The following is a 72,089-nucleotide window of genomic DNA, read 5'->3' on the forward strand; positions in this document are numbered from 1 at the left end:
TATTAACACCGGGGTCCGTCAAGGGGATGGTTTATCACCGTTACTGTTAAACTTGGTACTTGAGAAAATAATCAGGACCTGGGAAAAGGAAACTAAAGGAATAACCCTTGGAAGACTACGTAAAGACAGAATTCACATGCAATCTCTGGCCTTTGCTGATGACATAGCAAACCTTTTCAATAATAAGCATGAAGCAATTCATTCCATTGAAAAGTTACATGAAATTGCTATCAAAGCGGGACTTCAAATTTCGTATGAGAAAACTCAGTTCATGGATACTTAGATGGACAACCTATGATAACTAAATTCGGCAAAATTGTTCAAGTGAACCAATTTAAATATTTGGGAGAAATTATTCAGCCCTCTGGTTTAAACCGCGAAGCAAATAAAGAAAGAATTTTCAAATTACAGAAAGCATACAAGATCACTTGGAACAGGTATAATAAAAAAATCAATATCTCGGAATGCAAAACTTAGACACTATAATACAGTAATTAAACCAGAAGCGTTGTATGCCTCAGAAACCTTAATCATTGGCGGCGGATCTTTAACCAAAGACATTGAGAAACAAGAAAGGAAAATTTTACGAAAAATGTTTGGACCAGTTTGTATGGATGGAATATGGAGGAAAAATCATCCCAGGAGATATATTGTCATTCTGAAAAAATTCTCACACTTGTCGGAAAAAGCGATTGAAATTTTATGGACACATTATCAGAATGAACACTAACAGGCTAACTAAAAGAATTCTCAACCTGGCCCTTTCATTAAAAACCAAGAACAGCTGGCTTCGTGAAATTGAAACAGATCTCCAGGAAATCAACATCTCAGAAGACATTGTATAGGGCAGATGTAAATTCAGAACCAAAATCGACAATCACCACTTTGAAGATAAACCCAACACCAGAGCTACTATAACTTGGACAGAAGAACGAAGGAAGAAGCTCAGCGAGAGGATGAAGAGACTTTGGGAAGAAAAGAAAGCCAACACATCAGCTAAGCAAGTTCAAAAGTGCTACTGAGTAGGGCATAACGATGTATAATAATAATAATAATAATAATAATAATAATAATAATAATAATAACAATAATAATAATAATAATAATAATAATAATAATTCAACATTCAGTTGCTACAGATGTTAAAAGAAGCCGGGCTGGCAGGATTTTATCTCACAGTTCATTAACGGGCAGAATGTCTAGACGGGGAGCTGTAGAATTTAAACACCCTTATATGCCATCGATCATAATCGGACTCGAAGTCACAGTATTGGGAAAAGGACAACTGTCACACTGCAACCCTGAGGTCGTCTTTACGAGCGTCTTCGGTTTGGTGATTCTACTAGTGTATTAACTGATGCTAGAATAGAGAAGGAAGCGGTCGTAGTCTACGTTCTCGGATCATATCTCTGCATTTGAATTTGAAATAATCATAATAATGAAAATCCACAGCCTGTTTCCAGTCATTCGACCGGGTCAAGGATGGAATGAATGAAGCCCCCATCTAGCGGCGAGAATAGGAAATGTGCCGGCTGCCGAAGCCGGTCGCACTCCTCTGGGGCAATGAAAAATGACTGATAGATGAAATAAAATGTTAATGGAGGGTGTTGCTGGAATGAAATATGACAGGGAAAACCGGAGTATCCGGAGAAAAACCTGTCCTGCCTAATAATAATAATAATAATAATAATAATAATAATAATAATAATAATAATAATAATAATAATAACGTAGGAGTAATACGAGTGAGGCTGTGGGAATCCCACTCCAGTACCCTGCATCTATCTTAAAATCATAGCAGAGCCAAGAATCCAATCCAATCCAGGTTTGATGAATGAGAAATCAATGTTCTACCGTAAGAGTATACCAGGATTGCGTACTGATAAATACATTTAAAATTTTATCCCATGTTATGATATTAAGTTCCTCGGATCCTGTCACAACAGTTCTCTGCTATACCATTGACAATTCATAATATCACGTCCAAGGACAAACTTCAGTGTCATGTCGTTAGAATTGACCTGTCGTACGACCCACGCCGAGCTCAACAAGTCGCATCACCTGAGCTGGGGCTCACCCACAGTTTCTACCCATTGATTTCCCCAAATGTCCCTACTGACAGCCGTTGACGGGCGAGTGTTCATCGCCAAATTTAACACTTTCATACCTATTGACAGGCAACACCTAAATATTTCATCCCTTGAGCAGCCTCCGGCACGTTCACGCAATATCCGGGACGACCGCTGCCTCCAAGATGAGACTCCCGTAGACTTGTTGCACAGAGCAGATGCTGGGCCCACAAGCCACCGGCGCTGCTTGAAGGTGACGAGAACTTGCTTGTTAGAATTAGGGGTTACAAATGGAAGGATACGGATCGATGGATTAGCTGATGATTTACATTAGCAATGCTTGATAGTTATAGCCACTTCATGACATCTAACTGAACTAACAACATAATATTCCGTCCTTACCTTCCAATAATAATAATAATAATAATAATAATAATAATAATAATAATAATAATAATAATAATAATAATAATACTAATAATAATATACCGGGCGAGTTGGCCGTGCGCGTAGAGGCGCGCGGCTGTGAGCTTGCATCCGGGAGATAGTAGGTTCGAATCCCACTATCGGCAGCCCTGAAAATGGTTTTCCGTGGTTTCCCATTTTCACACCAGGCAAATGCTGGGGCTGTACCTTAATTAAGGCCACGGCCGCTTCCTTCCAACTCCTAGGCCTTTCCTATCCCATCGTCACCATAAGACCTATCTGTGTCGGTGCGACGTAAAGCCCGTAGCAAAAAATAAATAAAAATAATAATAATAATAATAATAATAATAATAATAATAATAATAATAATAATAATAATAATAATAATAATAATATGTGTATTTGTTCCGTATCCAGCCCCAAGGCTGACTGGATCCTCCACACAGCTTGATTATCAGCTGACATAGGTGGCCTAGATTTCACTGAAGAGGCGTACACGGAAAATGATGAGAGAGGCAGCTTCCCTTTGCTTTCGTTTACTCACTGAGCCAGAAGTTACTATTGCATATCAGTCTATATATAAAAATTCTTAAAACGATTTTACTGTTCAGTACAAAATTCAAAGCTCAATATAATAAATGGTCTGTCTAAAACATCATACATATTAATAATATATTTTTAGACGGACCATTTATTAAATGGTAACAATTTTATATTGAACAGGTGGACAATATGCTTGCAAATTTGTGTTAAGTATTTTTATATATATTCAGCTTAATACGGAATCGATGATGAAATTTATTACGTAGCAGTCTGAAATGCTTGCACTTACAGACCCTTTTAATAATAGGCCTACCGGGCGAGTTGGCTGTGCGGTTAAGGGCAAACAGCTATGAGCTTGCATCCGGTATATGGAAGGTTCAAACCCCACTGACGGCAGCCCTGAAGATGGTTTTCCGTGGTTTCCCATTTTCACACCAGGCCACTTCCCTCCCACTCCTAGTACTTTCCTATCCTATCGTTGTCATAAGACCTATCTGTGTCGGTGCGACGTAAAGCAAATAAAAATAGGCCTAATAATATTTAAGGTAATGTATATTTAACGAAACCGCTGGGTTCGCTTCGTAAGGCGCGATAATATTAAGAATACGAACCAACATTAGATTGATAGAACGCTATGTCCCCAACTGTCGAAAGGCCTCCAGAGGCCTCTCAGCACAGCTTCACAAAGTATTCTCCCAGGGCACAACTCTCTAGGAAATCCACAAAAATATGACGATACAACTATAGTTACCAGACGTCCGGAAAATCCCAGGATGCCCGACAGTTGAATCTCCTATGGAGGGTCCGGGAGGAATTTCTTAAAATGAATAAATGTGTTAATTTTGCTGGTCGTGAAATAAAGAACAGATTTGTAAATAGCTTGATCTCTTGGGCAATTGTTTTCGGAGGCGAAATAAGAATGTCCATGTGATTTTCGTGGTTACAGGTGGTAAACTTCAGTCAGTGTGATGGACGGTTGTCAGGAATGGCTTATGATTGCTCTTGCTGACGACTCAGTAGCGAGAGAGGTGAGTGTGGTTTACGTTCCATTTATTGCTTTGATGCTTGGAGATGCAGGTCAACTAGACGTGAGTTGTAATAACATCGGACAATGCATTCCCTCAACTCGGATGTTTAAATTATTTAGATAAATGAAATGTGCCGTTTTCAGAATATAAATGCCTTGAAGGGATAATAATAACGGCGTGTGGCCTCCGGAGATGAGGTGATGAATTTAAGACCGAGTGAGTTGGCCGTGCGGTTGGGAGCGCGCAGCTGTGAGCTAGCATCCGGGAGATAGTGGGTTCGAACCCAATTGTCGGCAGCCTTGAAAATGGTTTTCCGTGGTTTTCCATTTTCACACCAGGCTGTTCACTGTACCTTAATGAAGGCCATGGCCGCTTCCTTCCCATTCCTAGTTCTTTCCTGTCCATTCGTCCCCATAAGACCTATCTGCGTCGGTGCGACGTAAAGCAACTAGCAAAAAGAAAAAAAAAGATGTATTTAAGAGTAAAAGTTTCTACTGTGTATGAAAAGGATTATGTGAAAGATGACGTAAGAATTTATGACCAGCTGAGCAATTTAAACCAGTTCAGGAGTTGAAACGATGTCTATCTGAAGATATCTAAGTTTACTTGAGATATTTTACTGGTAGCATTAGTTCTTCAACATGGTTGAATGATCAACGTTCTGGCCTTCTGTTCAGAGCACCCTGGGTTCGATTCCCAGCTTGGCTTTGCATTTCAAGTGAGAATTGTTAATTTACCTAAATTTACACCTGAGTGTTTGTGTTCGCCCTAAAGCACATCTCTTCATCTACTCTACGGACAACCACCGCAAAATACACCTAACAGTGGATACACTCCTCCACATAGGGTTAGCATCAGGAAGGATATCCGACCGTAAAATTTGGCCAAATCCATGTCAAGTGTCGACCCAAATAAAGTAGGAAACATGGCAAGGAAAAGAATTGAACCTGTCATTTTGAGCTGTAGAAAATATCAGAATAATATTTTGCTATTTCCACACATAATGCAAATTGATTTTCGCTTAATGGGCAGATGAAAAATACGGATGTTTGATATACTCTGTGAAGGATATAGTTGAAGTTATGACGTCGAACTCACAACATGCCCTGTGTTTTATGATAGTATTTCAAAGGTGCTAGATATTTTAATCGTGCAGTATAAAGGAAAAGTCTAATCGAACGGTAAAACATACTGAAGGATGTGCTCATTAGTGTTTCAGCTTAAGACACATTAACATCTATTTCTGCTAGGGGCCATATCTCACTTCCAAAGAGAAATAAATGATTTAGCAAATGTCTTTCTGAATGTTCAATTTAGATTGTTTGGAAGACAATATTTTTTTATTTTAATAAATGCTAACATTAGCGTAATAATAATAATAATAATAATAATAATAATAATAATAATAATAATAATAATAATAATAATAATAATAATAATAATGTTGCAATGCAAAGCCATTCCAAACGAAAATTGAGGATGTTCCATAGTCAGTTGTTCTGTCATGAATTATAGTTGCGGTTATGTACAGTAAATCTTCGAGTGTCTAGGAGCTAGATCCATTGATTACTGAGTCTGAACTGGCTTTTGCTAGCCAAGCATTGGTGGTTACTGGCTCGCGTATTCTATTAAACATTGCTGTAATCCCCTCCTGAGGCGAGGAGACACACAGAATTATAACGCCGACTGAACACGAACCAATGTAACATGCTTTGGTCTAGGTTCGATCCTAACACCTTCTGTAAATGCAATCCAGGCTGTTAGAACAGGGTTGAATATCACTGCAAATGGGCGTTGTATTGAGAATAATAGGCAATTATACAGCTATCGCGAAGGTAATCAAGTTATCTGTAATCAAAATAAACAGCCGCTCATAAAGGGAGCAAGCCTGGATAATGGATCAACTTTAGTCTTCATTAGCTGTTACTTGTACACAGTATGGCTCTGATTCATACAAACAGGGTAAATACATGGACGTATATTATTATTATTATTATTATTATTATTATTATTATTATTATTATTATTATTATTATTATTATTATTATTATTATTATTATTATTATTATTATTATTATTATTATTGGCATATGAAACCTGTTGGATCATGCAGCTACTGCTAGTCTTTTACATAGCTTTAATTTTTTCTCCGTGGGCTCTTTCTTTCTTCAGTCTTCTTGGTTCCTGGTCTCCTTGGAACTTCATTATCTGGCTGCACTACCCATCCGTTTGCTTTTCTACGAAACAGATTTCCGCCCAATAGTCCGATATATCTATCTGGGTTTTCTCCAGGTCCTTTTTAACTTCTTGGATCCATGGTAGACCCTTCAACTTTCTGCTGTATGTCATAATCCTGTGTGTAAGCCTTGTTGTTGCGAGTCTTTGAACGTGTCCATAAAATTTCGATCTTCGTTTTCTGATATCTGCTGCCAGGTTGGACAGTTTCTCTGTTGCTTTACGGGATTTCAATCTATATCGTCTTCAGTTTTCCTGGACCAAGTATTATTATTATTATTATTATTATTATTATTATTATTATTATTATTATTATTATTATTATTATTATTATTGTACCGGGAGGTACACCTCAACCCCGTGCATTTAAATGAAGCGCCTTGAAGAACGCTATCTATCATACAAAACTTGAAACATCTAGCACAAGAAGTTGGGACGTTGATCAAAAGATGTCACTACTAAAATGATACAGTACTATGTTTTTTAAGGTTTCCCAAACTGACTGTATTTCTTTCGTTTTGTTTCGGTGTATCACTTGTTGCAACAACTATTTCAAGAAATTTGGACTTTTCTCCATAGATGCCTCTATCTTCGGAAGGCAGAACATCAGCCCAGGTAATGGTCACCATTTTCTAACTCTGTAGTTATATCCGCAGTCTAACTCGAGGAGAAGGTTCCTATCTTTATCTATGTAACAGTCAATTTCCTAACATGTAAACTTCTCTTTCTTCTCATGTAAAAGTCCAAGTAAGTCAAGGTACTTAACTGAAAACCGGGGATGGAGAGTGCGTTACCCTCTCGAACTCCCCTTTAATTAATCTTGAGGTAACTACGATTTTGTAACTGTTTTCACTTGTAAAAGGTAAATTAACTTGTCCATCTAGTCACCTCAGTAGTGTGGGATTAGCCACTGCATCATCGGGCCGCAAGCCCAAGTAGGATTTTATCCTTAGTTTTCAAGGAGCGCAAGTCTACGTCTCCATACATTTTTGAGTTTGGGCCAGTAATTTAACCTGTTCTTTTTCACAAAGGCCCGGTAGTGTGGGTACTCGATACCCCTGTATTGTTTCTTAAATACAATTGCTACAGTCTTGTCAAATGTAGGTGTGCGTAGAGGCCAGAAATTGTAAAGTATTATGCTAAGGTAAGAGTTAAAAGTTGCCTTGAGTAGGCCGTAAGTGTTTGTGAGCGCAGCCTCCTTAGTAGAATTTGTAGAGCATGTACGCTGTTTTCTGGTAATGTTATAGATATTTGCGAAATATTGAGTGGTGGCTGTGGAAAGCCGTAACTTGTAACCGTTGGAGCAAAGTGCTCTTGAAAATTGTGTTTTGGGAGATTTATCTCCTTGTCTACCTAACTAAATGCAACATTTATGATGCTGGGACCTTTGTAAATTATGGGCTTGAAGCTCGAAATTGTAACTTACCAATTCCTGGTTTTCCTGTTTGTCGAGTTTGTACCACAATTGCTCCGTACCTGAAATCTTGTTTTGTCACCAAGTGAAGAGTTTTGTTAAAATTTAAGATCTGAAAAGAAATATAACCTTTATTTTAGAGTTTTAAATTTATCTTCGACTATCGTAGATAGACCCATTCCAGCCCGCACCTTCTTTCACCTCTGCGTTCCATGAGAACTCGGTAACAATTATTACTATTACTATTACTATTACTATTACTATTACTATTACTATTACTATTACTATTACTATTACTATTACTATTACTATTACTATTACTATTACTATTACTATTACTATTACTGTATTATTATTGCTATTATTATTAAGTACAACTTCGTTCTTGATTGTTAAGCTTTCCGGTTTTCGGTGTGTAAGCCTATGTAAATCTAAGCACTTCACAAAATTATATTTTCCATTAGAACTGCGATTTCGTCTAGTTCTACTGTACATCTTTTGTCTTGAATACATTTGGAAATGAGTTTAACCATTCTCACCTGTCACCCTCTCTTTTGTGTGCCTCCCTGGCCGAGTATATTTTCTCCTAGGTAACCTCTCCTCCCCCTCCTCCTTTCGCCTCATATGCCCCCTACACCAAAACTGGCTCGTAGGCACAGCTTCTGCCATCGGGTAGCCTTTATCTCTAGTCTACGAGTGCCTTTGTGCCCACTTGCTTCTACCAACATTCTCGCTTGTTCAGTGCCAATTTATTCAAGCTTTTGGATAAGACATGCGCGTGTTCTGTCACGTTGTACTTTGCTGAAATTTGGGCCCTTGATAGGAAAGACATCAAGTGGATAGAAGTGTTCGAGATGTGGTGTTGCCGCCGAATGAGGACAGTAAGTTGGGAAAGGAAAGTAATCCATGTTGAGGTATTAGATAACGTACATAAAAGGTGACTTACGCTGAATCAGAAGAGGAAGCACCGCATGTATATAGACTTAACCCTTGGGGATTAATCTTTTTTCCACACGAGGCAAATGCTGGTGCTTTACCTTAATTTTTTGCTAGTGGCTTTACGTCACACGGACAAAGATAGGTGTTATGGCGACTATGGGATAGGAAAGGCCTAGGAGTTGGGAGGAAGTGGCCGTGGCATAATTGAGGTATAGCCGCAGCATTTGCCTGGTGTGAAAATGGGAAACCATGGAAAACCATCCTCAGGGCTGCCAACAGTGACATTCGAACCCACTATCTCCCGGATGCAAGCCCACAGTCACACGCCGCTGACCGCACGGCCAACTCGCCCGGTGTAACTTAATTAAAGCGATGGCCATTTCTTTCCCGATCCTAGCACTTTCCTATCCCATCGTCACTATAAGACCTATCTGTGCCGGTGCAATGTAAAGCAAATGTTAAAGATCAAACCAGTTATTTAACATCTATGTTACAATTTCAAATAGCGTGTTCATTGGCACCATTATTTGATTCGCATTTGGCTATACAATTCACGGCGTTAAATTCATAGTAAATAATATCCTCGATGATCGCACACAACTCGCAGCACTAGGCTGGATGGTAACTCGGAGAAGTCCGCTAGAGCGCTATCAACCACGTGGCTGGCTCATTCCCCATTGCTAGAGGCATGAATTTTTCGCATTAACGTTAAACGCGACAAAAAATATTTTGAAGCGATTTTGCGATATCTTTATGAATCATATGTTTCTGGTTAAGAAAATATGGATATTATGTTCGCGAATTAAAGCGAATTAAAGCGATAAGGCCATATTAAAGCGAAATTCAATCATTTCGCGATAAGTGCGATATTACAGCGAAATCTGTAGTGAATAACGAACTTGGCATTTTGTTCCAAGATTATGTATGAAAAGAAAAGGAAGAGCGAAGAAGGATTCATCAGCGGAAAAGAAATATGTTATAATATTCTGGAAAATTCTTTAAGACAAGGCACCAAAGAAAATGGGTTGGTTCCAGGCTTCTTGCCAAACGAAATGTTTGTGGTGGCTGGTAATCCCACCCCAGCCTGTCTCCTCACGACATTGTGCAATCCTGGAATCCCTAATGACATCTACAAGCAGCACAATTGACTGGTGTATTTCGGCTTCGTGGTCAGGTAGAATTAAGAAAGTGATCACAGACAGTAGCAAAGATGGGTCGCTTGACAAGTGTTAAGGTGCACAGTAGAGCTAAACAATTTGCGAGTGAAGGTTTATACGTTTCGGAAAGCAATATTTTAATGTGCAAATTTTGTAATGTTCGTATCGAGTGGGAGAAAAAAAGATACGGTCTGAAAACATTGTTTTAAAAATAAGGAACATTCAGGACGTACTGTAAATTTAGCATCCAACAGTGAAACGGCAGGCAACAATAGAACTCTCATTAGATATGCAAAAGAAAGGTAAGAGTGAAAAAATACAATGTATTCACGAGACAGCTGCGATACTACTCAAAGCCCACATACCGCTGGAGAAGGTAGACGACCCAGCAGTCCGGAAATGGCTTCAAAAGTATGTACCAGGTATGTAGAGTCTATCATTTAAACCTCCACAATCAACGATCAGTGATAGTAATGAAACCTTTAATGATTAATTTTAGAATTTCATTAAAGCGAAATTAAAGCGATACGGCAATATCTATTTCGCGAAATAACGCGAAAATTATTAACCTCCTCGCGAAATCGTTCAAAAATTAATGCGAAAAAATCATGCCTCTACCCATTGCCCTGCAGCTCCGATGAGCCCTGGCCTGCCATTGTAGGTAACGAGGTGACGCGTGGTCAGTGCGATGATTCTTCTCGGCCACTATTCTTGGTTTTCTTGACGATGGCCACTGTCTCACCATCAGATTGATCCTCAGTTGTTTATGCTACTAACCTCCGTCCAACCCTCATATCCAGGTAAAAATAACGAATAACTATAAAAAATAAGATTAAAAATAAATTAAAAATAAAGGTAAATTTAAAAGTAAAAAAATAATAACTAAGGAATGAAACGCGGAACCTCCGGGTGAGAGGCAGAATTAGTACCTCTTGACTGCGGGGCCGGCAACGGAATGTCATAGTGCTCTTAATCTCGGTAGTTGGAGAACCACAAATTGCACACTTTAGGACCATTGCCGAGTACTAAATAACTAAGTATCATTACGAAGTTCAAAACTGAACATGCCGGGAAAGTTTTGCTGTTCGTACAATCTCTACATAACCAGCATATTCTCCATTCTTAGCTTTCTGCAATCTGATGAGTATTCTAACTGCAGCATATACGTGGGATCATCTACAATCAAATCTGAGTAATCATCGAAATTGTGTATCACATCCTGAACTATCTGAGATCGCTTCTTATAAGATGACTAAACTTGATAAAAAAGAAGCAAACACAATGGGAGAAATAATTGCCATTTCCAATAATAATAATAATAATAATAATAATAATAATAATAATAATAATAATAATAATAATAATAATAATAATAATTGTTCCGGGACTCCTGTGGAACAGCAGAGGTGAAAGAAGGTGCTGGGATGAATGGGTCTAACTACAGAATCAAAGTTAATTTAAAATTTCAAATAAAGGTTATATTTTTGAATTTTAACAAACAATTAACGACAAAACCTTAACAATATTTCACTTTGTGAAATAACAATTTGGAAACAAGACTAGAAAGATCCAAGATTCCAGAACTTTAACACTCTCGGGCTACACGCCCCTAGTTTTACAAAAGCACAATTTGTTCAAAGGGGCAGAAAACCCCTACCACATGGAACACTTGTTCCCAAAAATTGCAATATCAGCCTCCCAAAGGCACTTTTACACACTGGAAAAGAGCTAACACGCCCTCAGTTTTTCACGCCTATTCAAGGCAATATCAAACTTTACAATTGATTGCCATCAAGGCACGACTTACTACAATGCCACGGGGGTATCTTGTACCCAATCTACTGGGCCTTAGCAGGAAAAGAACAGATTAAGTAAATGGCCCGGAATACCAAAAAGAATGGAGGCGTGTACTTGCACTCCTAAATACACATTTTAAAACCTAAAAGGCACTAGGACGATGAAACAGGGGCTATTCCCAAACTATGGAGGTGACTCGTATAAGGAAGAAATTTAAAACATTAAGGAAAAGAAGAAAATCAGTTACCAAAACGTAGTCACCTCAAACCAAAATGAATGGGAGCTCGAGAGGGTAAATCACTCTCTATCCCCGGATTGCAGTTACAGATTTAAGTAAGATTTTACATAAGCCTGCAGAAAATTACATATTTAGGAAATGAGGTTACATTGTAAAGGGTTTCGGACCTTTGCCGCGGGTTAAACTGCTGAGCTAGCAAGAAATAAAGATGTGAAATGGCCATCACCTTATTGAAGACCTGCTCTCGGATGAAAGAGGCGCTTCCCGCCTCCTGCTTTACGTCTACACACTTAGATAGATGTTGATCGACTGGCCAAGAGACGTGAAAAAACGCAGTTTATAAACCCTCGGGGAAAGTTCGAGACCTTTCATGAATAATAAAGCCACACCCTCTCACTTTTATTGGTTAGTTTAAGGTTACACACCAAAACGAAGAAGAAGCCAGTGATTGGTTAGAAATTAATTACAGAAATTCTGGATTGGCTAAATTCAAAACTGGCGGAAAGAAAGATAAATATTGCCAATCCACAACTGAATGAACGAAATTTAGTAAAGAACAAACTTATGACTACAACATTTCTTCAAATAAAGTTCCTTCACTTCGCACCAGGGTGCCTGATCATAGTTTTTTCGGCAGTGACATCTATGAGAGAATGTCCCAACTTCTTGATAAATAGTAAACAAAACCAAGTCGAAATTCATACAGTGACATCTTCAGAGGAAAAATTTAAGTTGGTCCAGTTTCAAGTTCACTGTTTGTCCTGTAGAGGAGTACTTTAAGGTGGAAGATTTAAACGTGCGGCGTAGTGGTGTACCACCTGGTACAATAATAATAATAATAATAATAATAATAATAATAATAATAATAATAATAATAATAATAATAATAATATTTTGTGTGGTTATTGCTAGATCGGATCACGAATGAAGAGATACTGAATCGAATTGGCGAGAGGAGATCGATTTGGCTAAATTTGACGAGAAGAAGGGATAGAATGATAGGACACATCTTAAGACACCCAGGACTTGTTCAGCTGGTTTTTGAAGGAAATGTTGGTGGTAAGAATGGTAGGGGTAGACCAAGGTAGAAATGAAAAGGTTAGCACAGGATAGGGTGGCATGGAGGGCTGCATGAAACCAGTCTATGGACTGATGACTCAAACAACAACATTGCTAGCCCTTGAAAGGAGACTCGTCGATGATGGTTTATGGGAACTGCCTGTTACTACGGTAGCGGACATTGTAGTGTGTGAGTTGTAGAAACGTCAAGAAGACCCTCGACTCGATCGGGAACGGAACACGGTGCCAAGAGGCCTGAAGGCTGGCGTACTGATCACTAACGTTCGGATGTTAAGCAAAAGTCATATTTCATTCCTGAGGTCATTTTATCGAGATCTGAAAAATAACCGTGAATCATGGTTCCCTTACCCTGTTTAAAGCACTTTTATGCTGCATATTTCGGCCATTTTAATGCTTTGCTCATATTTTGCTCATTTTATGAATATAATGACATATTTGGTTTATACTGAGGTTTTTTGTTTTAACCCTCAAGCACACGCGCCAGATCTTAGGACGCAGACACACGCGTGGGGGTGCTTTCCACCCCACATCTCACTGTATTGTAAAATATGAATTACTGTATTAATTGGAGATTTTAAGGCAGATTATGTAAGAATGACTCTTTCTGCGGGGATCCAGCCAGAAAGATACGAGAGCGGGGACAGCACAGAAGAGTTATTTGTACATTTCACTAGGAAATAATATGACCTGGGGTGGATTCCACCCCATACGCGTGTGTTTGAGGGTTAACTGATGCATAGTTCCTTTTATATGTTTTCGGATGTTATCTGCACCGAGTTTCAAGCACAGGATATCAAAACACCGTTGTAGATGTAGTTTTCTTTATTTTCCCGAAACAGATAATTAGCAGGTTTAGGAGACATGATTCTTAAAAAAGTGATGCTGTAAGAATGTACACCGACAGGTGCCAAAAGAATGCTAATACTTCGCTTTTTTAGTTTTTTTTTAGAAATCAGAGTGGGAACTGTGCCTCAGGGCTGTGATACTGAATGAATGAATGAATGAATGTATAAAGTTTTAACGCACCAATTCTATCTCTGTCTGTTTGTATGATAAATGTGCCTGTTGTATTTTTACTAATAACGTTTTGGAACGTTTGATGTTAGTAATACTCTAATACTTGCTACCTATCGCTAAAATTCTTAAGTCATATTTTACCTTCTTTAGGTCACATTTAGCCAGTTGTTAGGGCATAGTTGCTTGCACATTTTGTCATTCTCAGAACTCCAATAGTTTTCAACAACAACTGCTATGACACTCCATCACGGCGACACTCTCTCAACACTATTCTCCAACAACACTAAGACACACTCAACAACACTACGACACACTCAACGACACTGCTCCACTACACGGCGAGACTTCTTTTATATTATATCTGCTGTTGAAGTTCTGGTATCTCCGGGAAGCGACCAGGATACGATCATTCTACCCAGGTACTTTCGCCTTCCATAAAATCCACGGAGGCACCAGACGAAAAGCACAGTACAAGAAGAGGCATTTACATACCCTAAGGCTGGCCGGGAGCTTCCCGGCCTGACTCACTTACAGGAAATACTGAAGGAGCTCCCAGAAGGCTGAGAGTCGTATGAGCTAGTACCATTCAGTAAGATATGTTCTGATCATAAGTGTTGGTCTATGTTTAGAAAAGGGGCAGCCGCCGAAGGCCATGAAGGCGTGCTCGGTTCGCCTGGAAGGAAGTGGGTTCGAATCACCGTCAGGAAGTCGTAAAAATTAAGAAACGAGATTTCCGCTTTAGGAGGTACACATGGCCCTGAGGTGCAATCAGCCACACTGAAAAAAGGTACCAGGTTAATTCCTTGGGGGGCAAAGGTGGCTGGGCGTAGAGAAAACCACTCTACCCCATCAAGGGCCGAAGTTACCGATAGTGGAATCCTTTACATTCCACCCCTCTATGGGCCTTCATGGCCTGTACGGAGATGGTTTTGCTTCTTTGCTACGTTTAGAGATATCTTTTCTGAATACTGAATACTGCATTCACTCGTGATATAGGCACTACATAGTCACAGACAGCGCTACTTACAATTGACATCAAAGATCAGTTTGACGTAACTTTTCTCCGGTCTACTTTAGGTAAGGAGATCAGCATGTATATTTAGTCTTTTGAAAGAATTATCAGGTAGTGGAAACTACCTGTTTCCACTTTGATCATCCATTTCCCCATTTAAATGTTAAAATGCTGCGCTATTAGCAAATGTTAGATGTGAATATGCATTCCGTGTGATGTGATTCAGTGTTCTAGTTTAAACGAGGCAACCATTCACTTACAGAATAGAGGATGATTGGCTGCATTTGTTTACTGTAGCTGTATCCGAGGGTCAATTTATGGGTTCTGAATAAATAAATAAACTGATTTATACGTGCAGTAAATATTAAGCAATCACTTAATTTGATGATATGAAACTTACTCCCTTTGAATAATTCAAGTGGGCCTATAGACTATTCCAATTGAATTTATGCTAGTGGATTTACGTCGCACCGACACAGATACGTCTTTTTTCTTTCTTTTTTGCAAGGTGCTTAACGTCGCACCGATACAGTCAAGTATTATGGCGACGATGGGACAGGAAGGAGCTAGGAGTGGAAGGAAGCGGCCGTGGCCTTAATTAAGGTACAGCCCCAGCATTTGCCTGGTAATAATAAATGTCGTATGGCTTTTAGTGCCGGGATATCCCAGGAAGGGTTCGGCTCGCCAGGTGCAGGTCTTTTTTATTTGACTTCCGTAGGCGGCCTGCGCGTCGTGATGAGGATGAAATGATGATGAAGACAACACATACACCCAGCCCCCGTGCCATTGGAATTAACCAATTAAGGTTAAAATCCCCGACCCGGCCGGGAATCGAACCCGGGACGCTCTGAACCGAAGGCCAGTACGCTGACCGTTCAGCCAGCGAGTCGGACATTTGCCTGGTGTGAAAGTGGGAAACCACGGAAAAACATCTTCAGGGCTGCCGACAGTGGGATTCGAACCCACTATCTCCCAGATGCAAGCTCACAGCCGCGTGCCCCTAACCGCACGGCCAACTCGCCCTTTACAAATGAATTTGATAGGTAAATCGTTCGTTTAATTAAATATTAATGCGTGGTTTATGGACGGCCTGTGGACAATTTTCAGGTTGTAGTAGAGGTGATTGTTGTTCGTTTAAGACCAGGTTCAACGTGGCAACCATCCACTCTTAACAAGCTAAGTGTTACCAAAAATAAAAGAAATATACATGATATATTCAATGAATTAATACTGAAATCGAAAGAATTATAAATTAGTGTAATACGCCAAAATGGTAAAAAAATATGTAAACATTACCCTTTGAAATGTGTATTTATTCGATTAGTCCACTGTTATACATAAAACGAATAACGAGATCAGCAGTATTCTCTTCATCAGGTAGTATGAGTACGAGTGTTCTCTGCAGACCGAACAGATCGACGCCTTCTCTGTGGAAGTGAACCACGGGGAATCGGGGCCACATGAACATAGCGGAGGTCTTCTCTCATCAGGAGGTTAGATCGTGTAGATCTTCTACGACCTATATTTAGCCTGCACAAAACTACGGCCGCCATACAGCATACAAAGGTTGCCTTCTTGATTCTTCTTCGCTTGTTGAGAGTTCGGATAGCTGGTTGCTCCAGTTCCCAGGACGCCAAGATGGTTTGGTGAAACTGAGAACAAATATCCGTAGAAGGTACGCGCGTAAGTCTACGCGCTCCTTTCACAGCTTGGTCCACCGACCCGTTGCCTGCAATCGACACGTGGCTGGGAAGCCACACGAAAGCGATTCTGCAGTCAACATCACACATCCTTGCTGCAGGGTCATGGATCTGCTCCACTAGCGGGTGTCGCGGGAAACATGAATCAATAGACTGCAGAGAGCTTAACGAGTCGGTACACATGAGAAAGTGGCCTCATTCATGCCTTAGCGCAAACTGCAGAGATTCTAAGAGCTCCGCAGTATATATGCTACAGACACTAGGTAGCGAAATTTTGCTGCTGATGTTACCAGAAGTGAACTCATCCAACATTCTCTCCTATCTTAGAACAGTCCACGAGGGAAAGTCACGCGTCGGGATACTGGTGAACGAAGTCATGGAAATACTTCCCATGAACAGAGGCATGTTCGCCTTAGGTCCACGGAGTAGATCTACCCGCATATCCGGCCGCGGAACTAGACACGGAGGTACGTCACTAAGAGTCCGGAGAAGACCACCACCTGTAGCCACATCCACCTAACAACGTAAGATATCGATACGAATTCGAACCGGTCGTGTGGCTCTCGACAGCTTTTCGAAACTCTGGTGACAATGCGCATCAAAGAGGAATTGATAGCTTGGATGTTGTGGCATTACACGGATTCTGGCAGCGTACGTTGGGAATGTCTCTTACCGCCTCCTTTTTGGAAGTGGGAAATCCCTATTCTGACTGGCAATCGGACTAGTCTGGAAAGCTTCGATTGCCACCCTAACTTTACTACGGTGTGTACTATTTAAAAGGTCCAACGTGGAAATCGTTGGTGAACCATGGGAACCGTTCTTCTTAGACTTTGATCATCATGAACTATTTTGCTACTGAGAAGTATCGTCGCCGGAAGGACAACACATAAATTGTTCGGGAACTAATATTTGATGGACTTATATTCTGTATATTTTAGTTCTAGTAGTGCCGAAGAAAGGTTATTCTGCGCATATTTCTAACACAGTAGCTATCTCCTTTACGAAGCGTACCTATTTTGGAAATAACCTACAGCGTAATATTGTCTTGTAGTGCCGAGTGAGTGGCCGCGTGGTATGGGACATGTAGCTTTCAGCTTGCATCCGAAAGACAGTGGGCTCGAATCCCTCTGTCGGCAGATGGTTTTCCGTGGTTTCCTATTTTCACACCAGGCAAATGTTGGGGCTGTATCTTAATTAAGGCCCCGCCCGCTTCCTTCGCGCTCCTAGCCCTTTCCTGCACCATCGTCGCCATAAGACCTACTGTATCTGTGTCTGCGCAACGTAAAGCAATTTAAAAATATCGTCTGTATATTTGGAAGGGGACTTATATCAGATGCCAATTAAACCTAAGTTACATAGTTCTTAGAATAAGGCTGCGGTGAGTGAAAAGTGTCATCGGGATGACTACGTCAGAGGCTAGAGCGCTGATGGCTTCGATTCCAGCTCAGAGTGATGATATCTGAAGGTGCTGAAGTACGTTAACCTCATGTTAGTAGATTTCCCGTCACGTAAACACCTCCTGCGGGACAAATGGCAAATATTCTTAGTGGGACATAAAATTAATAACCTTATAATAATGATTACAATGAAAAGTGGCAACACTGCACAGGACAGTTCACCTGAAGGAACTGATCTGGTACGTATATTACACTGAACAGTTCGTCAGTCGTGTTATATATATATCTACAACTTGCTTTACGTCGCACCGACACAGATAGATTTTATGGCGACGATGGGGTAGGAAAGGGTTAGGAGTGGGAAGGAAGAGACCGTGGCCTTAATTAAGATACAGCCCCAGCATTTGTGTGGTGTGAAAAGGGGAAACCACGGAAAACCATCTTCAGGGCTGTCGGAAGTGTGGTTCGAGGTTACGTGCCAGATGCGACCGTGCTGGATGCGACCCGGCCATTATCGTGCCAATAGCGACCGAGCGGAAAAGCATCGTGCCGCATGCGACCCATCAATCACTTACAACTGATCTGCATTAAGGGCTGTCACCAAGGGGCAGATTGCTTATAAGTAGCTAACTTGGTCTTTTCTAAAATAAAGGTCTGACACCGTTGTTAGCAGGTTCGAGTGTCGTTGGTCGAAAGAAAAATATAATAATGTTGCTGGCTTTACGTCCTAGTAACTACTTTTATGGTTTAAGGAGACGCCGAGGTGCCGGAATTTAGTCCCGCAGGTCTTATTTTACGTGCCAGTAAATCCACCGACACAAAGCTGACGTATTTGAGCACGTTCAAATACCACCGGACTGAGCCAGGATCGAACCTGCCAAGTTGGAGTCAGAAGACCAGCATCTCAACCGTCTGAGCCGTCTGAGCCACTTAGCCTGGATGAAAAAAAAATCACCATCAGAATGTTGGCCGGCAGGGTAGGAAAGTTGGTGGTAGACAGTTTCTAATCACTAGATTGCATGCTAAAAGCTGGGATTCAAACCCAAACCTTTTCGCAGTGTTCAAATGGAGTGAGGGGATATGATGCTGTTGATGGTGATTTGGCCGTCGGATGGCGACGTAAAGCATTGAGCAGACCCCTTGGTACTATTCAAGAGGTGTAGGCTACGTGCCGAAACCGGGTTTCATCTCTTCCTACTTCATTATCATAATCCCACATCCAGACGCGCAGGCCGCCCAAGGGAGTCAGGTAGAAATACTTGCACCAGGCAAACCGAACACGTCCTCGGACACTCCTGGTACTAATAGGACACGATAAGTTAATAGGCCTAAGTCGTAAATAATTTCAGAGAATTAGGATCATTTATATTGCTAGTGGCATTACGTCGCACCGACACAGACAGGTCTTAAGGCGACGATGGGATAGGAAAGGGCTAGGAATGGGAAGGAGGCGGCCCTGGTGTTAATTAAAGTACAGCCCCAGCATTTGTCTGGTGTGAAAATGGGAAACCACGGAAAGCCATCTTCAGGGCTGCCGACAGTGGGATTCGAAACCACTATCTCCCGGGTGCAAGCTCAGGGCCGCGCGCCTCTAACCGCATGGTCAACTCGCCCGGTGGGAAAAGACGTAAACGCATCGCCATGTTTCGTGTTGTAAAACGAGTTTTCCCCCAGAAATGTTATGTAAAGTAGGGGCAGTAGCTGCTTATAAGACTTATTGAAATGGCACTGCACTTCGTTTAGCTTACCTTATCTTGGGTGATGACACAACTTATCAAATGACAATTTGCTTGTCAACGCCGGTCGCATCCGGCACGGTTACAGATTATGCGGTCGCTAGTGGCACGGGTCGCATGCGGCACGGTCGCATCTGGCACGCCACCGTGGTTCGAACCCACTATCTCCCGGATGCAAGCTCACAGCTGCGCGCCTCTAATCGCACGGCCAACTCGCCCGGTATGTTATATTTTAGATTACTGCTAATTCAAACATTTTGTTGTTTAGATGAAATTATAACACCTTGTAAGCGCGCAACACCTGGATATTGAAATAAAAGGCTCCTTAAAATAGTAATATATATTCAATGAATTTAAGAATAAAAAGTTTCAGCTCATTGAAACAAATAGTTTCGTGTCGTTCTATAAAGAGACTGGGGACTTAATGTTAGTTTTGTTTATGTGAAGCAATTTCGCGAAACAGGCTTTTTGTAAATACTTATTATAATGTGCCAACGGCCGTAGCCGTGTTGAAACACCGGATCCCGTGAGATCTCCGAAGTTAAGCAACATTGGGCGTGGTCAGGAGTTGGATGGGTTGCCACGCGCTGTTGGTGGGGGGTAAGGGAATGGAGGAGCGGAAAGAAACTGACCACCCTACCGCACGTAAACTCCGGCTCAGAACACCTCTTCGGAGGTTCGGACCTGCCTTCGGGCCGAATAATTACCTATTATAATATGGCGGGTGGAATGTGGAGTTAATTCAATTAAGAAAAAAATTAACTTAAGAACGCTATTGTGCTTCACCTGATTCCAAACGTACCACTAAAAGCAGCATAAAATTTTAAAAACCAAAAGAAAGAGTGGTAAAAGATGAGGAACAAATACATATGTTGATTATGGATTAATTTCATAATGAATCATGCTGTGAATAATATATAATTGACTCTCAAAGTATACCATAATTAGCTGAACTATTTGAATAAATATATCTGTTGAATCCATGGCTGAATGCTCAACGTCAAGGTCTTCGATCCAGAGGCTACCGGGCTCAATTCCCGTTCGGATCTGAGATTTTAACTACGACTGGTTAATTCCCGTTATTCGGGAGCTAGGTGAATGTGTTTGTCCCATTACAACCTCTTCTTCGCTACTTTTCTCATACCCTGTGGATATCGCGAACGGGAGCTGTAACGCACTTGTGAATTTAACCTTGTTTAACGACCGAATATCATTCCTGACGCTAACCCAATATGGAGGTAGGCAGTATATTTACTATCGCATATGTCTGTGGAGGTTGGTACTAAAGAGTATTGTGCGTGTATGAAGAGCGGTATATTGGAACAAACACAACCACCCAGTTCCCGAACAAGGCGAATTAAGAAGAAAAAATAAAATTAGAATACATCTATGTATAACGAAGGAGTTTATGGTTTTGTTTTTACAATCTGATTTACGTCGAACCGACCCAGTAGGTTTTATGGCAACAATGAGATAGGAAAGAGCTACGAATGGGAACGAAACGACCGTGGCTTTAATCATGGTACAGCCTCAGCATTTGCCTGGAGTTAATGTAAATGGTAGCATTATTCCTATAGGTGTTCCTCTTAATATTTCAATAATTACCACGATTTCACCTAATTCATATGTCCGGTACCTTTGGTCCACGTGGTTCCCAGTTCGTTTCTTGGCCGGGTCTGGGACTTTAAATTTCATTAGTTAATTCTAATGGCTCGGGGGCTGGGTTTTTGTGCCGTCTTCAGCATTATAATTCATTTTAGGTACTGCCCCATCTTCACATGTCTCCTCTCGGCGTCATGTTAGAAAGACGTGTACGAGGTCTCTCCGAAAACCACACGCCTTTATTATTATACCTCACTGCTATCAGGTCCGTCTCCATGGCTAAATGTTTAGCGTGCTGGCCTGTGTTCACAGGGGTCCCGGGTTCGATTCCCGGCAGGGTCGGGAATTTTAACCACAATTGGTTAATTCCGCTGGCACGAGGGCTGGGTGTATGTTTCGTCTTCATCATCATTTCATCCTCATCACGACGCGCAGGTCGCCTACGGGAGTCAACTCAAAAGACCTGCAACTGGCGAGCCGAACTTGTCCTCGGACACTCCCGGCACTAAAAGCCATACGCCATTTCATTTTCTTTTTCACTGCTATCCCGGTCTAGAAAGCCAAGAATAACGGCCGAGAGGATTCGTCGTGCTGACCACACGACACCTCGTAATCTGCAGGCCTTCGGGCTGAGCAGCGGTCGCTTGGTAGGCCAAGGCCCTTCAAGGGCTGTAGTGCCATGGGGTTTGGTTTGGTTTGGTTTTTTCACTGCTATCGGAATCTTTTCCAATCAGTATATTAGTATTAATTTTGTACTTGGTTATATCCAGATCATTAAAGACAGTCAGTCTGGAAGCCTTTGTGAATGAACTAATCATCTACTTGTAACTAGCTCTGTGGCCTTGTTTTGTTGTTCACTTTAAATAAATAGAAACTGTGTCTGATACCGTCATCTAGGGCTCCTCCGTAGGTAAGCTGTTCGAACGCACAGCTTTATTAATCGAGTTTCCTCCTTATTTCGCTATTATCTTCTGATTGATGGTGCCATTCCGCCATTATTCTCTCTTGTCTGAACCAGCAATCAATTTACTACCATACTTAATACTTTAATGTTATGAGTTAGATATTTTGAGTCTTCTCACCTTTGATTCCTGGACTTCAAAATTCGATCTGAATAAAAGTATCGATGTAAATATGGTTTCGTCTGAGAGCTCACTTCTTTTTTATACAGCAACTTGCAATTCGCTGCATTAGCTTCGCTACACCTTAATGAAGTTCTTCTGCTACACTATCATCCTAGAAGAGTTTAATACTTCAGGTTGGTATTTGTATACGCTTACTGCCAACAGTTTCTGAAAATGATGAATGCATTAAAACTGAAGGTAAAAAAAGTCTTTGTAAAACAGGTTGGTATTGTCTAAGAGCAATTCTCTCAACATTTTATGGAAGTAATAAATTTCAAAACGAGAGCATCGTTAAAACTATTTTAATATACATGCAAAAAGTCGCAACAGTATCAGACAAAACAATGTTTTGTTACAGCCCTATGCTGGACTTCTGCAAATCTTTCTCTGTTTCATGGATTAGTTTACCAAATAAAGAATTTAAAAGTACTGTGCCAGTGTATTGGAGAATTTAATAAACTGTCTAATGAGAAGCTGCAGAAAGTAGTGTCCTTATAAATTGATGAAATGCATGTTAAAGAAACTATAGGTGATAAAAGTAACAATTTATGACAATTTTATTATCATACTTGCTGTAGCACCCGGCGTTGCCCGGATAGTTTTTGAATATTTCCCTTTAAGATTTGCATTACCAGTTAGTTATGGGTGAAGTGAATTTTTATAGAATTCCTTTTTGACTTGTAGACTGATATGTTACGATCTATTATGTAGTTTTAGAATTATTTAGATGTCGGCTATTTGATTTCAAGCTTTAGATTATTTCGAGTAAAACTTCGTCCTTATGGAAGCTTGAATCGACTGGGAAATATTTGATCCTGTCAAAAATGAATGTGATAACTATATGTATTTAGCCGTCGCACTATAGATACGATGTACAGGATTTCAATTGTCAATGAGACTGTCCCCCTCTCGCCCCCCACCCCTAAGAGATAAAAAGTCTGGATTGTCACCATTCATCTTAGTAACCCCGAAAACTGTAGATTCGACACTGTTTTCGATTATTTTTATATCTCACTCCCCCCTCACCCTCCCCCAAAGGGGGCTGCACATGAACTTTAAAATATTCGGAGTGTCACTAATTATTTCAGCTACCACGAAAACTATGGATTCGATACTATTCTAGATTATTTTTATACCACCCCCCTCACCCCTTGCCCATAAGGGTGGTAGGGGTGTCTTACCACCACACGGTTTGTCTCCTGATACTAATCGATGTGTACCAAGTTTGGTGAAATTTCTCCAGTGGTTTAGGAGGAGATGTGGTATTTACACACCCACGCACACACATCCATTTTTGTATATAGTAAGAAGAAGATAAGATTTTATATATATTTTTTCGATTATTTTTATATCTCACCCCCTTCGCCCCCCACTTGGACCTGTTAAAACTCTGGAGTATTACTATTCATTTCAGAGACCCTGAAATCTATGGATTCGAAACTGTTTTTAGTTATTTTTATATCTCACCCCCCCCCCCCCCACATTCGCTCCCCACCTGAAAGGGGCTGAATTTGGACTTTAAAAAAATTCTGGGGTATTACTTTTCAACTCAGCGACCCCGAAAACTATGAATTCGACACTATTCTCGATTATTTTCAAAACGAACCCTCCTGACCCCCTCCCTTAAGGGCGCTAGGGATGGCTTATCTCCACAGTGCTCGTCTCCCGATAGTAAGTAATACGTTTACCAAGTTTGGTTGAAATTGCCCCAGTGGTTTAGGAGGAGATGTGTCATTTACACACACACATACCGTACATTCATTTTCATAAACAGTAAGATAAGATTTTTATACTTCGTCCCCTTTCCACCCCCCCCCCCCTTCAAGGAGTCCTATGAGTGCCTTACACAACAGTACATTTTTTCCAAATAGTAAGTCTTATGTGTGCCAATTTTGGTTGGCAGCTATGCCCAAACGTACATGCACAATCTCGCTGCTCTAGAATCTTGGAGCTGACGTTGCCATGGTTACGGCAGTTCATTTCTTTTATCAGATTCCTAGAACAGGGGTAGAGTGGTGCCAATATCTCCGTAAAGGTTGGTTTTACGGCCGTAAAATATGGTTTCCGGGCCCGTAGGGCTTACCGAGTTTTGTTCTTATACGCCAAATTCGATATTTTGCCTATATTAGTCTATTATTTTTATATATCCCTCCCCAGTTCCCCCACCTCGAATTGTTTTGAAAATAAAATACAGCCCATGTTACTCACTGGCAATGCAGCTTTCTATAGGTGAAGGCATTTTTTTAATCGGTTCAGTAGTTTTTGAGTCTATTCGTTACAAACAAACATACACATTTTTCCTCTTTATAATATTAGCATAGATGAACTGTATGAAGCGGCTAGTTTTATTTTCTCGTCCATTGGATTTGATAATTTAAAATGAGAGAATTGTTACTAACGCAATTCTTTTCTATTCGCTTCGAGCATTCTGCTATGGTGGACTGCGTGGGATTGGCGTCTGTTTTATATCATCACAAGTCTCTAATGTCTCTCATTTTCATTCACAGCTGAAATGGAGTGCTGGGGCAGTATTTGTCAGGTCTAGACATAGGATTGGAGCTCTTCCTCGACCGTTCAAGTCCTTGACCATTCCCTGAAGGATAGACTAGCTTTCCTTACAAGTTGTTTTACGTCACGCCGACACAGATAGGTCTCATGGCGACGATGGGACAGGAGAGGGCTAGAAGTGGGAAGGAAGTGTCCATGGCCTTCATAATTAAGGTACAGCCCAAGCATTTGCCTGGTGTGAAATTGGGAAACCACAAAAAACCATCTTTAGGGCTGCCCAAATCTCCCGAATACTGGATAATGGCCGCACTTAAACGACTGTAGCTATCGAGTTCGGTACTAGCTTTCCTAATAGTGTGCCTTATGTATTGCCGGATTCGTCGCTTAGTCACTGTACTAAGCCTTATTTCAGATTCAGTTCTTTTGTGATAAACTCAATGGTTTTGCTAGAAGCGAAGTTATACTCAGCATTCATCGTGAGCTGTACATTTCAAAGGCATCGATACACCTCAGATTAGTTCTTTTCAGTTTCAAGCATTCAGATGCATGTAGAAAAATAGCAAACGTTAGAGTTTGAACAAGGCATATCTTAGTATCTAGGTCGATTTTATGGTTCATCCAGATTTTAATTACTGTATCTGTGCCATAGTAGTTTTTGCCATTTCAGCTTCCTTTTCAGTGAAATCGGTGGCAAATAAATTATCCCTCACTTAAAGTTTGTTTATATTTTGCAGTTAATGATTGGTATTCTTCCTGGCAACAATGCGAAGAAAGTATTTAAACGAAGGACTTACAGCACGGTGAGTTTTCCATCGACGAGGGCGACAGCCATAACCGTGTTTTGGCATAGTTCTGCGGTTTATTTTTTTCAGGCGTACTACAGTATCATGACCTAAATTAAGAAATTTGCTACTTTCCAACATTATGAAAAGTGGTAATGAAACTACCCGCCTTCACTGTTCATACATTTTTGGCTCATCTTTAAGAAACTATTTTTAACACACTGTAGTTCATGTTGCCTAATGTTGTCATTTTTCTGATGGATATTTGCGTTGTTCTTCTAGGGTGCAAAACTATTTGTCTTGTATCCCAGAGATAGAGGTTACATGGGGTTAACTCGAGCACTGTGATCGTGGCGGTACACAAATCCCTACTAATAACTCTATCCTGCTGGAACACACTTTCAATTTCTATCATCGATTCTATTCTTTTTGCCAGTGGTTTAAAGTCACAATAACTCATCGAAGGTTATAGGTGAATCAAGGGTGGGAAAGGGCTAAGGATTTCGGAACTAGCAGCCGAGGTTTTAATTATGACACAATCTAGGAATTGATTAAATGAAAATGAAAAACCACAGCCCGTTTCCAGTCATTCGACCGGGTCAGGAATGGAATGAATGAAACCCCCATCTAGCGGCGAGGATAGGAAATGTGCCGGCTGCCGAAGCCTGTCGCACTCCTCTGAGGCAATGATTAAAGAATGACTAATGAAATGAAATGATATTGGAGAGTGTTGCTGGAATGAAAGATGACAGGGAAAACCGGAGTACCCGGAGAAAAACCTGTTCCGCGTCCGCTTTGTCCAGCACAAATCCCACATGGAGTGACCGGGATTTGAACCACGGTATCCAGCGGTGAGAGGCCGGCGCGCTGCCGTCTGAGCCACGGAGGCTCCTAGGAATGATATGGTGTGAAAATAGGGGACCACTGAAAATCATTTTCTGGGCTGCTGATAGTGGGACTTGACCCTACTCTCTCCCGAATGCAAGCTCATAGCTACTCGACTCGAAACGTGAAGCCAACTCGCTCGGCTGTTCGAGCTAAAGCAGAGTCTTGTTGAAAAAAAGCCAAATCACGCTTCTTGCTGGTTAATTTTCGAAAAATTTCGGTAAGAGAAATGTTCAGGTATGTGTTGGAATCAACTGAAGGCTCGGAGAATATTGATTCCTTGAATATACCGTATTGTTTATCGCTCATAGCACACCATACATCAAAAAAGAACACTTCATTAACGAGGACATTTTTCTTAGCGCTTCGATCATTATTATATTCACATAACCATGGAGGTGTAACAAGGCCCCGACCGTGAAGATTATTAAATTTGGGTCTGTTTCACCCCTGTGTTCATTATCCAGAATCCCCTTACACAATGTGTACCTCTGCACAGGATCACGCGCTTTGAGAGCATGCGCCACAGTTATTTTATATGGTTTTAACTGTAACAATTTAGCAAACATTCATGCATGCAGAGCCATAACAAGATTTATACTTGTGCTGAAATATGCGTAAGGGAACTCAATCAGAAGAACAATGGAATGGGGGTGGACAACGCAAAGGAGAGAGGCTGCCAGAGAGAGAACGCAACGACACTGGGCTGCAAAAGAAACCTATGAAACTGTATAAATGTTGCTTATTATGGTCTCTAATAGCAGTAAACTCTGAATAATAATAATAATAATAATCTTCTTTTCCTTCTTCTTTTCCTGCCGCTTTTTCCCACACCTGTGGGGTCGCGGGTGCGAACTGCGTCGCACATGTGGATTTGGCCCTGTTTTTACGGCCGGATGCCCTTCCTGACGCCAACCCTCTTTGGAGGGATGTAAGCACTATTGCGTGTTTCTGTGGTGGTTGGTAGTGTAGTGTGTTGTCTGAATATGATGGGGAGAGTGTTGGGACGGACATATACACCCAGTCCCCGAGCCAGAAGAATTAATCAGAAGCGATTAAAATCCCCGACCCGGCCGGGAATCGAACCCGGGACCCTCTGAACCGAAGGCCAGTACGCTGACCATTCAGCCAACGAGTCGGACAGTTTTGCCCTGACACAGGGTTATGTCCTAAGTTACACGTTACTATTCGGGAGTTGTATTTCCACACCTCAATGGGCTACTTAAGTTTCTGTGTTCTATAATCATTTAAATCACCCATTTCATTGCTGTAAATTTTTAAGAGATATTGGAGTTCGAGAATTCTGTTTCGAAGGAGACTTCTTTAACGTGTTGTAAGCCATGACACTGTGTTGTTTCAAACATCCTTAAATACGATCTCTGCCGAAAAAGCAACCCGTTGTCTTTAGAAAAGAAAACCAACTAACCGAATGTGCAACCAAGGTTGGCTAGAAATTATAAGTTTTCCACGTGTGTAAATGAATGTTGTCTTATATGCCAGCATGAATGGCAAGAAAAAATTACGAATATTCTAATCTACAAAATTCCATTGATTCCCACCGGGATATACTCTCACTATACTGTCTTGATATGGCCTTCTTCTTTTCTTCTTCTTCTTCTTCTTCTTCATATTCTTCATCCTGGCCTTTTCCTAATCATTTGTGGCCGGCACATTGTATGGAATTAGCCCAGTTTTACGGTCGGATGCCTTTCTTGACGCCGACCCAATGTGCAGGGAAGTATTTACTATTGCGTGTTTCTGTGGTAGTTTGTAGTGTGCTATGTTGTGTGTAAGTGAAGATGTGTATTTAAAGGTTCACAAGCATTGAGACTACGAGCTAGAGGAATTAATCCCCCCCCCCACACACACTTATCTGAGAACTGAACCCTGGCCCCTCTAAATCGATGGCCGCTATGCTAAACATCCAGCAAAATTCATAAGCACTTATTACTAGATTTTGTGCGTTATGTATTTCTACCTCTTAATCCCGTTTCCCGATACGGAGTCCGGGATGATGTCAACTGTCCTGAGAATGTTTTCTGTGGTTTCCCATTTTCAATTCCAGTCAAATGCTGGGACAGTTGCTATTCACAGGCCACAGCCAGTTCCTTCAACCTGCTTACTCAATTTCATTCACCTTCATTCATTTCATCTTCATTAGTTCCTCAGCTGAGTTTGGCGTCGAGAAGGGCATCCAGTCGTAAAACATGTCTTATAATTTCATAAATGGAGGACAAATGATGATTTTGTATCATTAATTACCATTATTATTTTAACATTCAAATTATGAATTGGATTGTAGTCTTTGACGTGACAACATCTATAAATTCGGGCTTTATACATTGGATGCGTAGCGTAACGAAATCATGGTCTTACATTCGACCTTACAGCTCCGATTTTAAATATCCTATCCAAATAACATGAAAAGAGAATATCATAATTCTCGGTGGGCCTCAATCAAAACCGGGAAATGGAGGTAATTTAGTGCTCTGTCATGAGGATTACGATTAATTTCGAAACTAAACGACATACCGAGATTGTTAAGCTGCATAAAGGTAGAGAAATTGACGCCTGATATTTATGCAAACAAAAGAAAAAGAAAAGAAAAAAATAACACAAGAAAAGGCTCAAAATTTGAAAAAGGAAATTATTATGAAGAAATAATGAATTTACTATCAATGTGTAAATTTTGATAGAAATCTCCTTCTAAGACCGAGATGATGGTACTACAGCGGTTGCCCTGCGAAACTTAGGGAATAATTTACGTGGGGGATTCAGAATGTGAGAATTTCTCCTCCAACTTCCCTTACTTCCTCTACTGCACCCTTTTAGAGCGATCTGATGGGTGCACTACAGACAAGTTTGTGCTAGCAAGCTACGACCTAGGCCAACGAACTGAAAACAGTCCTGGCTCGGACACTGGAAATAACAGGCGTGTGGAACCGGGGCGTTATCTAAGTTAAGTACAGAAAGCTTTTTCAAATCTATCTAAGCGTCAATAAGAGATTTAAAAAATTTTACATTGTAATTTGTCCCACTTGTTCATAATATCATCCATTATCGACCACTGATAAGTTAACACAACGTATACGATAATGTACATGCAGTACATGCATCGGTACGCTTGTTTATAATTAATTCGATAGAATATGAGGATATTATTGTAGAACGAAATATGTCATTTTGTTATTAAAGTATTCTTTTGCAGGTAGGCCTACTGTATGTTAGATTGATCTTCATACCAAGCAGCAGTGTGGCCAGCTGTCTGTGTACTTTTCAACAACATTTCTTAGACAATCTGTGTAATGTATGGTTCCAATCTCACTTGTCGGTGGTGAGACCTGTGAACCATGCCTAGAGGCATGATATTTTCGCATTAACGATAAACGAGACAAAAATTATTTTGAAGCGATTTTGCGATATCTTTACGAATCACATGTTTCTGGTTAAGAAAATATGGATATTATGTTCGCGAATTAAAGCGAATTAAGGCAATAAGGCTATTTTAAAGCGAAATTCAATTATTTCGCGATAAGCGCGATATTACAGCGAAATCTGTAGTGAATAACGAACTTGACATTTTGTTCCAAGATTATGTATGAAAAGAAAAGGAAGAGCGAAGAAAGATTCATCAACAGGAAAGAAACATGTTATTAATGTTCTGGAAAATCTCTTTATGCCATAGCATCAAAGAAAAGGGGTTGGCTCCAGCTTTCTTGCCAAACGAAATGTTTGGAATGTTGTTCTTGTCGTGGCTGGTAATCCCACCCCAACCTGTCTCTTCACGGCATTGTGCAATCCTGGAATCCCTAATGACGTCTACAAACAGCACAACTGACTGGTGTATTTCGGCTTCGTGGTCAGGTAAAATTAAGAAAGTGATCACAGACAGTAGAGAAGATGGGTCGCTCGACAAGTGTTACGGTGCACAGCAGAGCTAAACAGTTTGCGAGTGAAGGTTTATACGTTTCGGAAAGCAACATTTTAAGGTGTAAATTTTGTAATGTTCGTATCGAGTGGGAGAAAGAAGATACTGTCTCAAAACATTGTTTTAAAAATAAGGAACATTCAGAACGTAAATTTAGCACTCCAACAGTGAAACGGCAGGCAACAATAGAACTCTCATTAGATATGAAAAAGAAAGCTAAGATTAAAAAAGTAGAATTTATTCACGAAATAACAGCGATGCTACTCAAAGCCAACATCCCGCTGGAGAAGGTAGACGACCCTGCAGTCCGGAAATGGCTTCAAAAGTATATACCAGGTATGTACAGTCTGTCAATTAAACCTCCACAATCAACGATCAGTGATTAGTAATTAAACCTTTAATGATTAATTTTAGAATTTCATTAAAGCGAAATTAAAGCGATACGGCAACATTTATTTCGCGAAACAACGCGAAAATTAGTATTCTTCTCGCGAAATCGTTCAAAAATTAATGCGAAAAATCATGCCTCTAACTATGCCCTTCAGCGAGAGACGTTACTTACCAAAGCAGTATAGGAATTATGTGTGAGTAGTACGTTCAGAAAGAGGTTGAATAACCGAAAGATGCTGCCATTATCCTGATGTAATGGATTTTGGTACCACGCCATACCCGAGAAGAAGGTAAGAGGTCTGGACATCCAATAGTGACACTAACAGAAAGGATACGCAGTTTCTACGAGCGAGACAATTCTAAATAACCCACTATCGTTCTTGCTATCGATTATAATGTGCTAAATCTGGTAGCACACATATCGGCTATCGAGACTGAAAAATCATCCACCAGAGTGATTTTTTACCTTATGTGAAATATGGAGGAAATATTTGAGATGTGGGTTTGGCGGAGAATGGAGAAAATAAAATGAGAGGATAAAGTGAAGAACAGTACAGTACTGGAAAAATTAAAAAAACTCCTAAAAAGAAATAAAAAGAGGAAAGCGAACTGGATGGGACATATATTGAGAGGAAACGGCCTTCTAGCAACAGTTCATTCAGGTAACTTGGAAGGGGAAAATAAACTAGGAAGGCGAATAATAATAATAATATTGTTGAACGAAGTGAAAAGGGGAAGATAGACTACGAAACAGTTGACCTGGGACAGGAGCAAATGGAGACAGCTGTGGTGGGAGGTACCTGCCGATAGTCAGAACACGTTATGATGACGATGATGATGATGAATACCGGCAATGAAGTACGACACCGAAACGCCTGTTTTTATCTCCAGTGACCTCAACGAAGATGCCGGTGACCCACACAACGTCTGGTTGTTCAACTTTATGGCCGATGAGCTCGGTTTGAATGGTTTATGAACTTTCGTACGACTCTTGGTATCACTACCTTCGACTTTAGGTTCTCAAAGATCACCTTGTCCACTACGATGCTATTCGCCTCCTCCTGTAGTTATCTTCGAACATTTGAAGATAAAAGAGTCTTTTATTTCGCCAGTAGTCAGACTTACATCGTATAAAGTTGTCACTAAAACCCAGCAAGACTGTCTTATTCCCATCTTCACCAGTATTTTGTAGGCTACTTTTATAGCCATCATCATCTTCAGCGGTTGCCTTGTAATCATCTTCTCTGCTCCTCATAATATTCTCAAAATTAGTATTGAAGTCCTGTGCTACTGAACGACTCTGATGAAATACTTTTCCTCCAAGATAATTGAGGTGACCCACTTTTTCTTCCTTACCGAGCGAGTGGCTGCGCGGTTTGAGTCCTGTAGCTGTCGGCTTGCATTCGAGGGATAGTGGTTTCCAAACCCATGGCCCACAGCCCTTAAGATAGTTGTCCATGGTTTCCCGTTTTCACATCAGACAAATATGTCTTAATCAAGGCCACGGACGCTTCCTTCCTACTAATAGCCCTTTCCTACCCCATCGTCGACAAAAGATCGGTACGACGTGAAGCAAATTGTAAGAAACAGAACAAAATACAGTAGGCCTAGACCTGAACACCCTTCTTTGCTGGTGGTGACTAGTTCTTTACCTTCTTAGGTTAACTCTCCGGAGGTACTCTTTGAACATGCCCATACCACTGTAATGACCAATATTGTCCTTGACATTCCTCTTCTCCACAATAAATTCATTTCACAACTTTCGGAGCTGAAGAATATTCAGAATTCGTCTGGATACACTGTAATTACGCCAACGGCCGTAGCCGTGTTGAAACACCGGATCCCGTGAGATCTCCAAAGTTAAGCAACATTGGGCGTGGTCAGGAGTTGGATGGGTTGCCACGCGCTGTTGGTGGGGGGTAAGGGAATGGAGGAGCGGAAAGGAACTGGCCACCCTACCGCACGTAAACTCTGGCTCAGGAACACCTCTGCGGAGGTTCGGACCTGCCTTCGGGCAGAATAACCCTTACCTACCTGTAATTACGACACACTGCACCAGATCGCTTCTCCTGTCGTCTGTTCGTTGCAGTAACGTTCTTTATAATTTAACATGTTCGAAGATACAACGCTGCCGGCCCACGATTCTGTATCCCTTCAATCACAACATTGTAAATGGAATGAAATACTAAGCGAAGGAGACAATACGCCCAATGCAAGACAGTAGATCTATTGCAAGACAGTAGATGTTCAACATGTCCCCCTCCTACTTCGATGTACATTCACAACGGCGTAGTAGTGACCTTTGCCTACTTGTACTTCCGTTTAAAACAATAATCACCACCACCACCACCACCACCACCACCACCACCACTCTCACACACATTTTGAATTGGCCCAGTTTTACTGGTGGATAATCCAGCCAAGGAGCAAGGTAAATGAAATGCCGTAAGGCCTCCGGGGAGACCTGTTGCAGGTCTTTTGTTTTGACACCCGTAGGCGACCTGCGCGTCCTGATGAGGATGAAATGGTGATGAAGACGGCGCATACACCAGTACCCGTACCAACGGAATTAACCAATTATGGTTAAAATTACCGAACCTGCCGAGAATCGAACCCGAGACCCCTATCACCAAAGACCAGCACGCTAACCATTTAGTCATGGAGCCGGACACGCGTATGGTAAAACCACGATTTTCAATATTCGTTCATAAATGTAAAACGAATTTAATGATACAAAGTATTAGAGCAATCCAGTTTAATAATCAACAAAATATTAAGCAATTAAATACGTATTTAGTTAAAAAGAAGTATTGGAATTTTTATTTTAAAACATGATACGAGTTACGTTTTAAAGAGATATTATACCACTGAAGGTTTAAACATTTAGTTAGAGGAAAAAGTGGATTATCACGTAGGTTAAAGGTGTATGTATCCAAACCCTTGTTTTAATCGCAAATTCGCCTCCCTCCCTATGTTTCCTGCATCCCCTAAAGAAATTTATTTGATGTGTGCATATTATTCAGAATTTTATATCAGTATTCATAACCCTTATGACATTATGGTTTGAGGAAAGGAGGACGGACCAGAGAGGAGGGTACGGTGTTCTGTATGTCGGTGTTGGATCACATGAAGTAAGGGTAACTTACAGGTGCTATGGTTCCAGAGAGCGTTATCTCGCCCGCAGATTCATTTGCATGTTAAAATTGCGACATAAGCATAACGAAAAAGGAATAGTGGGCAGAAAGAGCGAGAGAACAGTATCTCCAGCCATGATACATGGAGACCAGCCAGGAGGAGGGGTAATGACGCATACACGGTCAAGCACAACCCAATTGCAGGGGATTTGTCAACAGGAACAGCAGCCGTTGTTCTAAACTTTGGCTAGTAAACTTTTGACGAGCTTAATGATGCGTTTACACCGAAGGAAGGATAGGGAAGGGAAAGAGAAAGGGAAGACCACAACGCTGTAGAGCAAACGGTCATAAAAAATAGTTGACACATTGATAGAGTGAACCAGAGCGAAACTTATTTTTACATAGGAAAATGTTGTTTTCCTGTCTTTAGAGCCATCATTTATTGTAATGGATTGTGATGTAACGTATAATGAAATAGAAGTGTGTACAGAGTTTTATGGAGCGACAAATCAAAGATGATGAAGCGTGCTACAATTTTGACTTTTAGTAACTGGCCATTCTTTTGTGACACCAATGTCATATTTGGCGGTGTGCCAGTTAGGGTTTACAGGTTATTTTGTACGTGAGCAGTGCATACACGATTTAATTTCTCATACATACGTTAATAAGGTAGTTAGGTACCAAATAGTTATAGTGAGCAAATTATATTCCTAAGGAATGTGTTTTACGACCATAATCATGAACAAAAATGGCTATTTCATTCAATAACAACCAAAGCAGTTCTGAATATGAACTGACCGTTAAGATCGCATTTTGGGACATGTATGACAAGTAATGGCTAGTCGTTGTAGAGCTTTTATTCTATGATGTGTATACATATACATTTTTCATTAAACGAAGCATATTAAAAAATAAACCAATTTTGAAAATAACATTTTAGGAGGCATATCTGCAGCTGCCAGCTTTGTGTCCTTTGGAATACTCCGCTCTTCTATTAATGCAACCCTTCCAACATCGTTTGTAGTTATGGGGGAAGCCTTGGAACGCAATTTTTGGGATTCCGCATATTCTGTTTGCGATTTCAGTTTGATCTTTTGAGTTGTGAAAGGTGATTGTCCCTACAGAGTGCCAAGGTTAAATCAGGTACACAAGGTGGATAGAAAAGCACGAACAGTTGCCTTCATATTTGCCAAACAATCATGAATCCACAGTGGTGAGTGAATTGAAGCTTTATCGATTTTAACTCATATGTCTTATCACTTTGAACGGTTCACCTCTTCACCTTCTGGAAGCAATGTATGGTTTACAACACTATTGATGACAGAAAATGACGTTCGAACCGACTTTCTGCTCTTGCTTCAGTCTTAGTGATGGTTTTTTACGCACCACTGTGTGGCTCTGTAAACATTTTCTCCAGTTAGAGCAAATGTTCACACGCTGCTCAATAACTGCAACAGATAATCTACACACTCGTAAACTGATAGTACCTGGGTATAACTAATTGTTTCAGAACTGCACGTCAAATGGCTTGTTACTTAGGAATGGTATCACTATACAGCAACGCTTACTGGGAATAGCTCATACTTCGTATTTGCAGGCATTTTCAAAGTTACATTATTGTATGAACCAGCTTCGTTGACTGTCGGATCTTGTAGCATTCAGTCTGCAAGCCTCTATTGTGCCTCCACAACTCTCTATTTGCAATTATTGCCTCTGTGGCCATCATTTAGTACTGCACTTATCCTCTTTAAATAATAAAATACTGAGTCTAAACATCGTCACCTTGGTCACCTTTTACTTCTCTTACCCTTCATAGCCAAGTTCATTATTCTCTTAAGTAACCTTTCTCCTCTCTTCGCCACACTTGACACCACCACTGAAGCCGCTGTTTTACAGTTCTATGTTGGTACCAGTAGTCATTCCTGCTACGTCCGGCTCCTTGGCTGAATGGTTAGCGTAATCGCCTTAGGTTCATAGGGCGCCGGATTCGATTCTCGTCCGGGTCGAAGATTTTAACCTTAAATGGTAAACTCCACTGGCTCGGAGAGTGGGTATTTGTACTGTTCCCTACATCCCTGCAACTCACAATCCACACACAACACTATCCTCCACCACAATAACACGCAGTTTTCAATACACGGCAGATGCCGCCCACTCTCGTCGGAGGGTCTGCCTTACGAGGGCTGCACCAGGCTAGAAATAGCCTCAAAAAAGTATTACTATTTTATTCTCACTACCTTCATGGCTGTTATTTCCAACTTCTTTATAAGATATCCTGAGTCCACCCAGCTTTCATTCCCGTATAGTGAAGTCAGTATGAGAACAGAAAGTTGTATAGAAATCACTTCCTTCTTACAAAATACCACCGAGCTCATAGCTGCAGTCGCTTAACCCCACTGTCGGCGGCCCTGAAAATGGTTTTCCGTGGTTTCCATTTTTCACACCAGGCAAATGCTGGGGCTGTACCTTAATTAAGGCCACGGCCGATTCCTTCCAACTCCTAATCCTTCCCTGACCCATTGTCGCCATAAGACCTATCTGTGTCGGTGCGGCGTAAAGCAACTAGCAAAAAAAAAAAAAAACCACCTTATTTGGGTTTTATTGCGAGGGCTCTTGCAGAGCATGGTGCATAAGAATTCAAATGAAACGGAGGAAGAGCTTGTCGTTACTTATGCTTGGATACTTTAAATATGTATGATAGGTAACGGCTAGTCATTGCAGAGCTTGTATTCTAGCTATGCAATGCAGTTTTTGTCCCCTTTTACTGGTATTTTCGAAAATAAGAGAAATCAACAATTTCCCTAGTTGGATAAAGCATCATTTATAGGGTGCTTTCAAATAATTCATTGTTACTAATTTGCGTAGATACGAAATTAGTTTCCAAATGCCAAGCAGTGTAGAGTGTCACAATCATGAACAAAAATCGTGATTTCATGAAATAACAACCAAAGCAGTTTTTGAATATGAACCGACTGTTAATCGCGCGTCAACACAGGCCAGTGAATGAATTACGGAATCAACTGTGTAGTTCGTTGCACAGTAAAATACAAACATTTGCGTCAGGGAAATTTGGTAAGGAATGTTTTAGGCCTATATGCTTTCAAGAATTTGACAGCAAATCTAGAAAGTGTTGTTGACACTATCCGATCAAATACGAAGGCTGTTTTGTTTTCAAACTCCGATGGGATGTAAGAAAAAGACGCATTGACATAACAAAATGATTTTATCACTAAAAGTTTAGTTGTTACACATTTATTTTCCACATAATCGTCAAAATGATTTAGGTATTTGTCGTATCGTGACACCAGCTTTCCGGTGCCCTCTTCAAAGAAGTCTACAGCCAGTGAGGTAATAGACGTCTGGAGAGCCTCCTGTTCCAGTAAGTCCACCAAAAAGACAACTTCATGAGCCCAATAAACGGTAACCATTGTCTTCCTGTTTCTCAGTGTCAGTTTAAACTTTCCTTGACTTGTTTGGAGAGGAAGGATGCATCCACTGCTTCGACTGTGGATACACTCATACAGGACACAAGTTTCGTCAGGAACGATACTTTAGAAACTCTTCCGCATCACTATGGTAACGTGTGAGAAAATTTACGGCTGATGTCATTCGTTGAGTTTTGTGATCGTCAGTCAACATTGATGGGACTTAACGTGAACAAAGCTTTCGGTATCCAAGTGTTGAGTCACAATAGTGTACAGAGCGAAATGTCTGGGATTGTTGTAGAAAGTTCACTGATCGTAAACCTCCATTTGTGGCGGACAAACGAAGCACTTCAGGAGGTTGTCCAGACACACATTACCTAACTGGTGGCAGACTTCTTTACAGAGGGCATCGGAAAGCTGTTGTCACGATACAACAAACGTCTAAATTGTTTCGACGATTATATGGAAAAGTAAGTATGAAAGTACTAAACTGTTAGTGATAAAATCATTTTTCTATGTCAATGTGTCTCTTTCTTATAGCCCATCGGAGGTTGAAAAAAAAAACCCGTTCTCGTACATTATCTATGATTGTAGTAGCTGTGATAAAATATTGTGACAATGAAAACCGAGTGCAAGGGGGGCGGGGTGGCAATTATGCAAGCGAGAGACAATAATTGCGGTGTACCGGCAAAAATGTGGACGGGGTAGGCAGCTAACATTGATTAGGCTTGCGATAAGGATATTCCTAGAAGAATCTGGAGGCTGATTAATAATGAAAAGGTACCCAGAAAATTTGGAAGTGGGAATTACTAGAATATTCTGGGGTCCTCTATATGAGCGTAACTGTGGGAGCGCGCAGTAAGAGGGTCTGTCTTGAATGCGTCAGTCGTGAGGGAAAGTTACGAGACGTTCGCGAGTACGTAACGAGTAGTCACGAGGGAGCCCGTTAGACAGTTATGCGGAGTTCAACGAGCTATGATCTCATCTGTAACGACAATGTGCTGTGGAGACCGTGTTGAGGAAGCAGTTCGATGCGTTGGTGTGCAGTATAATCACCCAAAGGAATATGTGTAAGTATTGTTACGATCGTAAGTGAAAACCATATCGGGTGGAAAATTCAAACGCGAGTGAATTTGTCAGTAACATTAGTAGTTAAGTAAATTTAGTGATTAGTAATATACGTTACCTATCTCTGGAGAAATTTTAAGGACCCTAATAAAGCGCCCACAATGTGAACTAATTTTATGACCGCATACTTGCCAAAAGGATCAAGTTGAAAAAATTGAATTTTCCATCAATACTTTTTTCTGTACATCACTATGAACCCCACAAACCATAGATAACTTCCTGACAGTTAACATTCCTTTCTTCTGTCTAACAGTTGTGCTCCAATTTTCACATATTATACTTTGCGTAGCAAATTTCTTTTTAATCATCACACGAAAACAATATCTGTACATCGATATGTTACATGTAAACCCTATGTTGGCTCTACAAAGAACATTAACCCTCCAGAACACGCGTGGCGTAGTGTTACGACAGTACACGCGCGCGGTGAAAAGGACCGCAATTTACATTTCGCAGTATTATGATGGTAGCATTTCCATTTATTATTATTATTATTATTATTAATGTTATATTATATTATATTATTGTTATTGTTATTATTATTATTATTTTTTATTTTTGTTTCTTCATGTATTTTCTTGGAAGTAAGGTACATAGCCATTTGTTTATAATCATTTACATATAATTAATCACCAATGAAACACTAACGTCACAAACGTTATCGCATCTGTAGTTAAAGTCATATATTTTCTCTTTTACTAAAGATAGCATTAATATAGACGGTGTAACTGCATAAAACGCACAAAACTAGATACTAAAAGTAGATATGTACAGGAAAGCTTAGGTGAATGTGTCCTGGTCCATTCAGTTTCTCCAGTTACAAAACACAAATATCCAGTATATTGTATAAAATACTCTCCGTTTATACATTTTATAGTCACTTCAAATCTTTTTCGTAGCAGTGACAGTTTCTTGTTTCATACTAATTATAAGTCATCATCATTTTCTTCTCTTCCCAAATTGCAATCTTTACAAGTGAAGACAAATATAAAGTGTGAACATGTTGCGCAAGTAGTCTTCGTTTAGTCTTAGTTTTCCAGTTCTTGGTCCTGTCACTAAAGTTACATCTTCCAGGGTAATAATTTCCGTGCTTCTACGGGAGATGCAATATCTTTCCGGCCAAAGATGTGTGTTACGATGTTGTGTCTCCTCACTCGGCCTCGATAAGCGCTGCAGTGTATGTTCGAATTGGATTGCAAGTCTCTTGCAATATACTGAGGTAAAATAGGATGGAGTTTCAGTCTGACACTGTTATCCTCAGTTCCATCTTCTTCAGTATCAGCCGAAACTTAGGTGTCCGTGCCGTGTTCAGTATCTTCTTTGTCATTGTTGACATTGTCTTCCTCCTCTTCTGAAGAGAAGATTTCACTCTCATCTTCGTTGTCTTCGTGAAAAAATATCTTTCTGGAAGCACATTGGTCTCTCTGTAATACTTTATCCCGTATATATTCCTCTCCAACACTATCGGGCAAGTTATTTATCCTCTTCACTTCTTCTGAATCCATTTCAGGGTAGTATAAGTGAGCTAAAGTCACTGAAAGTTTAAAGTGCACAACCCAGCTGACCGTCACAACGGAGCACACTACTACACGCACGTGGTAGAAAGCACCGCACAGTAACTAAATTATCCCCAGAGCCGGCAGACAGCGAACTGAAGGTTAGTTATAATAGATCGGAAGGGAGAGACCCGAACTAAGATAAGGTGGAAGGTGAAACTGTTGAGATAACTACTCACTGGACAGAAAAAGAAGGGAAAAAAATCTGCGGTCGAAAAGCCGCTGGGCATGTACTGGAGGGCTGATAGTGATATGCTCTAAGATACCGTGTGCACGTATTCTAATCTGACACCATTTAGACCACCTGCATGTCAGTTTCGAAGTTCTCACTCCATGTGAGATTTGTGCTGGACAAAGCAGAGGCGGGACAAACTTTTCTCCGGGTACTCCGATTTTTCCTGCCATCTTTCAGTCCAGTAACCCTCTCCAATATAATTTCATTTCATCCAGAGGAGTGCGACAGGCTTCGGCAGCCGCCACGATTCCTATCCTCGCCGATAGATGGGGGCTTCATTCATTCCATTCCTGACCCGATCGAAGTACTAGAAACAGGCTGTTGATTTTCATTTATTTTTATTTTTCATTTAATACTGCGTAAATTCGCAAGTACAGTTGTGGGAACATTAATGAACAACATGGTACATTGCGGGCGGAGCTTGTGGGTAAATGCTAATATAATATAGTATTACATAATATAATATAAATCTACTCATAGTAAAGCAATATTCTAGTCAGTCAATCTACTACTGAAACATGGTGAAATCTAGGCAATGATTGTTTTCTTAATAATTGAGACGTCTGTAACGAAGTATAAATTAGGGAGAGAGAGACGAATGACATAATTTTTGGTTTGGTACGCAGAGTAAGTTCACGTTTATTACGGAACGACATACTCAGTATTCAATTAGAATTACCAAATTGTTTCCCTTATCTTCTTGAGGGTAGCCGACGAGCTGTTATTGAATGTAGTGAGGCTATATGTTGGGCAGAGTTCAAAGGTCTGTGGTATACAGATACAAATTACCACTGCAGTGTTATCTCCCCTTTAACTAGCGTTTCCATGCAAGAGCGCTTTGTTCAAAAGTCCTTGGGGACCACAACTTCTCACAGCTTTGTAATGGGCATTTTGCAACGGAAATATGTAATGCCGTGCCACTTGTTAACATACGTATTTTGTGAAATGTATTAATACCAGAAAATATTCCCCGAGTAGGGAACTCTCTTCAGAACCAAAAGGAAACAATGAAATTTAGATTAAATGCTAAAATTGTTTCTCGTCATCCCCAACGCTCTAAGAAGGAATTTCGTTCTTACAGTGCCTTTGTTTAGCTCATCAGTCAACAGGATGATTTTGCACAACCCACCACCCGTCTCTATTGTGTATTATCTTCTTCAAGTGAATATGTCCATAAAATCAGAATATGTACGGTCGAACCTTAGAGTAACAAAATAACGGGTTAACATTAGGGCTTATAACTCTGGAACCTAAGGTCCGATCTGAATGTTTGGGGTAAAATTTGATTGTAAATGTGGGACAAGACAAAATGTGACACTCAGTGGGTTTCAAATATGAGGAGTGGGGAAAGTTTGACGATTGTGAAGGTTAACATTTGCTTTACGGTTATTAACTCTGACATCAAAATGCATACGAAGATATTTAATATGTGTATAGATAAGAAAATATGACGCCTCACATTCGCATAAACATGGTACGAGTCCTCAAATAATAACATGGCAACGGGGAAGCCCAAATTTTGAGGTTGGATTTTCTTTAAAAAATCTTGTGTTCGACCGTTTACCTAATACTTCTGACCCTCTCATATGGGACTCCGTTAGAACGATCTCTCTGACCCGCATGGATTGAAAATTTAGAATTTGTTCATTTTCTGTATATCAACTTCTGAACGTAAATTCTGCACCTGACCTATCTGTGTCGGTGCGACGTAAAGCCCATAGCAAAAAGAAAAAAAAATTCTGCACCATCAGGTGTGTATCATTGAATAGTGTATATTACGCCCAACAGAACTGTTAGCAAATCACTCAAGATGGAATTTTTGCCAGACATGTTAAATATAGCTACATTTCCCAGCCCAGCTTTTTTCCTCCTTTGAAAAAAAAGCATGTTTTCGTGAAATTTAGCATCATTAGATACCAGACAACACCAAAATCACTTTTCAAATTTTTATTTCTGTTATGAGATATTTTTGTGGTTCCATATACATTTCCATTTATTTCGGAACAACCTCCTGTATTTACAGGCTGCCACTAAGTACAAGGTAAAATATATCAAATTTTCTGTACAGACCTATTAATTGAAGAAAACTCTAAATTAGACGGAACAGTATAATTAGTGCGGCATTTCAGAGGTGTAGCTGTATGGGTGTTCTAAATATATATTATTACAAGGACAACTAATGTACTGTTTATTTTGACTATATCACTACAAAAGGTCACGCAATAAAGTACAATACAAATAGAAAAACAAGTTTGGCTCAACCCTGCACTAATAATAAATCGTTGGTTACTTTATTCGGCCATTTTTTACTTTTTTCACTTCTTCTCAACCCCCCACAGTATTTCCTTTTCTAGGAAGTAATTCATATGTGTAGCAGAATTTGTTCTTGATCTACATTCACGCAAGTGTCTATTTTAAACACCAGGCCTGTATTCTACTGTAGAATCGTTGAGTTGGCGTTGCCATGGTTACGGCCTGCCATTTCTTTATCTGATTCCTAGAGAGGGGAGAGTGTCATGCCAATATCCCCATAACTTTTACTTTTAGGGCCCTTAGGGCCTTTTTGTGTATATTTCTTCCTGTCGTGAGGTTTAAAGTGAACTTTGTCTCGTCCTTGTATGACAAATTCGATATTTCGCCTATATTAGCCTATGTACAGTAAATGTGGCAAAGGGCCTGAAACTGGGGAATGTAGAGGGCTGTTAAAATTTCATGTAGCCACGGTTACCCGCTTTCTATTATTTTTATGTTTCACCCCCTTTTCACCCACGCCCAGATGAGTATCTTATCCCTAAGGTATTCTTTTCCAGATAGTAAGTCATGCGCACCAAGTTTGGTTGATAACTATGCTGAAACATACACACGTACAATCATAACCTCGGTCATTTTGGACCTTTTCACCCCTTCACACCACTCATGCCGATGGGGGCTGAACTTCGACTTAAACGACATGTGGTGTTTCAATGTTCATTGGAGAGATGCCGAAAACTATGGATTCGACACTGTGTCGATTATTTTCGTATGCCACCCCCTCCGCACCACCACACCTAGTGGTGGCTTGTCCCCACAGTGCATTCTTTTTCACAGAGTAATTCATATGTGTAGCAGAATCTCTTCTTGGCCTAGCCTATATTCACGCACATCCCTATTTCGAACACCAGGCCTGTATTCTTCTGTAGAATCGTTGAGTTGGCGTTGCCATGGTTATGGCTTGCCATTTCTTTATCCGATTCCTAGTGTGGGGATAGTGTGGCGACAATATCTCACTGACGGTTGGTTTTAGGGCTTTAACACATACGCGTAGTTTTCCGGCCCGTAGAGCCTTACCGAGTTTTGTTATTCGCGTCGTGAGGCTTAAAATGAGCTTTGTCTCGTCCTTGTACGACAAATTCGATATTTCACCTATATTAACCTATGTGAATGTGCCAAAGTTCCTAAATCTATGGAATTGAGAAGGCTGTTGGAATTAAAATCGACTTTCATCCTATTAGGTCATGTTAGCCGCAGGGTCCTAAAAGGTAAGTATACAAAATTTGGTTCAGATTGGAGGAACGGTATGGATTTGTATAAAGAACAGACATACGGATAGTCGGGTAGACATTCTGCTTTATATACATGAATGTATATTGTATTACCTCTGCGATAAGAAATTATTACAATTTATAATCTTATCAATGTAAGAATTTGAATCTATATTTGTTATAATGTGAACGATTCCTGATTTTGAGATTAGTGTATTTCTTGTTGAACGCTGAAAAATATTTCTAGTGCTATGTATTCTGAGCACATCACAAAAGAGCATCCTGCGATAACACAACATCTCGAATTCCCCCACTCTCTTTTTTTTCTGCGTCTGCAAATGTCCATGTCTCACTTCCATGCTGTATATTCCAGACAAAAGTCCCGACGAAATATTTTCGGAGGTACACGTCCATGCTATTAGATGTAAAGAAGTGCCGTTTCTTGTTAAATATTGACTTACCTGGTGAAAGCGATTTACAACATCCGTTCTCGACCTACCGTTCGATGTGACTTCAATCTTCAGGAAGGCGGTAGACTGTGCACACTGCGCCCCCGATCCATTTCTGCTGACCACCATAGTTTTAGTTGTTTTTATTTATTTTAGTGTTGTAGGGAATTCTTCCATCTGCATCAGAGTCACTTCAAGTTGTTCCTTATCATATGTTAACACTGTGATATCATCACCAAATCGTAACATATCTACATTTTCTCCTTGTTGGTCGAAGCTTACCTCTGACTTCAACCAGTGGCCTCTGAATTTACCCGATGAACAGAACAGTTAACAGTGAGATACCCTGTCGTACTCCCTGCTTGATGCTAGCTTTTTCTTGGTGTTCTCCACACCTCGCCGCCGCTACCTCTTTCCTGTAAAGGCCGAATACCACCTTGCTGTCCTTGTACTCAGACACTTCCCTCAGCATTCTTAATCGCACTCGCCAGTCAATCTTGTCGATCGCTGTTTTGTAGATTAACAAACGTAATGAACGTATCCTTTCCTTAGCTATATTTTCTAAAAATCAGTCGTATTCCGAGGATCGCTCCCCGGGTGAGCATACCTTATCTGAATTCAAATTGGTCGTTGGTGAAAACTGCCTCTATCCTTCCCGAAATCCTACTTAGAATGATAGAGGTTAGGATCTTGGAGCTATGCATTACCATGCTGATGTTCCTGTGGTGCTCACAATGTTTAGCGGATGTTTTCTTCAGAAACGTCACTATGGAGCGCTTTTTGAAAGCAGTGGGAAGTTCCCCAATTTTATAAAAATCCTGGACCAGAAGTAAAAGCTTATCGAGCATCTGTTGTCCTGCAGCCTTAATTAGTTCAGATGAGATAGCATTGACTTCAACAGTTTTCCCGTATTTGAGCTGGTTGACTGCTACTTTGAATTCATCATTCAGGGTAAAGCCCCCCATGTCATCCGAATCAACTTCATCTATGTTTTCCACCGAGCTCGATAGCTGCAGTCGTTTAAGTGCGGCCAGTATCCAGTATTGGGGAGATAGTAGGTTCGAACCCCACTGTCGGCAGCCCTGAAAATGGTTTTCCGTGGTTTCCCATTTTCACACCAGGCAAATGCTGGGGCTGTACCTTAATTAAGGCCACGGCTGCTTCCTTCCCACTCCTAGCCCTTTCCTGTCCCATCGTCGCCGTAAGACCTATCTGTGTCGGTGCGACGTAAAACAACTAGCAAAAACAAATCTATGTTTTCCAAGTCCAAATCTTCAGTCTTCCCATCATACAGCTTTTAAGGATATCGTTTCCACCTCTCCTTATATATTTCTGGTTATGCAATAACGCTCCATCTTCACACTCAACTCCGTTGCCTTTTATTCGACGGTTCCCAAAGAAACATTTTATTGATTTGTAGGCACATTCCAGTTTCCGAGCCTTAACGACCCTATCCACTTCTTTACACTGGTCTACTACATATTGTTATTTAATTTCTCTAACTTTTCTACTTACCTCCTGTACCGTCCTCGTCGTTCTTCGGTGTTATGTGATTTAAGCTTGTCTTTCTGTTTTCTCCCGTATGTTTTCTATGATTCACTTTCTTACTTCGTGCTCTCTTTCTTCCGACTACACCAATAATACTTAAGTTTCCCCAAATTCCACATTTCTTTCACATTCAAATTACTACTATTTGTACCGAACAAGTGGCTACACTGAGTCACGTAGCTATCAGCTTGCATTTGGGAGATAGTGAGTTCGAACCCCCATTGTCGGCAGCCTTTTATACCACGCTGTGCAATAGTTAAGGCCACGGTCGCTTCCCACTCCTAGCCCTTTCGTATCCGATCGTCGCTACAAGACCTGTCTGTGTCGGTGTGAAGTAAAGCAAATTTTACATAAAAGAAATAAAAGTCGCAGCCTTGTTTGTATGTCTGAGGTCACATTCACCTATAGCTATGTGGCCAGTATCCAGTAATCGGGAGATAGTGGCAAATGCCGGGGCTGTACCTTAATTAAGGCCACGGCCGCTTTTTTCCACTTCCTAGGCCTTTCCTATCCCATCGTCGCCATAAGACCTATCTGTGTCGGTGCGACGTAAAACAAATACAAAAAAATGATCACTGCCTACGTCAGGTCCTGGGTAGCTTCTACGGTTCTTTACCTGGTTCCAGAAGTTTTGCCTGACTATAATGAAGTCGATTTGGTATCTCCTTTTGTCTTCACTCGATGACCAGGTGTACCTTCAGCGAGGAAGTCGACAGAACCATGAACTGCACACTACAATCACGTGTTGAGTGCATAATTTTACTAGCCGGTCACCTCTTTCGTTTCTCTCTCCAAGGCTGTAAGGGATCACAATCCTACTACCCTCTCCCAGTGAAGCATTCCAATGTCCCAAAATAATTAAATTCTCTTCTCATTTAACCCTACTTATGGTAGAATTATACTTCTTCAACCTTTTCATTCTCGTGAGCAGATGTTGGCATTTACACTGCACGATCACAGTCTTGTTAGGTCTAGTGTCCAACTTGACAAGCATGATCCTTCCACTTATTTGCAGATAACTATCTACCCTGTGTCCAGGTTATTTGTTAATTATCACTCCTCCTCTTCCCTCGCCTGGTCTTCATTTCATGCATCTGGTGTGTATCACCCGATAGCCTTCTCCATCGGGCCAACTCATCTGGCTCACACCAATAGTCATTTTGGATATTTCTATCATGAGTTTCTCGGAGGAGTGTTCGAAAGTTCCAAGTTGATATTATTTTTGTGCTGTTTCTCACGCTATTCTGTGTATTTGAAGCGCAGTCAGTCCCCACCCAGAAATCCGATTGGGGAATTGTTTACCTCCAGAATTTTCTTAGAAAAGCACACTTCATGTTGTAATTAATCAGAGCAAGCCACTGATTCTTGGGATACCTTAGGAACATGAATGCGTTGGTTTCCCCTCGCTTTCTGTGTCCTATGCCATTGACAGCATGAAGTGGTTCTCACGCCTTTAGGGGCAATACACTACCATAAACCTCTACCCATGCATTCTCCTTCCGAAACGATGTTGACCCTTGAAGAAGGGGGCAATTCACCGGTGGTCGCTCGGTCTGCGACCTCAGTCGAATACCACCAAAATATATTATTTCAAAATCACTAACTAATTATTCCTATGCAAAATTAGCAGACGAGTTGTCGAACGTTAAGCATTACAATTATGTAAGTGGCGAGCATTAAACAGATAACAGTTTATACCTGGCTGAATCATCAGCCATGTTATTGGAGGTAAAGCACTATACGTATCTTGTATGCATTTCTTAAGCAGAACATTATCTCTATGATGAATCAGCGGCCATGTTTTAGTTTGCAATAAATTACTATTAAGCAATAACACATTTGTCACGCTTTCAAAAGATTGTAAAGACCTTTGTAGAGGGTGTCTGGAAATAAGTTACGGAAATTGGAAGAGGACATAGTGTTCTGAAACAAAAATTGATTTCCAGCGAGTTGTTTCCCTCCTAGTGAAAGCTCACTGGAAAATCGACAAACACCTGTAAGTAAAGTCGTGAGCAACTTCTGTGTCAGCCTATGCAGCGTGTACCCAGCCAAGCTGTCTTGTTTGTTAACCTTGGGCGGTGCGCTACACTGACGTGTCACTCGCTCACATGCAAACTTGGCTAGTAATAGCGGCGTATCATAGAGCAGCATCTGATCATCATGCCCAGATAACGTAGCGTATTTATTCTGATTATCGTGAACTATGATATTCTGAACCGACTGGCGTACAAAACTGAAATCTTTCTTCTTCTTCCTCTCCTTCTACCGCTTGTCCCACCCCTGTGGGGTACCGGTACACAAAACTAGCAGTAAAATTCCTCCTGGTTTCGGGTGAGCACAGTGCATTTGCTCCATGGAGCATATATGCATGTCAAAGCGCACCACACTACAAAATAATTACTGAAATGACATATCCACGTAACATAACTTATGTAATAACAGTAAACTTTGCAAGCAGGTCCTATGGTATTGGCAGGTATTAAAGGCTAAGTTTTGAACTGAGTATCCTAGCATAAAGGCTAATAAATTAGGTCCAAAATAGATCCGTGCGTAATTATTGTCTTTTGATAGGAGTTAATCTGAAATGTACACCACTATTAATGCCAAACATCTTCTTTACGTTATTTAGGTTTCCTGACGTAACAGCAATAGTCCTTAGGCTAGTGGTAATTGATTTGTGTTAATTGTTTTTGTATCGTATATACCGCGAACATTAACTTAATATTTTTAATTTCATTTTTGCAGTGTGTTTCACGCAGCACACGATACAAACGCGAAAACTTACAAGAATTGATGCTTTAAATTTCTCTTTCCCGATGCCTCGCTTGTCCGCTCCCCTCCCCTATATGTGTTGAGCCACGCGACCAAATTCATAAAAAATCATTTATTGAATATATTCGTACAAATAATCAAACATCTTCAAAATAGCACCCTCTTGCGTCGAGACACTTCTGGAGGCGGTGTTTCCATGCCTGGAAGGTATCCTGGAAGGCCTTTTCCGGAATGTCCTTTAGAGCCAATGTAACATGCGCCTGGATTCTTTCAATCGTGTCCCAATGTTTTCCTTTCATGACTCCTTTTAACCGAGGAAACAAGAAAAGTCAGCGGGAGCCAGGTCAGGACTGTAGGGAGGCTGGGGAATCAATTGGGGTGTTGGTCCTGGCCAGGAAGTCGTTGACAATGAATGCGCTGTGACTCGGCGCGTTGTCGTGATGAACTTTCCACGTGTCCTTGATGTCACTTCGGCAGCGCGAGACCCTCCTTTTCAGTCACAATGCGGAAAACGGTTCTTTTTGCCATGTTTAGAGTTTGTGCTACCAATTGAAGGCTCAGCCGTCTGTCAGAGTTCAAACAATCGCGCACACGCGTCACATTTTCGTCGACTCATGAGGTTGATGGCCGTCCACTGCGAGGTTCGTCGGTGATCTCCTCTCAGCCCTCCATTAACGACTTGTGCCATCGGAAAACTTGTGATTTGGACAAGCAATCAGTCCCAAAGGCCTGCTGAAGTAATGGAAACGTTTCGGTGACGGACTTCCCAAGTTTAACGCAAAATTTGATAGCGTACCATTGCTCTACAGAAGTGCTGCATTATATGAACTCAAAACGGGCTTGACGGAAACGCACGTCCTGACTCTCGCTGCCGAATGAGACAAAGAGCGTTTGAAGATAACACCCCTTTCCACCTAGCCCAGCAGGTTAGAACGCGCTGCGGTGTACAGTTGCGTCAGAAAACAATGGTCGCATTACTTATGGAACGCACGTTGTACTATTGTATTGCTTGTCAAGTGCACAGCACATGTAAACAGTTGTTACCGTGGGATCCTTAGTCACGCACTCATGTCTGTACTCCGTTCGCTAGTAGAGATTCTGAACATTTCTGCGTATTCCATGCTTTTTCCTTGGGAATTTCGAAAGCTAACATTAATACTCTTTACCGTCAACGTTATGTTGCGATTCGCTACGTAGCAGAACATAAGAGATATGAACGAGTTGCCCCTGGCGATTAATGAAACAATTTAGGAAAAAAAGGATAACAGGTCCCGTCTTATATTATTGGGTTTATTATGCACATAAGTTTTCCATAACTATTTTTCAGACATCCTTTATACACCACATCCTACTTCTGTAACATAAATACCGAGCTCGATAGCTGCAGTCGCTTAAGTGCGGCCAGTATCCAGTATTCGGGAGATAGTAGGTTCGAACCCCACTGTCGGCAGCCCTGAAAAGGGTTTTCCGTGGTTTCCCATTTTCACACCAGGAAAATGCTGGGGCTGTACCTTAATTACGGCCAGGGCCGCTTCCTTCCCACTCCTAGCCCTTTCCTATCCCGTCGTCGCCGTAAGACCTATCTGTGTCGGTGCGACGTAAAGCAACTAGCAAAGAAAAAAGTAACATAACAGACATGAAAGTAGCAAGAATGATTGTTGGTACAAACAGGTGGGAACAATGGCAGGAGGGTACTCCGAATGAGGAGATAAAGGCTAATTTAGGAATGAACTCGATGGCTGATGCTGTACGCATAAACCGGCTTCGGTGGTGGGATCATGTGAGGCGAATGGAGGAGGATAGGTTACCTAAGAGAATAATGGACTCTGTTATGGAGGGTAAGAAAAGTAGAGGGAGACCAAGACGACGATGGTTAGACTCGGTTTCTAACGATTTAAAGATAAGAGGTATAGAACTAAATGAGGCCACAACACTAGTTGCAAATCGAGGATTGTGGCGACGTTTAGTAAATTCTCAGAGGCTTGCAGACTGAACGCTGAAAGGCATAACAGTATCTTTACATATACACACTCCTCAATCGTGGAAAAGGAGAAAGTATCTAGCTGTTGTGATAAAACCTACGTTTCCCATGCAAGTATAAACAAACATCTTTGGTTCACATAGCATATACCAGGTGTATGCATAAGTTTTTTTTTCGGTTTTGTGGTAAAGGAAACACGTAATTGACAAGGGAAATTTACTTTTTGTTCATTCAAAATATTAGCCATCGGCTTCTACACATTTTGCCCATCTTTCAGGTAAGTTATGAATACCATGCCAGAAAAACTGCTTGTCTTTTGCGGCAAACCATTTGTCGAGCCAATTTCCAACTTCCTCGAAATTGATGAAGTGCTGCTCTGCGAGCGTGTGCACCATCGATGTGAAGAGGTGATAGTCAGATGGCGCCAGGTCGGGGCAGTACGGCGGGTGCGGAATGATGTCCCATCCAAGCGATTTCAAGGTGTCTTTCACTAGTTTTGCTGTGCGAGACGGCACATTGTCGTGTAACAAAATCACTTTGCCATTTCCTCTAGCCCATTCCAGTTGTCTTTCGATCAATGCGTGATTTAAATTAATAATTTGTTGGCGATAGCGTTGTGCATTAAGGGTTTCGCCGGGCTTCAAGAGTTCATTATACACAATACCGCTCTGGTCACACCAATGACTTTCACATTAAAATCGCCACGTTTAAATCGTCCAAACCATGTCTCACATGTTCTAATCGATGGAGTGTTTTCACATTTGTTTCTACCAGCAAACGATGACTTTCCACAGCCTTTTCCTCTTGATTAAATAAGAAAAGCAATGCGTGCCGCAAATGTTCATTTTCAGGCAAAGACGTCGACATGATCACTGAACGATACAATACAGTCGCTAGTGTTTGGCGGACTCAACTTAATGTCAGACGAACAAACTGACGTATGTGTCAAATTCATACGCTGCGTACTGTTCGCTGGCGCCATCTCTTAGTGAAACCGGAAGAGACTTGTACAAACACCTGGTAAATAGCACACACTATCACTCAAAAATCTTCACAATAATTATACAGTATAAAAGACAACCAAAATCGTTACTACAAAATCACTAACCATTTAGATACGCAGTAAACAAATAAAGGGAACTATAAAAAAGCACTGCATCTTGTATTACGTGAAACAAATACGCCACCATTATAATATATGCGGTATTTTGTTTAAATGAAACTAATACGTGACCTGTTAAAGAAGAAAAAATAGAACGCATACGTTTTTTGTACCTCAAGGGGTTAAAGGAATAAGGACGACGGTTAACTCTGGTAATGTCAGTTTGATGGGGTTAAGTGTGAAAATGAGAGGAGGAAACAGAAAAGCAATTTCATTAACCGCTTGCTTCTAAGGTTTGATTACGATACTGTCTGATTATGTTTCCTCATACCGAAATTGCTTAGAGAAAGTGAAAGTATTTCGCAAGCTATGTTCCGTCTCTCAGTCGGTTGAGATTTTAAATCGGCTAACACGCACGCAGGTATTTATCATGTCACAAAGAGAGTTCGTTTGTTCGTGTTAAAGTGCCGAGCTAATTCATTATTTAGAATCATCCCTCGGGAGGAAAGAGGTTACAGTACTCTAAATCGTCGAGGATGAGAGCAGAATAATTAAAGCTCCTGAAATGCTAAATGCTAAGGAACTCGTGTGTCTTCTGCAAGAAGAAATACGTTACCGCGTTAGGCACTGACCGCATTCAAAACTCCGGCTGCTGCACACATATCAGAACTGCTACCGCAGTGGTTGTGTAGTAGGGTGTCCGACTAATGGATCGTGGGTTGAAAGAGTTTCCTTGAAGACCATTCAATAATCTTCACCCTCTGTCACATGTATGCACATTTACTGATTCGCAAGTGATCCTTAACCTCTAGACTTACTACAACAGATGTTCAATCGTCCGTCACTCTTTCTAATTGTAAATGTGAAAGGAGTCCGCCGCTGTGGTGTAGGCCTAGTGGTTAGTGTGATTAGCTGCCACCCCAGGAGGCCCGGGTTCGATTCCCGGCTATGCCACGAAATTTGAAAAGTAGTACGAGGGCTGGAAGGGGGTCCACTCAGCCTCGAAAGGTCAACGGTGGGGATGGGTTCGATTCCCACCTCAGCCATCCTCGAAGTGGATTTCCGTGGTTTCCCTCTTCTCCTCCAGGCATGTGCCGGGATGGTACCTAACTTAAAGCCACGATCGCTTCCTTCCCTATTCCTTGTCTACCCCTTCCAATCTTCCCACCCCCCACCAAGGCCACCGTTCAGCATAGCAGGTGAGGCCAAATGGGCAAGGTACTGTTCATTTTCCCCAGTTGTATTCCCCGACCCATTGTTTCACGCTCCAGGATACTGCCCTTGAGGCGGTAGAGGTGGGATCCCTCGCCGAGTCCAAGGAAGAAACCAACCCTGGAGGGTAATCAGATTAAGAAAGAATAAATATGAAATGAATGCGATTTCAAGTAAATGTTTGCAGTTTTTATTTGGTTACTGTAGCCCAAAGTCTAAACCTTAATTCGTATTTGGCTAAGAACCAGACAAAGCGAGTTGACTGAGCTATCCGGGCTGCGTGACTGTTGGCTCCCGTCCGGGACATGGTAGATTTGAACACCATTGTCGGCAGCCCTGAATATGGTTTTCCATATTTTCACATTTTGCATCTGCCAAATGTACCTTTAAGTCCACAGTCACTTCCTTCCCAGTCCTAGCGCTCTCCTACCCCTTCGCCGTCACAAGACCTGACGGAGCGATAGAAAACCAATAGCAAACGAAAATATTGGTGCTGTCCGTTTTAGCGATCTAATTTAATTCAGGATAGTCGCGTAGTTCTTGGCATATAAATGATCACGTCTGAGGGATTCCCCTATCCGGCAAATTTTATATTTTTCTAATAAGTAGTTAACTTAAATGCACCTTTCATTGATATGGAAGTGTTCATGGACATGTTCCTTATCGCATAATATGAACACGAATAGTTCACCAATTATTACAGAGTTATTTTACAGCATTTTTCTTCTTCTTATTCTTCTTCGTCTTAATCTGCTTACCCTCCATGTTTGGCTTTTTCCTCGGACTCAGCGAGGGATCCCACCTCTAACGCCTCAAGGGCAGTGCCCTGGACCTACAGACTCTGGGTCGGGGGATACAACTGGGGAGATGACCAGTATCTCGTCCAGGTGGCCTTAGCTGCTATGCTGAACAGGGGACTTGGTGGGGGACGGGAGGATTGGAAGGGATAGACAAGGAAGACGGAAGGAAGCGGCCGTGGCCTTAAGTTAGGTACCATCCCGGCATTTGCCTGGAGGAGAAGTGGGAAACCACGGAAAACCAGTTCCAGGATGGCTGAGGTAGGAATCGAACCCACCTGTACTCAGTTGACCTCCCAAGGCTGAGTGGACCCCGTTCCAGTCCTCGTACCACTTTTCAAATTTCGTGGCTGAGCCTAGAATCGAACCCGGGCCTCCGGGGGTGGCAGCTAATCACACTAACCACTACACCACAGAGGCGGATGCATAGTATTCAAGTCTGAGAATTATGATGTGTCGTTCTGGTACAAAATTGTCGCGTCATGAGCGTTTCGCTCACTTGTTCAATTACGTTAGTGATCACGTGCCGAGCTTTTCTCTCTCTTCACAACCAATGCTAAAGTCGGTTCAGTTTGTTGTTTGTTTTGTTATTTTGTCCGTTTCTTTCTTTCCTTCTTTCTTTCTTTCTTAATCTGCTTGCCCTCCAGGGTCGGTTTTTCCCTCGGACTCAGCGAGAGATCCCACCTCTACCGCCTCAAGGGCAGTGTCCTGGAGCTTCAGACTGTAGGTCGGGGATACAACTGGGGAGGATGACCAGTACCTCGCCCAGGCGGCCTCACCTGCTATGCGAACAGAGGCCTTGCGGGGGAAGGGGAAGATCGGAAAGGATAGACAAGGAAGAGGGAAGGAAGCGGCCGTGGACTTAAGTTAGGTACCATCCCGGCATTTGCGTGGAGGAGACGGGGGAAACCACGGAAATCCACTTCCAGGATGGCTGAGGTGGGAATCGAACCCACCTCAACTCAGTTGACCTCCCGAGGCTGAGTGGACCCTGTTCCAGCCCTCGTACCACTTCTTTAAATTTCGTGGCAGAGCCGGGAATCGAACCCGGGCCTCCGGAGTTGGCAGCTGATCACACCAACCACTACACCACGGAGGCGGACTTGTTCGTTTCTTTTGTTTTATATTTGCCTTGAAGTGTACTTATAATATATTTATTTCACAAATTTGTAACGCAGAAATAGAATATAAAGCATTACAATGTAAGGATTTGTTTATAATGTTCTGCACTGTACAAGTGATAAATATAAATACCAAATGAAAATTAGACATACTGTAACTTACAACAAACATATTGCAGATTTTAGTTACCGTTTCATTCATAAAATCGTCCTCTTTTCGACCGCAATAGTTCGTTCATCATAGTCGTCTCCGGCCTGCTAAACACCGCAACTGTGACAAACTTGTAGGGTGTGCTCCTTACAAATTGGCACGAATACTCGTAGAAGACGAAAACGCCTCAGTGGCATAGTTTCACGGAAAAGTTCATGTTCAGCACCGTCTGTCACACAAAAATCTTCTGCATTTGTATACGAGTCTTTCAAAATTGCAGTCCTGTAAAGAAAAACGAAAAGAGCGAAGAATTATTCTTTCTTGGGTGTCCTTGGCATCACTTTCTCGTTCGCATTCACCACTTATCTGTGCCATTTTTTAATGTTTGTCTGAGATTGATGTGTCTTGTTTCCGATGTGCTCGGTGCACGATGGATGTCCCACATCGTGCAGTTGTCCGACTCGTACTGACCTTCGGTTTAGAGGGTCCCGGGTTCGATTCACGTCCGGGTCGGGGATTTTAACCTTAATTGGTTAGCTCCAATGCCTCGGGGGCTGGGTGTGTGTGGCGTATTTAGCATTAGAAATTACCGTAGGTAGGGCCCTCATCTTCACCGAAATGCAGGTCGCTTAATAGGCCGTCTACGAGATAAAAGACACGCACCAGGCCTCTCCGGAGGCCATACGTCATTATTTATTTATCGTGCAGTTGTCCTTTCTCGTATAACGTGGCATTGGTGCATGTTGTTCCTCTTCCAGCTCTTCTTCCGATACCTCTGAATCAGTATTATGATCACTGTTTTCTACATGGCCCCTTTCACCCTCACATTCACTTTATAATCATTCTAAAATATCAAAAACATTTCTTATTAACAGTGCTGATGTAGTTATTTATTATTATTATTATTATTATTATTATTATTATTATTATTATTATTATTATTATACATAATAATAATAATAATGTTATTTGTTTTACGTCCCACTAACTACTTTTTAAGGTCTTCGGAGACGCCGAGGTGCCGGAATTTAGTCCCGCAGGAGTTCTTTTACGTGCCAGTAAATCTACCGACACGGGGCTGTCGTATTTGAGCACCTTCAAATACCACCGGACTGAGCCAGGATCGAACCTGCCAAGTTGGGGTTAGAAGGCCAGCGCCTTAACCGTCTGAGCCACTCAGCCCGGCTATTATTATACATACATACATACATACATACATACATACATACATACATACATACATACATACATTATCATTATAGACTGTTATGCCTTTCAGCGTTCAGTCTGCAAGCCTCTGAGAATTTACTAAACGTCGCCACACTCCTCGATTTGCAACTAGTGTTGTGGCCTCATTTAGTTCTATACCTCTTATCTGTAAATCGTTAGAAACCGAGTCTAACCATCGTCGTCTTGGTCTCCCTCTACTTCTCTTACCCTCCATAACAGAGTCCATTATTCTCCTAGGTAACCTATCCTCCTCCATTCGCCTCACATGACCCCACCACCGAAGCCGGTTTATGCGTACAGCTTCATCCATCGAGTTCATTCCTAAATTAGCCTTTATCTCCTCATTCCGAATTCCCTCCTGCCATTGTTCCCACCTGTTTGTACCAGCAATCATTCTTGCTACTTTCATGTCTGTTACTTCTAACTTATGAATAACATATCCTGAGTCCACCCAGCTTTCGCTCCCGTAAAGCAAAGTTGGTCTGAAAACAGACCGATGTAAAGATAGTTTCGTCTGGGAGCTGACTTCCTTCTTACAGAATACTGCTGATCACAACTGCGAGCTCACTGCATTAGCTTTACTACACCTTGATTCAATCTCACTTACTATATTACCATCCTGGGAAAACACACAACCTAAATACTTGAAATTATCAACCTGTTCTAGCTTTGTATCACCAATCTGACATTCAATTCTGTTGAATTTCTTACCTACTGACATCAATTTAGTCTTCGAGAGGCTAATTTTCATACCATACTCATTGCACCTATTTTCAAGTTCCAAGATGTTAGACTGCAGGCTTTCGGCACAGTCTGCCATTAAGACCAAGTCGTCAGCATAGGCCAAACTGCTTACTACATTTCCACCTAACTGAATCCCTCCCTGCCATTTTATACCTTTCAGCATATGATCCATGTAAACTACAAACAGCAAAGGTGAAAGATTACAGCCTTGTCTAACTCCTGTAAGTACCCTGAACCAAGAACTCATTCTACCATCAATTCTCACTGAAGCCCAATTGTCAACATAGATGCCTTTGATTGGTTTTAATAATCTACCTTTAAATCCATAGTCCCCCAGTATAGCGAACATCTATTCCCTCGGTACCCTGTCATATGCTTTCTCTAGATCTACGAAACATAAACACAACTGCTTATTCCTCTCGTAGCATTTTTCAGTTACCTGGCGCATACTGAAAATCTGATCCTGACAGCCTCTCTGTGGTCTGAAACCACACTGGTTTTCATCCAACTTCCTCTCAACGACTGATCGCACCCTCCCTTCCAAGATGCCAGTGAATACTTTTCCTGGTATACTAATCAATGAGATACCTCGGTAGTTAATGCAAAACTTCCTGTTCCCTTGCTTATGGATAGGTGCAATTACTGCTTTTGTCCAATCTGAAGGTACCTTACCAACACTCCACGCTAATTTCACTTACTCTATGAAGCCATTTCATCCCTGCCTTCCCACTATACTTCACCATTTCAGGTCTAATTTCATCTATTCCTGCTGCCTTATGACAATGGAGTTTATTTACTATCCTTTCCACTTCCTCAAGCATAATTTCACCAACATCATTTTCCTCCTCCCCATGAGCTTGGCTGTTTGCAACACCACCATGATGATTTCCTTTTACATTGAGAAGATGTTCAAAATATTCCCTCCACCTCTCCAGTGATTCCCTGGGATCTATTATGAGTTCACCTGAATTACTCAAAATGCTGTTCATTTCCTTTTTCCCTCCCTTCCTAAGGTTTTTTATTACTGTCCAGAAAGGTTTCCCTGCTGCTTGACCTAGCCTTTCCAGGTTATTACCAAAATCTTCCCATGACTTCTTTTTGGATTCAACAACTATTTGTTTCGCTCTGTTTCTTTCATCTACGTACCAATCCCTGTCTGCCTCGGCCCTTGTCTGGAGCCATTTCTGATAAGCCTTCTTTTTACGTTTACAGGCTGCTCTCACTTCATCATTCCACCAAGATGTTCGCCTTTTCCCATCTTTACACACAGTTGTTCCTAGGCATTCCCTTGCTGTTTCTACTACATCCGTATATGCCACCCATTCTCTTTCTATATCCTGAACCTGCTTACTGTCTACTGTTCGAAACTTCTCACTAATCATATCCATGTACTTCTGTCTAATTTCCTCGTCCTGGAGATTTTCTACACTTATTCGTTTGCAGACAGATTTCGCTTTCTCTACCCTAGGCCTAGAGATACTTAGTTCACTACAGATCAGATAGTGGTCTGTATCATCGAAAAATCCCCGAAAAACTCGTACTTTCCTAACAGATTTCCTGAATTCAAATTCTGTTAAGATATAGTCTATTATGGATCTGGTACCCCTAGCCTCCCATGTGTAGCGGTGAATAGCCTTATGCTTGAAGAATGTATTCGCAACAGCTAAACCCATACTAGCACAGAAGTCCAGCAAACGCTTCCCATTCCCATTAGCTTCCATATCTTCCCCACATTTACCAATCACCCTTTCGTATCCTTCAGTTCTATTCCCAACTCTCGCATTGAAATCTCCCATTAGCACTATTCTATCCTTGCTATTGACCCTGAGCACGATGTCACTCAATGCTTCATAAAACTTGTCAACTTCATCCTCATCTGCACCCTCACATGGTGAATACACGGACACAATTCTTGTCCTAATTCCTCCCACTGACAAATCTACCCACATCATTCGCTCATTTACGTGCCTAACAGAAACTATGTTGCGTGCAATGGTATTCCTGATAAAGAGCCCTACCCCAGACTCTGCCCTTCCCTTTCTAACACCCGTCAAGTACACTTTATACTCTCCTATCTCTTCCTCCTTATCTCCCCTTACCCGAATATCACTTACTCCTAGCACATCCAGATGCATCCTCTTTGCTGACTCAGCCAGTTCTACCTTCTTTCTTCCACAAGCCCCATTAATATTGATAGCTCCCCATCGAATTCCATTTCGTTCGCCAAGTTGTTTCCAAGGAGTCCCTCGCCTGTCAAATGGGAGTGGGACTCCATTACTCCCATAGGTCCGAGGCTTGCTTAAAGTGTTCTGAGCTCGGTAAATTCATGAAGCAGGATGCTGCCCTACTTGCACATAGTCCAAGTGAGGATCTCTCCTCTAACGGGTTATGGACCACCGGTGAATTGTATAGTCCTAGCCGCCTGAGCACAAGGAGGGCCACGACTCAGAATATGTCCGAGATGCCCATTCCCATTCCATAGCAACTGGTATCCCGACTCTCAGGATCACTTACTAGGCCACTCAGCCGTTGCCCATGGTTCACGAACTAGGACGTGACTAAAGTAACTCACAAACATGAACCATTATTATTATTATTATTATTATTATTATTATTATTATTATTATTATTATTATTATTATTATTATTATTATTATTATTATTATTGTTGTTGTTGTTATTAATTGTATACAGTCGTGTCAGCACACCCATGTTTTAACACATGGGTGACGGGCCGCGAGAAATCTCGTAGTACGCTCGCCAGCGGTAGGTGACGGGCCCCGAGAAATCTCGGTTTTATTCACGACATTGTTTTCGGTCTTCCTGTGACATCTCTTGAGCATATCTTGAACTATTTCGAAGGTGCACATTGAGTAGAATAAATCGTAGATGTATATCTGCCACTTTTCCTTTATTCACAGCCTCTTTTATTCTTTGATTTAGTTTCGAAATGTCGACTTTCTTTCTGCCGGTTCAGTCATTGATAAGATGGAGCGCCCGCGGAATACGGTGTTAGCTGACGACGATATTTTAGAAGAATTATATGCCGATGATCGTTCAAATGGAAATAGTGTAATGAATTAGTGGAAACTGAATGTGAGAGTGATATTGGAAATGATATTCAAGCCTCTATAGTCCGTAATTTACCTAGTGTACTTATTTATTCAAGTGATTCTGACGACGACAACGATGTAAACATTAATGATGTGTTATGAATTGACGCTGAAGATGGTTTTGTAAAGGCAGATCCACTACTACTAGGGGCATTGGAGAGTACCCATACCAACTTTAACCTTTAGATACTCGCGCTCAGTTTTCCCCCTTTATTACTCGCGTGGGGTCTTCAAGACCTCCGGGCAGTATGCATTGAAAAAATACTCTAATTACAATACAATTGCATCTTATTTTACTGCAAACACTGCACCACTTTAAAAAGCATGTTTACAAGAAATCAATACCCATTAAGTAACATTAAGTTTATGACAGTGTTCTTTTTCTCACATTACACACAATTCCCACATATTTTCTTCATGTGCTCTCCACAGACAGGTTCCTTGCATTTTTCACATCTAGTTTTTATTTTCGTGTCCTTTGACCTAGGGAAAATCGCGCATCTCTTTCTTGAATTGTCTGGCTCCTATACATATTTCCTGTACGTAGTCTTTTCTTGAGATTTCTAGGCAGGCTAGGTATAGCAGCACTCGCCACCAGCCATGGTTTCATGAGTTATTTCGCCAGCTGTTTCAAAAATACTCTCCTTGGCATGTTTTTCTCGTGGCTGGAATTGAATTTCCATACAACGAAAGCGTTGATACCAACCACATTGAAGAGATGATAGAAAACGAGTGTCCATCTGTTGGTTCGTCGTGCTACGTTGTAAGTTTGGCATAACTTGTCATTTGTGTCTACACCACCTTTCGTGCTGTTATAAAACAGAACTATTTCCGATTTCTTCTTCTCAGCCTCTTCAATAGCTATCATGATGCATGCTGGAGATCAGTATTACCCCTTTATGATTGCTGAATATTTCACAGTCTAGATCAGAATCAGAAGCAACTGGGACATCATTGTCGTCGTCGTCGTCTTCTTCTTCTCCTTCTAAAATCCACTGTTCAATAACCTGTACTCGACGACTGTGCCTTCCAGTCATATTCATCTGAAAGCGAAATACAAATAGAAGTAACCAGGAAATATGAGAGAAAATGAATAACACATCGCTCTAATTGCTGCACTGCGTCTCATGTCAAAGTAGAAGCCCTATACTGTAGGTTATAGGCTTACATTTCTATAGTAACAATTCCCAGACATCACAAGAGGTTCAGATGCTGGCCAAAATATGTGTATTACACGTTCACATCATAAAACTAAATAAATAGTTAGTTATAAGCAATATGCGCAAGAATATGAAAAGAGTTTCCTTATTTTATTTTCATACGTAATTACTCGCATGGGGTCTTCCAGGCCTGGTCACTTCTCTCCACTAAGTACCTTACTTGGCAACAGTGAGCCAACTACTGAACTGAGCTCCCTTCCCCACTACATGAAGCTATTGCATGCGTCAAGGTCACACATAGTCATTTCGGGAAAATATAACAATTTAAAAAGGGAGTGGGGCCTCAAAGACCCCGCGCGAGTAATATTAAAGGTTAAAGATAAAATATTGACTGGTTGAATATTTATTTACATTTTTATAATCTAGTGCACCCTAGTATGCTTAGTAGAAAAATGTCCGGTCCACAGGGTATGTGACAAGCTCACGCATCCCGTCAGCAATGTGTTTGACATAACCGGTTTTCGAAAACTAAGGTCCATCATCCGTGTTAAATTTCAGTTTAATTCCACATAAGTGTGTCGTCAAAATTAGTTAAAATGAGTTTAAAATATAGCCCTGTTGACATCAACTGTAAAATAAGAAAAGGAAAAAACAAGTGTAAAAGTATGAAAAAAGAAAAAGCAAGTGTAAAAGTATGAAAATAATACATAAAAACTTACAATGTAGTTGTAAAAGGTATGGACATACCATAGGAAGGGCTGGCTTTTCCTCGGGCTCAGGCTGTTGGTCGAGTACTGACAAACGTTCAGCTTTAAGTACGGAACCGCGCTGCTAGCACATGACGTTACGTCACCTCAAGGTTGCGTTAGAAGCACCGAAAACATTGAGATATTTTTGGCGCAGACGAGAGATCCAGATAAAATTTAAATGAAACACTCGCAAGCAACATTTTGTTTACAATCTTGAGTTGACGTAACAGCAGGTGCTTCCAACGCTACCTTGGGCGAAGTCTCACTTCGTGTAGTATGAATTCAAGGTTTCCAAATCATTGGAGAGAATGTTTTCCCCCTCATCTAATATGAGAATTTGGACAGCGATGGCTAAGTCGTCAGCATAGCAGAATTTCTTGCTGATGGTGTCAGGCATGTCACTGGTGTACAAGTTGAAAAGTAAGGGGTAGTCCATTTTTTACTGTAAAAGACTTGCTTGTCTTTTGCCCTATGATGACTTTGAAGTAACGATTTATCATCATGTTCTTCAGAAGGGCAGTAAGTTTTCGGCAGCGTGTATGCTTTTCAATTTTGAATAGTAGTCCATCCAGCCATAGTGTATCATATGCCGCTGTCGGATCAACAAAAGCGACATATGTCTTTAGCTTCTGGAATCCTGCCTCAATATATGATGTTAATGCTAATACTTGTTCAAAGCAGCTTTATTTGGTTCTGAAACCCGCCTGGTATGTTGGTGTTATGCCATTTATTATTTCCTGGATTCGGTTGAGGATGAGGCGTTCCAAAAATTTGTAGCAGATACTCAGTAGTGCAATAGGACGGTTTGCCATGGTGTGAGCCATCTTGAACTCCGGGGGTATTCCAGTCTCTAATACGTTACTGAAGAAGTTCTTGAGCCATATTTTCCCATGCTTCCCAAGATATTTTATGAATTCAGGTAAAACACCATCTGAACCTGCGGCCTTCCTCATTTTTAGCATGTTGATGGCTTTCTCAATTTCTTCTTGGCTGACTGAATTAGCAAGAGTGGAGTCATTTTGGAGGCTGTTGTCCAATTTCTTCACCTCTCTCTCATCGTGTTTCTTTGTAGTTGGGTCTTTTAGAATTTTGTCAGCTCTTGTTTTGATATGTAGTGCCATTTCATTTAGTGTTATTCCTGGCTCCTCTTTTTGCGTATGTTTGAAGTAGCGCCAAGTTTCCTAAGGAGGGTCCATGCTTTTCTGCTGGAGCGAGTAAAGCTCAGCTGAGAAGTTAGATTTCTCCATTTCTCTTTTCTTCCTTTACACAGATCTTCTAATATCCTTTTTCCCATTTCAGGATCTCCAGTTTTCTGATAGCCATCATACATTTTTTGAGTAGTTTTATCCCAGCATTGAATATACTGCTTCCTGAATCCCCGGGGGATGATTAGCTTAGCTGCACCGATGACAACGCCTAGAAACCTCTTGTAATTTTCTACCTTCGGGGGAATCCATCTCAAATTACTATCTACTTCTGATCTGTTCTGGTCCAAGTTTGCCTTATTGAAGTTCCATCTTGGTTTATGTATGGATCTGACAACTGGTATTTCAAGATCTATATTGATAAGAGTGGGTCTGTGTTGGGTTCTTGGAAAATGTTGAAGGGCTTTTCTTGTGTGGTCTATGGGGAGTTTTCTTTCATCTGTGGAAACAATAACCAGATCAGGGTTGGTGTCAGATTGCCATCTAGCCGAGTGGAAGGTCTTGGCTATCACACCACATAGCCAGTTTTTCTCCATTTTCATCATTGTTTGGGTAGTCCCAGGATGTATGACGGCTGTTGTGAAGTCTCCTACGTGTATACAAGGAGTGGGCAGTGAAGGCGTTGGTGGAGTTGGCCAGTTGGAGTGAGGTGGTTTGTAAACTGATGCGATAGTCAAATGACCTAGTTTAGCAGTGATTGTTTCTATATCTTTCATTCTTTGTGAATTCACTTCTGAAATGTTGCAAATATTATTTCTGGCATACATGATTGATCTATGGACAGGTGAGAAAAGACTTGCTATAATTTTGTATCCTGCAATCTTACCCCTGCTTTCCAAATCATTCTCTGTCAAATGAGTTTCTTGTATTGTTAGGATGTCAGTTTTCAGGTTATCAGATAGTTTACTAAGGTATTCACATTTTCCCTTTGACAGGCCTTTTGCGTTTATCTGTAGAATGTGAGCGCTGGTTCCAAGCTTCCTTCTCAGTTGGCTCTGATAAGTGCCTTTGGTAGGCTTCATCTTTCGTTTCATCTTCTGATGTAACTTTGATTGACCGTGAGAGATCCAGAATATAGTTCGGTCGCCTATTTGTGTAGAATATCAGCCGTCCTGCATAAGCAGTCCGTTGCCCAGGGTACACCACGAGGAGGTTATCTACACGTCGCAGTCGATGTGATTGCTCCACATTAACTACTTAACACTGGCAACTAAGCAGTGGTCACATACCAGCAACACTCAACAGTGCTAACAAGAACTGCATAGTGCCTCACAACAACAACAATTAACACACTTCAAACTCTATTCACACTAACAGTTCCGCACACTAACACTGACTCCACGCCGATCTATATTTTGCGATTTTTTTCCCTTTCTTTCGCATCGCAATCTTCACTATTGGATTTTTCTTCGTGTACTACAAGCACCCACTAAACAACAGCTCACCTGTCGTGTTGCCTCGTTTGAATCCAGAGCTACACTAATTGTTATCCGCGTGATAACCACTATCGCATGGTCTCAAAGATCGAGTTGCAGACCTTCTAACGTGATGCCAAATAGGTAGCCTGGCTACCAGTTTTAATATTCGGATTATGCTATTCTCTACCGGAATTCTAGTGAATCTTTCATATGACTGAATTAATTTACATATTGGGAAGTGAACTAATTCGCCAGCACAGTTTTAACATTCCAACAGCATTGACACCAGAGTAAGCAACCCGGAAAGCGAGCAAACACCAAGTACATTAGTTCGGAATGAACCGGTTAACGCAGGTACAAAGCGACAGTGAGTGCAGTTGTGGTTGTCTATTCTTAGATACCGTTACGTATCAGCCCTGTCATAGCTCCCTTCGGAATCTCTGGAAAGGATGAGTAAGTCAGGCCTGAAACCTCTCAGCTGGCTCGAAGACGTGGCCGGCCTCTCCTTGTATTCTTTTCGTCCGGTTTCTCCGCAGACCTTCTGGAATGCGGAATGAGTATGTTCCGTCTCTAGCCGAGCCTCAAAGATTTTAGTACTCCATCACCAGCGATATGAAAGGAGGTTAACAGCGAACATAGCAACAGTAGTTGAAGTTGGACAGCAGCGGGGCTGGCTGTCGTAGTTGCGTTGGAGCATCGACTGTGTTGTGAGTGCCCAACCAGAGTTAACTGCCCGAGTATCGTCGTGTTGGAGTACAGAGTAAGTACTGTGAGTGAGGTCGTAGGTGCGAACTATGTCGCATGTGTGGAGTTGGCCCTAGTTTACGGCCGGATGCTCATCCTAACGCCAACACTATGTGGAAGTATGTATTCACTACAGCTGTTTCTATGTTGATTGGTAATGTAGTGTATTATGCATATATGAAGAGGAGTGTATGAGACAAACGCAGATTCCCAGTCCCCGAGTCAGACGAATTAAACAGAGAAGATTAAAATCCATGATCCGGCTGGGAATCGAACCTCGCACCCTCTGAACCGAAGGTCTCTATGCTGATCATTCAGCTAAGGAGCTGGTCAGATTATTATTATTATTATTATTATTATTATTATTATTATTATTATTATTATTATTATTATTATTATTATTATTATTATTCCTTTCTTAATCGGTTTACCTTGCAGGGTTGGTTTTTCCCTCGGACTAAGAGAAGGATCCCACCTCTACCGCCTCAAGAACAGTGTCCTGGAGCGTGAGACGTTGGGTCGGGGGTTTACAACTGGGGAGATGACCAGTATCTCGCCGAGGAGACCTCACCTGTTGTGCTGAATAGCGGCCTTGTGGGTAAATGGGAAGATTAGAAGGAATAGACAAGGAAGAGGGAAGGAAGCGGCCGTGGGCCCTAAGTTAGGTACCATCCCGGCATTTGCCTTGAGGAGAAGTGGGAAAGCACGGCAAACCACTTCGAGGATGGCTGAGGTGTGAACCGAACTCCCCTCTACTCAGTTGACTTCCCTATACTGAGTGGACCCCTTTTCAGCCCTCGTACCGCTTTTCAAATTTCGTGGCTGAGCCTGGAATCGAACCCGGGCTTCCTGGGATGGCAGCTAATCACATTAACCACTACACCACACAGGCGAACTATTATTATTATTATTATTATTATTATTATTATTATTATTATTATTATTATTATTATTGAAAATGAAAACCTACAACCTGTTTTCCAGTCAGTGACCGGGTCAGGGATGTAATGAATGAATCATATATAGGCTGTTATTACGATGGGGTCGCCACTCCCAAAGTGATACATTAATGAATGATAGATGCTACGAAATGAGAATAGAGAATGTTGCTGGAATGAAAGATGACAGGGAAAACGGGAGTACCCGGAGAAAAACCTGTCCCGCCTCCGCTTTGTCCAGCACAAATCTCACATGGAATGACCGGGATTTGAACCACGGTATCCAGCGGTGAGAGGCCGACGCGCTGCCGTCTGAGCCACGGAGGCTTATTATTATTATTATTATTATTATTATTATTATTATTATTATTATTATTATTATTATTATTAATACAGATGAACAGAATGAGAATTATGATTATGAGCTTTATAACAGGCGTTAGGGAGGGAATATTGAAAACAATCTCACAGTCATGTGGAACTTAACTCTCCTGCTACCATGACATCTGAAATGGTCCACGTGATATAATAAAAGCCACAGACTACCTGGATGTTAAAACCAATAGCATATGGAAATGAGGTTTGAAGAAGATTATTAAGATCAATAATGTATTCACCAACTCTCCCACGGTGTCACCCGCTCACCATACACACTCTTTGGACATAGCCTAGGTAACCACTCCCCTAGTTCGTGACGCCAGCGCCACTGCAAAGAGCTTTCAAATATCAGGCCACGGAGCTTCAAAAAGTCTATTTATAAAGGATTCATTGCGTCTTTAAAAATGATGTAAATTAATAGTTAACGTAAAAGCAGGGGGAGATTTTATATTTATCAAGTATGGTTGAAATTTCACAAAATGGTCTCTTCAGCAGCGCTTACTAAAAAAGCCAGTTTGTAGCAAACGAAGTTAAGAGAGTATCCCTTTTTACAGCGTTCATGATGTTAAACGAGATTTTTAATATCCTCGTCTAAATTGTCTAGCAATAACATTACGTTCAATTCTGTGTAGACGTGGAGGTGTGGTGGGGTATACAGCGCAGCGCATTAAACCAGCCAATCTTTCTGACGTTTTAAGTCCATATAACGTTGCATCGAAGTGAACATACAACATATAAAAACTGGGTACTGCATCACGTAAGCTATATAACACATCGTAAATAGTACTGGAAATTGGACATTTTCTGGTGGTAAAAAGGACATTATATGTATCCGTCTCACCTCAAACCTCCATCGACCTAAACACCACCCATCCACTAAATGTAGACTACGAGACCACAACATAAAATCTGACCGACAGGTTTCCAGTTCATAGGATACGCTATTCCAGAACATTCTGATTTCTGTGGTGTAGTGGCTTGTGTGATTAGCTACAACCCCCGGAGGCCTGGGTTCGTTTCCCGGCTCTACCACGAAATTTAAAAAGTGGGACGAGTAGTGGAGCTGGGTCCACTCAGTCTCGGATGGTCAATTGAGTAGAGGGGGTTTCTATTCCGACCTCAGCCATCCTCGAAGTGGTTTCCTGCGGTTCCCCACTTCATCTACAGTCAAAAGTCGGGATTGTGCCTAACTTAAGGCCACGACCACTTCTTTCCCTCTTCCTTGTCTATCCCTTCCGATCTTTCCATACCCCCACAAGGCCCCTGTTCAGCATAACAGGTGAGACCCAAGACCAAGTACTGGTCCTCCTCCCCACTTGTATCCCCACCCAAAAGTCCCACGCTCCAGGACGCTGTCCTTGAGGCGATAGAGTTGGAATCCCTCGCGAGTCTGAGGGAAAATCCAACCCTGAAGCGTAACGGGTTAAGAAAGAAAGAAAGAAAGAAAGAAAGAGAGAGAGAGAGAGAAATAAATAAATATATTTTAATTAAAACTGTTTCTTTCATTAATATAAATGGCTAGATATACACTTAGATTTTGAGATATTCCTGTGAGCAGTTGCAAAGCTGGAAAGAAAATGAGAATGAAGTAATTTTAAACAGTTTGTATGTTTAAAATAATAATAATAATAATAATAATAATAATAATAATAATAATAATAATAATAATAATAATAATAATAATAATAATAATAATAATACCGTAATAATAATAATAATATTAATAATAATAATGAAAATTCACAGCCTGTTTCCAGTCTTTCGACCAGGTCAGGAATGTAAAGAATGAAGCCACCATCTAGCGGCGAGAATAAGAAACGTGCCGGCTGCCGAAGCCTGTCGCCCTCGTCTGGTTTCTCAGTTTTGTCCCACAGGAGTTCTGCTTCGTGGCGGAATACCATTGGACTGAGCTGGTATCGAACGTACTAACTTGGGCTCAGTAGAACAGCGCTGTTACATCTAAGCCACCCAGTACTGTTCCTCTTAGAATAAATACAGCTACCATATTGATAGTACGTTTCATATCAACGGATGATGATTTCTACTTCAATTGCAGTAAGTATGCTACTGTATATTGTGTTCAGGGAGGTATGAGGAATATTTACCTTAATATTGCTGGTTACCATCACCGAACGCAGCTGCCTCGCGTGTTGACGCGCTTCAGGTATGGAGTCAAGCTTTGCGTTCGGGAGACGAATGGATTCGAATCTCACCGTCAGTGCCCTGATCATATTTTTCTGTGGTCTCCCAATTTCACTTCCAAAATATGCCTAGACAGTTCCCATTCAAAGGCCACAAGCGATTCCGTTCACCTCCTTTCGTTCATCTTCATTAGCTCCTCAACTGAGATATGTGACAGGAAGGGCATCTGGCCGTAAAAAGCATGCCATAATTTCATCTCAGGATCAGATATACATTGCTCGATGCTGTTGGCAATGGGAAATAAGTTAATTTACTTCCTGAGGGAAGAATGCTTTAGCAGAAGTTGTGTAGCAAAAAATCAAGGAAATCTTTAAAAATGTAATCAAAATAAAGGTAACCTAACATAAATCTATTTTTGTTGCGTACAATATAAGAGTGGAAAAATATTACAAACAGTTAAGGAGTATTGTATTCAAGCTCTTTAGGATTTTTCCAGTCGTGAAATTACCAGGTTTTGACAATGTGTGGCAAGGGCTCGTCAGTTGGATTGCTACAGTCTTCCAAGAGATGGCTGCACCGGGCGAGTTGGCCGTGCGGTTAGGGGCGCGCAGCTGTGAGCTTGCATCTGGGAGATAGGGGGTTCGAATCCCACTGTCGGCAGCCCTGGAGATGGTTTTCCGTGGTTTCCTATTTTTACACCAGGCAAATGCTGGGGCTGCACCTTAATTAAGGCCACGGCCACTTCCTTCCAACTCCTAGCCCTTTCCTATTCCATCGTCAAAATAAGACCTACCTGTGTCGGTGCGATGTAAAGCCACTAGAAAAAAAAATGGCTGCTGGCGCGCCGTTGAGACACTACTGCAAGACTCCTACGTAGGACATTGCAGTGGCAGATAGGTGCCTCCATGTGTGTAGTTATCTGTCTTTTGCTTTTACATTAATCTTGATAATGATCTGATATTTGCTCACATCGAATAGAGTTCTGCGTATAAGGGAAATGATTCAGAAGACTCTTGTGTAGATAATGGAGGAGAAAGATGGACAACAACCAGTGCAGACAGAAGGAGAATATAGGCTTTTGAATTGTGGTTATACAGAAGCATATTAAAGATGACCGGGCGAATTGGCCGTGCTGTTAGGGGCGCGCAGCTGTGAGCTTGCATCCGGGAGGTAGTGGGTTCGAACCCTACTCTCGGCAGCCCTGAAGATGGTTTTCCATAGTTTCCCATTTTAACACCAGGCAAATGCTGGGGCTGTGCCTCAATTAAGGCCACGGCCGCTTGCTCCTCACTCCCAGTCCTTTCCTACCCCATCGTCGCCATAAGACCTACCTGTGTCAGCGCGACGTAAAGAAAAGTTCTAAAAAAATTAAAGGTGGGATGAACAGATAGATCGGATAACAAATGAAGGGTTACTGATTCAAACTGGTGAGAGGAGGGCGATTTGGCAAAATTTGACTAGGAGAAGAGACACATTAATTCGACATGTCGTGAGACACCCAGTTCAGTTGGTTGGGGAGGGAACTTTAGGGGATAAGAATCGGTGAGGGCGGGGGTGTTACTAGGGCATGAATATGAGAAAAAGATCAGAATGCATGTAACATGCAGTAGAAACGTTGAAATGACAAGGTTAGCACTGGACAGGGTGGCATGAACGATTGCATCAAAGCAGTCTGCCGACTGATGATACAAACAATAACTTCTACTAATACCACTTTTCCCCCCACTTGTGTGGTCACGGGTGCAAACTACGTCTCACATGTAGATTTTGTTTTGTTTTACGACCGGATGCCCTTCCTGACGCCAACCGCACGTAGGGGGACGTAATCACTATTGCGTGCTTCTGTGTTGGTTGGAAGAGTGGTTGTTGTCTGAATATGAAGAGGAGGGTGTTGGGACAAACACAAATACCCAGTCGTCAAGCCAGAAGAATTGAACCGCGATTAAAATCGCTAAGCTGGCCGGCCAAACCCGGAACGCTCTGACCATTCAGCCAAGGAGTCCGACTTGATGATTCAAACAACATCGTCCTCTATGTTATATTGTACGTTATGTCAAAAATATTCCCTTCTTTATTACTTTCTGTAGTGTCTTCATGCAATGCTATTCCATGCTTTAAGGATAGCGTGCCTGCCTCGTACCCGGAGATCTCGGGTTTAAATCCCAGCTAGTTCAAATAATTTTGCTTTGACTGAGAGCTTAAACGGCATTCGCTGAGCGTTATGACAGAACGTACGGTTGAGGTTGTCGTTACGCTAATCAGGTGCAACTCTAACATCTGCAGGTCATTTAGCTCTTCAGCAATCATTTTGACATGCGAAGGGCGATAATCCACTCGACACCCCGTAATCTGCAGGTCTTCGGACTGAGCAGCGGTCGCTTGGTAGGCCATGGCCCTTCGGAGCTGTTGCACCATGGGGTTTGGTTTGGTAAGGGCGATAATTATCTATTTGCGCTTCGTGCTTTATAATTGATCCACTAATGAGTGTATGGTTTTATAGTGAACTGATGAATTCTTACCATTCGAAAGGGACGTGATGTCAAGTCCATGATGATGTCCACTGTGTACCTGAAGAATATATAACTTACCAGAGAGAAATTACTCGTTTAAACCTTGCATAAAATAATTTCTGAACTGATATGCTCCAAGGGTTTTCTGCTGTATCCTGAGGAGGTTAACAAAGAAATGCATGGTGCATGAAAGCAGATAATTCTCTTCTTTCAAAGCTCATATTCTATTTGAAACATTCACATGGGGTACGGTACACTAAGGAGTAAGAAAAGTAAACCCGTGGTGCAGCTCTTTCCAGGCACACCCCTAACGGAGCCGTGCTGCATGTATCATGTTAACCACATGCCAGCCTTCTTGGCATTCTTAAATCCCTTGCAGTACCGGGCATCGAACCCGGGCCTCAAAGGACGACAGTTAATAGCATTCACCTTTACGCTGCGGATGCGGACATTGAGGAGTAAAAGGAAATACTTTCGAATCATCACTCGAAAGAAGAAGTTGGGAAGGGTGAAGTTGTCCTTTAAACAGGGTTAGATGGTGGGGTAACGTTAAAAAGTGGAATAATGGATTCGGCCATGGAGTTTAAGAGAGCCACAGAGAAACCAAGCCGGTGATGGT

This window comes from Anabrus simplex, chromosome 1 (assembly GCF_040414725.1).
Source record: "Anabrus simplex isolate iqAnaSimp1 chromosome 1, ASM4041472v1, whole genome shotgun sequence".
In the NCBI taxonomy this organism is placed as follows: Eukaryota; Metazoa; Arthropoda; class Insecta; order Orthoptera; family Tettigoniidae; genus Anabrus; species Anabrus simplex.